The following is a 72,089-nucleotide window of genomic DNA, read 5'->3' on the forward strand; positions in this document are numbered from 1 at the left end:
TCAGGAAAGTTTGTAATTTTTATTTTAATAAATAGTAAAAAATAAGTAGTCAACTGCAATTTATTAAATATTCCCTTTAAATATACATGTATTTTATAACACTTTTTTACTTTAGATGATCTGGCTACCGTATTGAAGACAACTTTTGTGTTTTGTCGTTTATGAAACTTTATTGCTTTTAATTTTCGGTGCACTTGTGATATAGCGTGTTTTCGTTCCGCGACCCGCCGTTTTATTTCTTAAATCTCGCCCCGTGCCCCCGCGGAACGAAGTTTTATTTATTAAACTTCGTCCCCGCCCCCGCTAATTATCGTGTTCTCGCTCTGCTCCCTCCCGCCATTTAACTTGTTAATTGTTGTCTTTTCGCTTGGCGGGGACGCCGGGCGAAAACACGAATGGCACAAATAAGCCACCATATTATTGAGATTTATAATGTTATATTTTAGCAGTTGTAAGCTAGTTCATGTCTTTCAATTTGATATGCTATGAAATATATTGGTTAATTTACTTACGGTCGTGCTTGTTTCAGTCATAAATTTGCAAACAATTCTACATTACTATGGCATAAGTTATTCAGAAACCTGCGTTACTGGATATAGGCGGAGCTACTTTGTTATAAATACAAATTCACTATCATGCCACGTGATTTATTCTGTGTTTCATATTGGAAATAGATATGAAATTTGAATCGGGAATTGTGTTACTTGTTTTCATTTCGAGACTACATTATGTATTTGGTAAGTATTTGTGCATTTATTTCAAAAATCAAATTTGCTGTTTCAGATACCCAGACCGTTGTATAGTATAACTTATTATAACATCATTCAACAGTACATAACACAACAGTACATGACATAAAAAATAAAATAACATAATAATATATTTAAATTACGTAGCGTTGCGTATCACAGCGTATCATGGCCAAGCATAGCATGGCATAACATAATGTAATGTAACGTATGGCAACGTATGTTTCTTATGAATTGAAAACATTAGATTTATCAAACAATAATATATTTCATTTTTTTGTAAGTAGCTGTCTTCTCTTGTTGAAATAAACGTCCGCTTTATGTAATATATATTTTTTTGTTTGCGTAAGAATTGAAAAAATTATATTTTTTTCATTACGATTGCTTTCTTCTATGAAGCAATCCATTGCGGGATCCATACCTACGGTGGTGACATGGCAGTCAATGATGTTCATCACTAGGCATAAGTTAAAATGGGGTGATATGTAGTTATTCTATAATTATCTATAAGACATTTTTGTTTAAGGGTCAGAATGCAGTGGTTTGACATGTGAAAATGATGGCGTCATCACGAAATCTGAAGATGGAGACTGCACATGTAGTTGCCCACCCGGAACTACTGGAATCCTATGTGAATACGGTAAGTTGTTTTGCAGTTTTGTACTTTTGAAAACTCTATAACTAACATGTAATTGTAAAGAAGGAAATGTAAGAAAAAGACTGGCAGATATGTTTTTAGAACTTGTCTATTATTAGTTATAAAACATGTAACAAAACAACATTCACTATCAATTAATGTATATATCGTATACATATAGTGTCTGAATTATACACAAAATGTTTAAAATTTATACAAATGCATCAGTTATATAAAATGTATATATTCAATTTTATTTACAAATTTATTCTTCTAAGTATATTACCTAGATTAAAGTGCACAAACATTTTGTATTAATTTAAATTTTGTCAAATTCAGACAAGATTGTCTTTTTATTCAGAAATTAGAGAAAGCAAATTCCCAAACGGACCCTTTGCTCTACCAATGTCAAAATATGGTTGTCCAGAAGGTCCAGAACAAGGATGGGGTATTGGATACATCAATATTACTACCCAGCATTCTCTTCGTGATCCAAACTCGTATCCAAAATCGTGCCAAAGCTTTGTTAAAAATGTCCAGAATTCATTTTATTGGCTCAATCCACTGATGAGAACATATATTTTAGGGCCGTTTGGCCAATATACAATACAACTAAACTTTTGTTATAAGTTTCATGTAGCGAATGGCAACGTCCCTACAAGAGGTTGGTTTGATGGAAAATATGGAGTGTTTGGCTCCATTGACGGATGCCCTTTAGGTAATTTTCGCATCAGTTTTATGAAATTTGCATAAATACCAAAAAAATCTATACCCGTTACGTTACGTCACTTTGCTTGCCAGTATTTAAGGACTTCTGCTACAAATTTATATAGATACATAGACAAACTCTTTCATAGAATTTATTTAACTTTGCATATGATATTTAGAAGAAATGCGAAAAACATTGATGTTGACGTTCTCTCTTCTGATTTATTAACCCTTGAATCTCACATTTAGTGCAAAAAGCGACAAAGATTGCGGAATATACTTGTATTTGTTATCTATTTTGTTTTCAAAGATTGTTGTGGATCTCGAAAACTTAAGTTTAAATAAGGTTTCAAATTTCAATAAGATATTTGCAACTCAAAAGTTGTACGTTTTTAATCCGAATAGTTTCCGATAATTTCAGGGTTTAAAAGGTCTGATTTGGTTCTTTGTCTACCGTCTTTCTTACATGTTAACATTGATGGCCATGTTCCACACTTCGACATACATTCAAATACAGGAGGAACAGGTAAATACATACCACCTACTAATGAGTATAGCAGTAAAATTAAATAAAAAATAAAAATAAAAATATATATGTTTTTAAAGTGAAAAACCATAACCTACGAGTACATCACACGTTAACCCAGTATCTTCGCTGAAAATGAGGTTAGCGATTTAGTATTTCACACCTTAAACAAACATGGATTTTCTATTTCTTTGAAATCTATTAAACAATACTATCAACGTTTTGAAACAATAAAAAACTCGCTTTAAGTGAATAAAACATCGATAAAACAAAAAACATAAATTCAATCAATGATGATTTTAATCATTGAAAATGTTTTGTTTTTTCTTGAAATATTACGTTTTATGACAGTTTCAAACTAAACAGTCTTATTCTTTAAAAAGATAATATAACTGTTATTTTAATTAATCAGTTTTGTATTCATTTTTTTTCACAAAACCTTTTTCATCAAACAGTACGTTTTTGAATACAGGTGTTTCTAAGAATTTTATTCTGCGAATAGTTTTGAATATAACATGATACATTCTTTCAGAGCTGCATTTCACCTACTGCAGACACGAGATTGGTGATAATTTAGATACAGTTAACAGTATCTATCCGTACATGGTTATTAAGGTATTCTTATTGATTGAATGTGCATTCCCTTTCAACTAAATTATTTATTTTTGTAATGCAATTTCTTTTCCTTCGGGAACATCAATTTCTTTATTGAGTGTTTGAGTGTTAAAACTCAAATATATAATATTTTCAAAAAAAATCCACAGAGATGCCCTAGAGCCTTAAAACATAAAAATTATATAACTTATAAAGATCAACAAGGACAGTTGAAACAAAGGGACAATTAAGAAACATTCTATACAGAAAATTGTTCTGGAGATTCATAGCCCTTTTTGAGTTAAATGTGTTTCAAATCATTTCAGTTTTTGGTCATTCTTTCGCAATCAAAATAATTATTCTTAATAAAGTGTGTAACTCTAGCGTCAATTATAAATTTCCAGAATTATTTCCTCCTTTAATTTAGAATTTTCTTTTTTTTTCTTAAACTTATTTATTTATTCAGGGCCTTTTCAATTCATTTTCCTAGAAGATGTTCCTTATAAACTAAAGCTTTATAGGTCTATCACCTGGTTGTTTTTTTTTTCAATAATAATTTCCATTTTGAACTTTGAATTCATTTGAAAATTATTTTATTTCATTTTCACTTTTCATCTTTATTTCTATTTATTTATTCAAATAGTATCTTTTTAAAATTAAGATGATTGTTCTTTGTCATCACTCACATTAGGTATGACAAGGTTCCTTACTCTGGCATCTTTATTTGAGAGTCATCATTACTTTCAACAAGAAATTTTGCTTTAAAAAATCTTTTATTCATTTTGCTCTTTTATCATCTTAAGTTTATCACTCAAGGGATTGACTTCAGATTTCAAAGCATTTTCTTTTCTATGAGAGTATAGGAAATTGGTTTTCATCGTCACTGACGTGGCCTTAAGCATTTCTTTCGGTGCAAATATATTACATTTTAATGCTTGCTTGATGCTGAAACAGAAACTTGTTAATATAATATTTGTTTTTAATTTTCTTTTAATATTCGTTCGTCCAGTATTTAATTAGTTGTACCCGCTGTCTGCTTTTACAGCTCTTGTTTACATAAACAAAAAAGAACAAAAAGAAAAAATAATTTTCAAAGGTTCAGAAAACGTTCTTCTCTCAAATGAACTAGTCTATCTTTTGGACTAGGACAAATTAATTAACCACAGACATGTTGGCTGATCATTGTCTGCACTGGTTCAGTAGCAGTTCGCAAGATAATGGTTATAACCGCCATATGAACACATCTGCGGATGTTTCAAAATTCAAAATTGTACCATTTCATGTTAAATGTTGAATTCTGCTTAAGCCGGTGCTAGGGGGCGTGGACGGTAGTTTGCATTTGACAGAATCGTCCATGAACAGGTTCAATCAAACCGAGCCTGCAACATTTTCAATTTTGCCGTGTTGGGCTTTCTTTAGGGATTCATGTTTTCTCTATTTTAATTACATGTACATGTAAGATTTCAAATTTAAATTGACATTTCTATTGAGCATTCTTCTAGATTAACAGCAAATATTTTTCTGGTAAGGCTTCTTTAATATCGACTGTTATTATTTCAAGCCAATTTAACATCAATTGACAACGCTGTTGCTTAAACAAACATCCCGAAACTTAACAAATAAATAATTAAAGGTTAGAAATTGCTTAATCTTCTATATATTTTCTGGTGTATATAGTTTATATTATTAACACTACAAACACAATCACTTCAATTTGTTTTTGACGATTTTTTTTTATATGGCTTCAAGCATTTCATAAGTTTAATAAGACAAAGTTACGCAAAGAGCTCATAGAACTTTCATAAGATTTCCATAAATTTCAATGATATCAAAGTCTCACAATTATGACAAATTGTTTTTTTTAAATTGATTACCTGCTCTTTTGTCATTCAAATAGCAGCACAAAACCCGTCAATTATCTTTTATTTTAACCATGGTCATATGAGATATCTGTTGACTTGAATATTGTCATCACATTTTTTTTTTGCTTATATCGATGATTAATGAATCTTTTACTGAGAAATGCATTATAAATTTCGCCATTAGCTAAATTTTTACGTAAGAAATATAAAGACGTATTCAATTTCTTATGATATGTTGTCTTCATAGATGATTGATGGTAAACGTGTTGGTTTCATATCAGAAACTTTGAGTTAACTTCAAATGAGTTTATGCAATATTGTTGGAATTATTGAAATAATAATAATGCATCTTTTAAATAAATATATATGTATTTGAAATTAACGACTGAAAAGCCCGTTGAATTCTTGAAAATGAAAAGTATGTAAAGCTGATAAAGAGGAAATCGATTTTTGCATTTACAGTTATCAATAAAAGACGAGGTTCCAAATTTATATATGGAAATGACAAACATATTTTTAACTAGGTGATGATAAATGAAATGTTGGTATCGCCATAGTTAATAGGTACGCTATGGTCAATAGTAATTCAGACACGTTTAAGGTGTGGATATAGATATGGGCTACGTCCTTCCTTCTGTCCGTCATACTTTCGTGTCGTGTCCATAACTAAGCCTTTCATCAAAAGAATTTGAAATAGCTTGGCACAAAAGTTAATTATTATAATAAAAAGACGATGTGACATGCATGACATCAATACCTTTTCCTCCGAGGTCAAGGTCACACTTGGTGATTAAAGGTCAAAATGCAGGTAGGAGGGTGTTTGTGGTGACAAAATAATAACACAAAGTGTTGTGCGCCTACTTCCAAGTTCAAAGTAACACTTAGCCGTAAAAGCTGAACATGGTATTTTATAGGGCACATTTTGTGTAGACAATAACTTGTTTTATAGATCATTGGATTTTGAAACTACTTGGCACAAATGTACCTTCAAGATCAATATCATACTTAGATGTAAAAGCTTCACAAAGTAGAATTTGGAAATTACAAGGCACAAATGTTCACAATAATAAGACGATGTGTAATAGGCAACACCCAATACCCATATGGTCAAGGCAAGATCAAACTCAAAGATTAAAGCTTCATATGGTCTGTCCGGTCCATGATATTTTTATCGTTCAAGGGATTTTGAAATTACTTGTTCATGGGTATGTTGCATGGTCTGTTATAGGGTATATTTTATGTACGGTCCATAACTTTTTCGTCAAATAAGGGATTTGAAACAGCTTGGCACAAATGTTCATGGTATAAGACGTCGTGCACTGCGCAACACCCGGACCCCTACCTTAAAGGCTAAGATCACACTTGGAGGTAAAAGCCTCTGTTTATTAAATGGTTTGTATCGATGTTGTATTTGTCACATTCTGTGGTTTTCAAATAGAGATAACAACTATACAAATATATTTCTCTTGAGCTATTCCATTTCTTGGATGAATTTTTTGTTGCATCTGCAGATCTAGCATTGATCAACATTTTGACAATTGAATGTCCAGATCCATATCTCAGTCATTTGAAATATTACAATTTTTGTTATTCGTGTATAAATTCCCATTAACGGGACACGCTGTTTATTCTGTTTTTATTTCATTCAAGTTATTTTCATTTTCTATATATACATGTACTTTTATAGGATTTGGAGGTTTCATAGAAAATAGAGAATATGCTTAAAAATCACTGCCAATGCCTAGCATCTATTTTTCTTTGTAAAATACTTATAAAACATTATGGCCAAAGATGGCAACGCAATTTTGAAAGCAAAAATAATTTTAAAGTAATAATTATATGAATAATTCGAGTGATGTCCAGTGATGACTTTAACAAAATAGTACAAAAAAATAGATATATTTTGTCAGGCTACATGCGGGATCTATTCTCATCCTATGTGTTCTTTTTTTGTTTCTTTTTTGTTTTTAATTTGCAAAATTTTCTTGGTTATGCAGTTCCTGTAAATCATTATAGGATCCACATGATACTGAGACCAGATGTTTACAAGTGGACGGTTACAGTGTCAATATGGAGTCCTTTCCGATACCAGTTCCAGCCATAATCCAGTCACGTTCTAATAACACTTTGCCGGAGGATATATTTCAATTACAGTACTGTCATGTGATCCCGGACGTTGACCAACCAACAAACACAAACGAAGGTTTCTATTTCACATATTTCCATATAGTTTTTACGTACATTCTAATATTAATGGTTAAATACTATCGATTTGAATTTAACACCATATGAGCCGCGTCACAACAAAACCAACATAGTGCGTTTGCGACCAGCATGGATCCAGACCAGCCTGCGCATCCGCGCAGTCTAATCAGGATCCATGCTGTTTGCTTACAGACCCTATAACAAGTAAAGAAACTGATAGCGAACAGCATGGATGCTGATTAGACTGCGCGGATGCGCAGGCTGGTCTGGATCCATGCTGGTCGCAAACCCATTATGTTGGTTTTGTCGTGACACGGCTCATATGTAAAGAGGCTAACCTCCATGAACAATATTTGTACATGATTTCAATTGTATTTTTTTTTTTTTTTAATCTGAATTTATAATGCGGAGATTAAGTTATAAACGTGTTTTAAGTCAAGCATATGCAATGAATTACGAGCGGTAGTGTGTATTTTGCCATGAATATGTAATCTGTGATGGATTAATATACAATCAGTCACGAGTGTGTTATTGGTAATGTGTGTAAAACTAGTCATTAATATACAATCAGTCATGAGTATGTAATCTGTGATGAAGGTAAAATTAGGCATGAATACACAGTCAGTAATAAGTGTGTAATCTGTGATTGGTGTAAAATTAGTCATAGATATACAGTCAAGAGTGTTATATCTGTGATTGATGGAAATTGTCATTAGTATACAATCGGTCTTGAGTGTGTAATTTGTGATAGGTGTAAAATTAGTTATGAGTATACAAACAGACATGAGTTTGTAATCAGCCATGGGTGTGTTATCAGACATTAGTGTGTAATATGTCATGAGTGTGTAATCAGTTACGAATATGTAAGCACTAATCAGTTAGAAAAAGGTTATAAGTATATTATCAGCCATATGTGTATCATCAGATGAGTGTATTTGTTCAAGTTTGTAGTTATATCACTTAAAACAATAAGGTCTTTATAATACCTATTTAGAGATTTTATTTGTCAACTGTTCTATTTTCTATTTCAGCTTTTCCGTTTAAATATTCTATATTGTTTGGTAGGTACTCGTTATTTTGTTTAACCACGTCATTAAGAGTTTAATTCAGTAATATATTTACATTTTAACTGGAAGAGAAAAAACAGCAATGTTATTATTCTAGAATGCCCGTGACATATTAGTTCCAATGGTTTAATCATTGATGACTTATATTCTAATGTTGTGCTACAACAACATTTTCTCTTCCTGCTTTACAATTCAATGTTTAACATGCATTTTTATCGTACAAAATGTTTAATTAAAAAAGGTCACTCGTTTTTAAGTACTAACTATCAATTAAAGTTAAAGAAAATCATTTTTCTTATTTTTCACATGTTTAATTACTTACTTGTGTTTTGATTTTTTAGTTATTTTCTTTGTACTAAATATAGGAATTTCATAATTGATAGTTTTTGTCCTTTAAATTTTATTTATTTCTTTTGAAATCGCCTTCAAAATTTACAGTAAATCACAAGCTATCAAAGAATTCCTCGTTGAATATGGAAATTCAAACAAGTGTTTATTTGCATTAATGTTATGAAAGGTATAAAATGTGATTAAAGTTATAAGTTTCATATTCATAAGTTCTCAACATAATTCTGATATTTCATTGAATTGATTTATCTGGTTCATAGGTTCTCAAATAAGTTCTGACATTTAATTGAATTGATTTATTTGATTCATAAGTTCTTAAGTAATTTTTGATATTACATTGAATTGATTTATCTGGTTCATAGGTTCTCAAGTTAGTTCTGATATTTAATTAAATTGATTTATCTGGTTCATAAGTTCTCAAGTAATTTTTGATATTTAATTGAATTGATTTATCTGGTTCATAAGTTCTCAAGTTAGTTCTGATATTTAATTGAATTGATTTATTTGATTCATAAGTTCTCAAATTAGTTCTAATATTTAATTGAATTGATTTATTTGTTTAATAAGTTCTCAAGTTAGTTCTGATATTTATTTAAATTGATTTATATGATTCATAAGTTCTCAAGTTAATTATGATATTTCATTGAATTGATTTATTTGATTCATAAGTTCTTAAAGTAATCCTGATATTTCATTGAATTGATATATCTGATCTATAAGTTTTCAAGTTAATAATGATATTTCATTGAATTATATATATTGTTCCAATTTCCAAAACCGGGTAAATTCACTCGACGAATTGAGCACATTAAAAGGTTAACACGTTATGTAAATGAGAAGCAATAAGAAAACTCCATAAGTATATGAATACAAATTTTGAAATTGAAGCATTTATTTCTTTCGACAATTGAATTGTTTCTCTTGTAATTTAAATACAGCCATGAACGACGGTTTCCCCGGAACAGGCTCTACCTTTATTGACATAACAACAGAAAGCTACCATTGTGAGAATCGAACTTATTGCGGCTTAACAAAGGTTACAGAATGTGAGTAGTAATATAATAGAATATAAATAGAAGTTTATATTTGAAAATTTGAATGTTCAAACACTTACTATGTACTGTATCGAAGCATCACGATTTTCAATAATGGTTTTTTTTAATAAATAACGTGAACAACGCAATATTAAGGAGACACCATTTTATGGAATCTAAAATATTTTTTGCAGTATTGTTAAATCGTTATATATGTTGCTGACAGGATATGTCGGGGGATATAAGACTTCTTTTTGATGCCAGCACTATTAAGTATTGAGAATTGAGTACCGCTCCAGCCGGTGCTTTGGGGGCGTGAGGGATGTTGCCATTTTCATTATCCCTCATGTACAGACTCAATCAAACCGAGTCTGCAATTCTCTTGTAATTTTGTTGTGATAAATGTTTCCGAGGGATCACTTTGTTTCCAGATTTTTCTAAGTTCAACACTATTCCCCAGCTCGCGACTCGATTTTTTAAGGCGCTATACGTATCTTTTTTTCAATTTGCCCCATGTTTCGTTTTGCTCCAGTCTCCCCTTTAAATGTAAATAACAAATACATGTTTGACAGTTTTAAAGATTTTACACGTTCTATATGACTTTAAATAAACAGTAACGACTCGGGTTATATTGCATATGATCGTTTACATATAGTGGTATAACCTATCAAGCTTTACATCGAATTAATAATACTGTAACTTTTCTGTTCACTTGAAAAAAAAAAGAAATTACTTTATGAATCGACTGCAGTCGTGTAACTATATAAACTCTATAATACATGTACTGCAGTTTGTAACGTCGCTTTTCATTGAATGATCGTGATCTTTTATATAGTTTAGAATTATATACACGGCTGCTGTTTATTTGTAAAGAAATCTTATTTTTCCTCTAAAAATAATACTTGATGTATTATAAATTTGTTATAAATATTTTTGACAGGATAGCGGCCCGAGTTATATTTTCAAGCAAACATTTATATAGGGGCATATAACCTGTCAAAAAGCTTTATAACTAAAAATGTAAACATCAAGATTATCCAATGAAAAACGAAGTTACGTTGCAGGATTACATCTTCAATTAATATTAAGTAGGCAAGCTATGTGACTATATGTAATACTATTAGCGACAATATTTACCAACTATTATTTTATTTAAATATTTTGTTAATTTTTAATATCTTGATTCAATTGAGCCTGTTCAATACAATTGAGCATGCAACATCTCACATGCTTCTATCGTCGGCTTTTAAAAACAGTGTTTATTCATCTTTACTAAATTTGGTATTATTGCAAAATAAAAAACACTTAAAAATTGGTTCTGTTTAATGAGTATTTTCTACCATTTTGAAAGGTATACTACCACATGGGTGTGGAATAGTTCAATCATGGATACTGATTGACGTTAAAGAAGAAGTTTTAGTATCAGCTATAATGATGATTGCTGGTAAATCAGACTTTCGTCTATTTAAAGGTACTATTTTTTACCTTGACTTAAACATTTTACATAGATGTGAAATAGTTTATAATGCGCTAGTGTGCTTGCTGTTCCGGGAAGTTTCATCACACGGGCAGGTTGTGTAAAGTTTTATTTTCACAAGCCCATAGGCTAAGTCTTTATCTAAATCGCGTTAAGAAGAATCTTGAAAAAAAAAATAATTTCTTTGAATTACCGTAAAAATATAAAGTCAATACACATTCGTGACGTCACGTTCATTCACAGTTCAAGGTGTGAGAAATGTACTTATTACTTCAGTTGATAAAAATAGCCATATTTACACCCCCTCCCCCAAAAATGAATAAATAAATAAATTAATTAATAATAATAATTATTAGCACGAAAAGTCTATCATTACAAAAATATATAAAAATAGATCTGAAGAATACTTTCGGTACTAAACCCTGTCCAGGGTTTTGCACCTATAGATATTGAAAATTTATTCGGCAACACTTTATTGTCGTTTAGTACTGAACAAAGTTAATGCAATTTTGCTGTATTGAACATCTTTGTAACATGTTTTTTTTATCAATTTATACATTTTCCCGATCTTTTTTCCAATCTCTTATTCTGTTATTTCAGTGGATTTGACCCATATTTTGGTATCAAATAAAAAAGTGGGGGTTTTGAATGATGGAGCAAACCTCTGTATAGAACTCGATGGAGGAGAACGTTTTGACGTTTTTCACGTGTGGCTGTGTAAAAAGTATGAATCTACTGCAAACAATAAGTTATAAATTAAAATGTTTTGAGTTTGACAAGATTTATTTGAGAGGTTATACATGTATAGTGTTTGAGATAAACACGACTCGATACTTTATCTGTTGCGTATATAAAGCTAAACAGCCTATGCTAAACATACCTTCCTAATAGAAACGTGTTTAGGGGAGCGATGGCTTAGTGGGTAAGGTGTCGGCCTCTCTACCCAAAGATCATGGGTTTGAGTCCTAATTTGGTCACGACCATGTTTATAACACCAGTACTGGTTAGATCCAGGAAGCGGACTCGAAAGTAATTAATACAATTAGTTTCAGTTATGGCATTTCCAAGGTATTGCGGTTGTTGACAATTATGATAATCTTAAATATTAAAGAATAAGCCCTTAAAACTGTGCGGCAATATACATGTACGTTGATATGCCACACAAATATTTTTAAAAACAAAATGTACTGTAGTTGTCGTATTTTGCCGAATTTTCACGAACTTTGCCGAATTTACACGAAGTATTGAATGACTGAATGTCTTTAACAGATCTCAGCGAGGAAGATATGTTACGCTGATCACGAAGCCACATGAAACGTCAATAAGTGAGAACCAAGACGTCCTACAGAATAGTAAAACCGAAGATGCGTGGAAGTATGCGCGAACAATCATCAACATCCTAACGTATGAGCTAAATGATGGTAAATATATATATAAATATCTTTTTGACATATTCAGTTTTGAAAACAATTGCTATCAAATATTTTTTAGAACAGATGGTTCTTCTTGCTTCAATCTATTGTTCAATTTCTGTAATATTTAAACATTTTTTTTGCTTAGTATTTTGAAAAAAAGTCGTAATTAACAGATCGTTAACATTTGCTTTTACCTGCCCTTAAAATGAGCATATTTTTTGCGCAATCCATCTTTGTTTAAAGCATCGATCATCATACATTTTGGCTACTATATACAGACATAATAATTTCATGTTTTTTACTAGATTCAGTATATTAATATATATATTTATATACATTATATTTGTAACTATATATTATTTAATATGAACGGAATAAAGTATATATTAAAACATATGACAGTAATAACATGATAATATTAAACAACTTATGTTTAATGAATTTCAGTTTTGATCATGCAGAACAAGTTCAAAGATGTACCTTTCTTAAATGAAACCAGTGCAAAGCTTGCATCATCTATCGGTTACCTAGGTAACTATGCATTACATGTTTATGAAGCTCTTATATTTCAGACGTAAAACATTATTTTCTTCATAAGATATTATATCTTTGACATTTGCTAAACTACTTGTGTCGTATAATTCTAGAAGGAATCCGATTAAATAAGTTTTAGCTACACTGTATGAGATAACTAGTGTTGCTTTGGTGCACCATCCACGACTTTTGGCGCTATCTCCGTCACATTTGATCTGCTCAATTTCAAGTGTTATGTGACACGGGTAGGTTGCCAAAATGTCTCAGGTACACCACATAACAAACACCATATTGTAGTACAAACGTCATTGTATTAAAAAAATACCGACAAAACACAAAAGCTGCTTTCAATACGCAAGCCAAGTCACCATTCTCAAAAATAATGATGAGAAAATGTTGATTAAGAAAAGATAACGACGGACAACGAATGAAGATCGATGGTGGATTTAAGCACAAACACTCACTTCCATCAATGAGTTAACAAAAGAATTGTTTGAAAATCTGTTACTAAAAATCTTAAAATGGGAAAAATGGTGCAATAGGAAAAACTCTGGATTGATTTTAGAGTATGATTGTACAAATAGATCAAAAATCATCTTGGTCAAATAGTTTATTAAGTATTTCATGACCATGTTTTTTTCGAAAATAGATATTCGAAGTCAAAGTTGCAGGCAAGAACTTGGTGTTCAGGATTATGGTATCTGGGATTCTCAATTTACAGCGTCATCATGGCAACCATCACATCTACCAAGTCATGTGCGTCCTCAGTCTTCTGGTTGGTGCGCGCATATCTCGGACAAGGCGCCATATTTACAGGTTTACTTTTTACTATAATTTTACTGCTATTTATAATTTAAAATTGAAAAGTGGCAGAAGGACCAGAAGTTCTATAGCTTTACTTGTAATAAATTACCAGATATTATTACAATAAAGGTCATACAACAAAAACAGTGGCATTTGCAAAAGCAACAGCGGACCATTGTATTATATCTACACTATCGACCATGCAAATATTTCAGTTTTATGTTTCCAGGTAGATCTAATCTACATTACAGTAATAGATGGTTTCATTATTAAAAATTGGCATGACGTCTTCAGCCATAAAGTAAATAATGTGTATTTGCAAGAAGTTAAACGTCTGGGAACTTCATCATTTCATGTATATCATGGTACTAGTTTGCAGACGTTAAGACGATTGCCAAGGGTAAGTAGTCTTTAAAGCTGAAGATTATTTCTACAAAAAGGTAAACATTATTCGTACAAAAATAATCACTATATCTGTTAATGATAATAAAATAATTCATCACATAAACAGCGGCGCAGGAGTGATATAAAGCCATTTAATACAAACGATATTACACTAGTGTAATAACACTTTGACGTGACGTGACGTATATAAACATAGCGTTAAAGCGCACTAATGTTAGCATTACACTATTGGCGCGTCAATGAAAATGACTCTTTTTAACAGTTTACCGTTCTTATTTTATATATGTGATAAATAGAACATTATATTCGTGTAGATTAAATACTTAATTTATTGAAATCGTTGAAAAAACAACAACAAAATTTTGCTCGCAAGAGGCTCGCAAAATATGATTTTATTTAACTCGTTCAATAAATAAAGTATTAAACCCTCTATGTAGTAACAAATCGAACTTTAATGCGTTAAAAGTGTATCGTTTGTATAGTCAATGAATAAGTAATAACAACGTAAAATTAAGGGAGATTTAGTCATATATACATATCACGCCTGTATGGATCACATTACACTTAATATCGTACAAAGCTTACTAAATTGGTCGGCGTTGAGTTGGGGTTGTTTCATACATGTATGTATTCACATATCCTTACATATATGTGTATGTTCAAAATAGTCAAAATTATAAGCTGAATTAATCATTATTTCATGAACAGAATTTCAATTGTGATTTATCTCGGAAGCCTGGTGACGAAGAAGCGTTCATATTGAATGAACATTTTCTTGCAAGGTATCTTCGAGTGTATCCTAAAAGTTTCCCGGACACTTTCTTTCCATGTCTGAAGATGGAGATATTAGGCTGCAGGACCTCTGGTAAATTGTTCTGTATTTTAAACTCTATAAACAATAACGTTGATTATAGTAGTTAATCAGAAAATCGCTTTAATAATAATTTGTTTTTAACTAGAAAGATAGATGTAATTAAGAGTAATCATACTTAATGGAAATTTATCTTCATACCGCTAATTATCTTAAATAGACTTTGTTCATCTTTCAATCTTGACATTTAGAGAAATGTCATTATAATAAGTACGGACCGAAAAGCGAACAATGTAGATCATAAGAAAACTACGAAAGACCGTTTGGGACATTTTAACTTCCAGAATTTACTATTTCAGCTTCGTGAATTCTAGATTTAAACTTCGTGAATTCATGATTTCATCTTCACGAATTTCGTATGTAGAAAAACTTGAATTCCTTAGGTTATAATGTGAAAATGAAGATGAAACCGTAAAGTCATGAAGTTGAAATGTCCGCACAGGTCTTTCGTGGAAGATGGCACAAAATACGCCGGCTCATCTGAGTCTGTACTGGTCGAATAGAACTGTTTACCGACGTCTGACTGTTATGTTGCGTTTAATATGTTTTAAAACGAATTGAGATAAATTTCGTTTAAATGAAACCATATTTTCTTTAGCGAAGTCTTAAATTATCAAAACAAAATAGTGGTTTTTTGTTGTTTATTTATTTATTTATTTTTTTTTGGTTTTGATAAACAGAAATAATAATTTGTTATAACGAACTAAATTGCAAATATTTCGAAGCCATCTTACTAAGTATACTTAGTACTACATTTATAGTTTAATCGCACGCATTTCACTGTTGTGTTGTAGGTAATGCTCTACTTATACAGATCATCTATAAATAATTAAAATAAATTATATACACTTTTTTTTATTCTCACACGTAGACTACTTATCGCTTCAATGCTCGTTAAACGCCACAAAGAAGATATCAAGGGTTGACAAAATCTACGTTCCCGTTAATAAGCCAGGTCATGTTTACGCAAACATTTCGGTGCAAGAGTGTGAAAGTAAATGTTTGTATAAAGAACCCGGGTGTATTTCAGTCCAAAACATAGAAAACAGCTCATCTTGTACACTTTATTTTGAGGACTACACTCATAACTATGTTACAATGGAAACTGACAGTCCTGCAGATGTTTTTTCCATGGTCACGTGCCTTCATGGTATGTAACTTTATGTAACTTTGTCAAAGGTCAAAGAACGTCAATCTGGCTAAGTTCAGATCTTATGTTTACATGTAGTTCTGACATTGACCAAAAAAAGGTCACCTTTTCGTGACATTTCAGTCATCCGCATTCGTGTTCATGAATAAGAATCAGTTTCTATTTTGAACCGTGAGAAACCAGAATCATGTATCAAAATCTACAATGATGCTCAGGTCTTTTAGAAAAATAACATAGAATTAATGTTTTGATACCAAAAAAGATGAGATCTAATGTTCTAAAGAAACAAAATTCCAAATATCTTCTTGAAGTTTTTTCAATGCAAAAGTCATGAACGTGGGCGTTAGTTACGTCAATTTTCTCAAAACTATAAGGACTTTTCTCTTCAAACCTTGAATATTTATGTTTGATATTAAAATGTTGTGCAATATTAAAAGAGTACTTAATCCTTAACATTGTTGCAAAGCTATGCCCCCGTTTAAATATAAACATCAAAAAGTAAATAAATCTTTAATTAATTTTTCCAGTTTCCAGTCCAATCATGTCGAAAGACTTTTGTGGAGTCCTTTAAAGTTGTTCAGAGTTGGGGGTTTTTTTTTGCTTAATTATCTCCCTTTTTGAAGCAGACGTTTTGTTTTTACTCAGGATAAAAGGCTTGTGAAGTGCTAAGTCCATGTGTCATGTGTATTTGTTAGATGCTCTACTAGTTTTAATGACGATTGTCCGGTGCTGCTAGATGTTGTTGGGAGCAATGTCAGTTAATGTTGCCCTTCCTGGTCTTAGTTTTGTATTGCTTTAGAGCCAAAAGCTCACCGCAACTTTACAATTGTTTTTTTTTTGTGTGAAAGCTATTTAATCGGCAGATTTTCTCCTTGTTTGTCAATAATTGCAATATTGTTAGTTTTATTTTAGAAGCTAATTTGTTTAGTTTGGCATGTATGGAGTGAAATATGTCAAGTGAACATGTCAACAAGATCTAGCTGCTTTGTTTCAATGCTTAGTGTTTGACATTTTTAACTTATCGTTTCATATCATTCAAATAAGACCAAGAATCAACTATGAAAGGGAGCATTTGGATTATTGAGGAGTTCGATTTTACTGGACCAGGATTTCTTACAAGCATAGGATATCCATTTACATATACATATGGCTTAGCATATAGATGGAAGCTAGACTTTATCAATAAGACTTTGATGGTACGATTTTTGGACATTTCGCTGAAATCCTTTGAGGTAAATATAAAATGAGATGAGCTGTGCCATTCAGTCGTTTTTATTTTCCTTTTATATATTTCTTTTTACATGTAAAATGTTTCCAAAGAATTTAAAGAAGAACCATAATACATGTATATACAACAACAAAACATAAGAAAAGAAACTTGATTCTTGTGCCGCAAGAAACGCTTGCCTGATGACTGCGAATGTTGGTAGAATTGAACTTGAATAATAATCTATTCTAGAATAGTGAGTACTGACGATGTATCATCTCTTATATCATTAAATACCTATTAAATAAATTGATAGTAGTATGCTCTCTTTTAAAAAATCATGATCAAATAATTGTTTTGTAAACCTTTGAATAACCTGATAATTCCTTATTACATGATACATGTCTCTAAAAAAGGCCTTAGGTATGTCCTATTAGGATTGAATTATCTTACCATAGTAAAGCCAACCTGAATGGGTGGTAGGGCGTATGTTAAGTTATTATTGGTACACATTATCTTCTTTTTAAATGATTGACTATTGAAGCTGATAAGAAGGTTATAATATCTCCTGATATGTAGGAGATAAAAAAAAAATATGGCACTCGGAGATAACTCATTTGTACTAATTCATATCATTATTGTTTTCTCTTTTCGCCTCAAACAAGCATGATTTTAGCATTGATATGACATTAAATTTGCGTTATTACGCTTTTTTCTTGCGTGTAGTATTTTTGCCTTATAACGCCCTTTATCAATAACACCTTTTGTTGTGCGTTATAACACTTCTGGTTCTTGTAAACACGTCTTTTGTTTTGCGATAAAGCGCCTTTTGCCTTGCGTGATTACGCTTATATTCGTTTTATTACATTACGCCAATCATTTTGCCATACGCATTTTTTTCGCGTAATTTTGCACTTTATCCGCGTTTTTATCCCCTTTTTATGTCATAACGTCTTAAATATATTTAATTTAACTTTATTTAATTCTATGCTATTTTATTCGATACTAGGCTTTCGCACTTTTATTTCTTTAAAATTGCAAATCCTGTCTGATTCTTTTTCTTTTAAACGTTGTGGCTTCATTACATGATATATGTTGTCGTTTCTCCGTATCACGTTTTTTTTATAAATAGGTGTTAAACATTTTACATGTAGTTTTACATCAGTTGTAACGAAATATAATCCATGCTGTTTCTTAATAATCATTCGGTAACACATGAAACAGTTTTTTTTGTGCCCGAACTTTGGAGAAGGAGCATTGAGTTCCGTCCGTGTTCATGCTTGTCACATGTTGCCTGTGCTTGAGCTAGAATCAACAAAAAGTTACAGAAATGTTGATCAGCATGTGAGGTTTGGAACCTTGGGTTTCGCTTGGTATTCATGAAACCTTACAGGAATGTTGGTTAGCATTTATAGTGTACCAGGATTTATTCAGTACTTGTAGAGTTATCACCCTTGACTAAGTGAAAAAAAAATTTTTTGAGTTGCATGACCTCAAAAAGAATTTAACATGGGGTCATAACACTTAACAGAAATGTTGATCAGCATATGAATTTGTGCATCTTGGGATTTGCATGTGGATTGATGCTGTATTTGTAGAACTATTGCCCTTGACTTAGTAAAAATTGCAATGTTCAATTTGTGTCGCACATAGCCTAAAAGGTATTTGACCTTGAGTAATAAAACTTTCCAGAAGATTTGATCAGCATGTGAACTTCTGTACTTGAAGGTTTTCTTGTCTTGTAAAATTATTGCCATCTGATAAATAAAAATATACAATTTTCAACTTTTGTCGCGCGTAACCCAAAATGAATTTAACCTACAGTCATAAAACTTTCAAGAAGTGTTGGTCGGCATGTGTAGTTGTTCACCTGGGAGTTTGCTGGCTGATTAATTCAGTTTTTATAGAGTTATTGTTTTTGACTTAGTAAACATATTTAGTTTTCAAATTGTGTCGTGCAGTTTATTTCTGCAACTGGAGCATTTAAAATGAAGCGAAATCCTCACAGTATGTCTACACTGTGTAATATACACATGACTTAGTTTGCATGATTAAAATTCAATGTCTTAAAATCTTTAGGAACAGATGCAAGTGAGATGTAGAAGGAAACTTGCACGAATAACTGCCGTATACAGGCTCAGTCAAACCGAATGTACTACATTTTAAAATTTGCTTTCCTTGTCGGTTGATCTTCAGATAATCCTCTTTTGATCATTTATATTATTTCTATTTTAAAAACAGGAATCGGAGAAGACATTTGTTAACAACATCTACTGTAGGGACTCAATCATTTTAAAAGCATATTCAAGGGACGCACACAATAACAGCGATCCATTTTCTGACTTTAACACTATCGGCGACTTTGACTTATATGGAGCGGTTACAAGCGATCAAAATGGACAAATGCCAGTATTTCCAATGGGTCATTATCCTCATCATCAACAGATGTTCCTAGACACCTTCAATGTCTCTTCGACAACGAGTGATGAATTATCTACCGGCGTTTCGCTGTATATCATCTTCTACTCATGCTCGTCTGGCACAGCTTTGAATTTAGGTCGAGGATTTCGTTTGCATGTTTCTACAGAAGGTAAACCAGAGAATACAGCATTTTCCGTAACCTTTACTTACTAGTATAGAAATACAAATTTAAAGAAATGGCATAAAATCATCTAATCCTCAAAAGTCTTCTTTTAGCAACTTAGTTTTGTCAAATCAGTTAAGCTATCTTATTTTCGAGTCGTAGCCTTCTGAGTGCACTGTCCGCGTGACTGGGTTGTGTTTGGTGTTGCATTCTGTGGTTGTTGCCTTGCTTTCTTGTTGTTTGTTTTCATATTTTATACGATTTTTTTAGAACCGGTTATATGCGCGGAATATCAAATACGGACTACGTGTGCTTTACCAGAGATGGATATTATATCAAATCGGTTTCTTGGTCAGGTGAAACAAAGAGATCAAACTTGGGATATAGATATAGGAAATGAAATTGCTGACTATATTTTAATGACAATGGAGTTCGTCGACTTTGATATCAGTTGTCATAGAGGTAAGCAAATATAAAAGCTTTTTGACAAATAAAATGCTAAAACTTTCATTAAAAAACACACATACACACAAAACTTCTGAATTGGTACTCATTTCTCAGATAAATTATATATAAGTATTGTTTCCCTAATGGCAGTTAGTAAGCTAACAACCATGAACTACTTTGTATCAAAATACAAAAATACGAATCCCTAAAAAAGGTCCGAAGCGGCAAAATTGAAAATATTGCAGGTTCGGTTTAATTGAGCCTATGTATGGACGGTATTGACAATTGCAAGCTACCACCCACGCCCGAAAGCTAAAACGTTTTGCTACCTTTATGACATATCATCTCCATTCAAACCTGCATTGTATACATGAAAAGCAGGTAATATACTCTAAACTGATACAATTTCTTTTAAAAAAGCAACGCTCATAAAAGGTACGTTTGCCTTTTCTTTTGAAGTAAAGTCGTCTTCACATCGATGTTATTAAATGAGTTTCAATGAGATATAGATCTACATAGTTTTAATAATATTGAAATTTCCATATTGATATACGAGTAAACGATTGACTCCTAAAGAATTTGTTCATTTTTTTCATTTTATGCGTGTCTTTTCTAATTCTGACATGTGTGTGCTCCTTTGGAATTAAGCGGAAATCATATTACATATTAAATCATCAAATAAAGACGATAGTTTAAATGTATGAAATGTAAGAATAAACCTAAGCCAAAGGAATTTCATCATGGATTTATGTTTAATATTATAAATATTTGGTTTTAATTGGATACGTGTTATATACATGTTATAAATAACAAAAACAGCATGCATTCAAAATCAAAGAGATGTCAATCAACATGTTATGGTATACATTACAAAAAGAGTTAAATTAAACTACAATTTCCGTTTCGGCTCTTTGCGGGATTCGAATCTCTTATTTCGTAGGGAAATTACAACCTTAATACCAGTTAAAGAACTTAAAGTTCCTACTTTCGACTCACTATCTGATATATGGTAAAGCATATGGACAATACACTTGATAAATACTTACCTCTTTATCAGAGGATATGAATTAGGTCGCCCAAAATTGACGAGATATAATGATTTTACTTTCGCCGTCCGTCTGTCCATCCGCTCTTTTTTGTCCGACTGAAACTTGTCAAGCTTTCAAAGGTTAAACCACTGTTTGGATTTCAAGGAAATAGGTTAATCTTATAAAATGATCATAGCCTATTTGTATTTCAAGGAACCGCTGACTATTATGTTACTATGTGCAAGTAACGGAGTGCGTTTGTGTCTTCTAAATTGCAGAGTCGTCTTTAAAACTTAGCAATGAATTCGGCGAGGCATATGCGTATTGCAATGGTAACAGACCTTTTGGTAAGATAAGGTATCTAGCTGGAAAATACACAGTTACTTTTGTATCCAACCAGCTGCTGTCTGCACTGGATGATTTGTTTCGTGAAGGTTTTCACTTGTCGTACAGATTTGTCCCACAGTACGAGACTTTGCCAAACAGTTTACACGTATCGTCAGGTAAACTACTATTCTGTTTCCTTTTTTGGTTGATTTTTTTTTTGAACATCGAAAAGGTCAAATTGCAAACTGTTTATTTAACATAGATCTCAATTTCCTCCATCTGTAAAATTCTTAAAATTATTTTTTTTAGTGGGAACTTTCGACAAGACAGACGGATGACTGAAACTGAATAGTGAAAAGTATCCATGTTTGTCTACTACTAAATAAATGAAGTCATGTGTATTTATGAAACAAAAGATCTGAAATTTGAAAATATTTATTATCAAATAAAAGCTTAACAACTTTTTATTTTGTTGTTTGCAGAATATTTTAGTGGTACAACGGTTAAAGTTCGAGGTAATACAAGTTTATCTAATCTTATTACACTATTGTAACCTCATTTACATGATCCAAAAATAAACTCAAATCATGTCATGTTTATACGAATTAATAAAATTTCAGTTTTAAAATTTGGAATGATTATTACTTATGACTTGTACATTACACATATGATCGTTTTAGTTGACTGTACAGAAGATTTGCCAGACTGCCAAGTAAACAAAACATAGTTTCATACTGCCATTATTTACATGCAACTATTGTATGTTTGTATGGTCGCAAATGCCACTTAGGTCATGTTCCATTAGACATTCGATTGTGGCTGTATTGTTTGCTAGCCCAAATGGTATACAATTATAGTGATACAAACCTCTGTGCGTCACAATATTATCCACGTTTGAACGAATTGCTTTCTTATCAGTTATTCAACTTTTATGGAATAAACATTATGCATTATTTATTGTTTTCTTGTTTCATTCATGCATTAATTTCACAATCCGATTTTTATAAAAAAAATTATAGTACAGTTAAAACAGTGAAGGTGTAAACATAACCCCCAAAACAGAAATCATAGTATAAAAAGCAGTTCGGACACAAAGCTGTTTAAAAAACGAACCTACATAAAAATGTATCATAGTAAACAAAAGTCAAGCAATTATAATATTCCGTGTGCCGGTGTTGTACTTTGGTTAAATATTCGCATGGTATGTCAAATATCTTATCATACTAAATTTATGAGCTTTAAAATTCTGACTAGAAATATAAAATTTTTGCAATGTTTGCTCAGTGCCCGACATTTTTTTTAATTCATTGAAAATTCTGTTTACATTACACATTGTTTTGGGGGAACATGATTGGCGGTAATTATTGCCATAGACCAATTAGGACTATAATCGAATCATACCCTGTGTGATTTCTGATTAAATTTGTGCATCAAAGAGCAGTCTTAGTCTTCAAAACAACTGAAGGTTAAGTTTCAAAATCTCTAAACATGACTTTGGAAGCTTAATTTCAAGTTACTATCCAGGACTCATATTCACACGTGCGTCGTGAATTTTGAATGAAATCATAATTTCTGTGAATGAACTACTAAAATCACCCAAAAAGGTCAGATACGCTGTCCAACTGTCAGCTCTTTAATTATCTATTTTGCAGTTTGTGTAGGTGGACTTCATAAATGCTTTTTGATACAAGTGGTGAGGGGATACTCCTGGGAATCGGTATACCTGATGTGCAAAGAAGAAGGAATGACAATGGTCAATATGAAAACCATGGATGAAATGGTCATATTAAAGTCGGTTCTTTTAATGATTAATCGACAAAGAAATACCTATAATATACCAAAGGAAATTTTCATAGGTACTTTTGAAAGACACATATCCCTACATATCCCTACTGCTTTAAAAGAACTCCGCTGAGATTGAAAGTCCCAATGACAGAAAATCTAAGTTTCTTAACATAGATCTAAGGTGGCTGATTTGTGCCATTCGTATTTTCGCCCCACAACCTCGTCAAGCGAAAAGGTCGATAATTAACAAGTTAAACTTGCAGGGACGCGGAGCGGAACCACGCTTATTAACGCTTCGGCGGGTCAAAGTTTAATATATAAAACTTCGTCCCGCCAGGGTACAGAGCGAAATTTCAGAAATAAAACGGCGGGGGCGCGGAGCGAAAACACGCTAATTAGCGGGTGCCCGGGCGAACTTTATTAAATAAAACTTTGTCCCGCCTATCCGCTAATTAGGTTGCTGCGATCCCATTAAGCGAAGAGTCGAGAATAAGCTCGTTATAATAGCGAGGTCGCAGAGCGAAAATCCGCTTATTAGCGGGGCGAAGTTTGATAAATAATACGTGGCCCGCATTTTATTTCTGAAATCTCACTCTGTGCCGTTTTATTAATTAACTTCGCCCCGCGCTGTCGCCAATTGACGTGTTTCGCTCTGTGTCTCCGCCATTTTATCTTGTTAATTCTTGACCTTTCGCTTGGCGGGATCGCGGAGCAAAAAACACGAATGAATCAGCCGATATATAGATCAAAAGTGGCACTGCAAACATGAAACAGATATATTCGGAAATAAATTGAAAATCGCATTTTTTGTGATATTCTTAGCCCGATTTGAGTTAAAAGCGTTGCAATCCTTTTTAATGTTTTGTCATTTTTCATTATTATGGAGGAACAGAGTTTTCGAATGATCTGAAATTTTGCACAAACGTTTTTGGTCTAGCCCTTCATCTTACTGATTATGAATCTCAAAAAAATATTTTCAGTCCTGACATGTTAAAATACGTCCCTTCAAGATCAAAATAAGTATTCAATGTGTGCAAGATCTTCACAATTGAGAAAATAAGAAATCAACTTACTCATCTTTGGGTAAAATACTTTTAAATAAGAAATAATTGTTTTCAATAATTTAATACTCATTTGGCCTGTTTTGTTTACAGCAAACAATGCTAACATTGATTATAACTAAAGTTACACTCGTAATTAAATGGATAAAACTTTCATTTGATTCACCGAACACCAAATAACACTTTATAATGTTTGGTTACATTTGTAACTGTCTTATAATTACACTTCCTTTCGCACGCGAAACTGCTCGGCATATTTTATTATATACATTGTGTACAAACAATGATATTTATCCAGTCATAAAGGTTAGTAATTAACACAGCGTTCGTAAAAAAGCCTTTCAAAAAGTCCATATTTAAATGATTGTTAAATTGTTGAAAACAATTGATTAAGACCAGTGATCAATTTAAAAACGACATACATTAAACTCTTTTGTAGTAACTGTTATCAATTCATAGAAAGAAAAACAATGTCGTTATTCAATATGTAATTGTTGTTAAATCCAAAAAATAGGAATGGTTCGTATGTCCTTGTACGTCCATGTATTCGTGTTATTATATGTAATGAAACCTTCTACTGTTTAGGGTTATTACGCTATGTGGATTCGTCAGGTGCTATGCATGAACATTGGAGCGATGGATCACCCTTGTCGTACACCGCTTGGTAAAGCAATCTTACTTTATTGTTATTCTTTTATTTTTTTAATCCTTAGATGGATCAAAGAAAACTATATTTTTAGCAGTTTCCTACAACATAAATTCTTGTGATTCTGAAACACGCACTTCTGAATTATATAATAAGTAATAAAGATTTTAGGTTTGTAATATGGTCCTATTTAAACGGATGTTTGCATATGTAATCCGAGTCGCCAGGTCATACAGCCAGCCGAAATTTTTATTACGAATTTATAATATGCATGTAGCTAATTTAGATAGGAGAAAGATATGAAATTAATAAAAAAAAAGTCAACAGCACCGTGTATTTAGCTTTTATAAACGTCACTTTTTCTAATAAATAGCGACGTTACAAACATTATAAAATGTAATAAATGTTACTTTCTGCATAGAACTCATTTGGTGTTACATGTTACCCAAATTGTCATGAAAAATCATATTATTACAAATCTCATTTTATGTGCGAGACTAAGGGGTCATTAAATAGAGTTGTGTGATCAAACTTAATAGTTAGATAGCTATTTTTTTCTCAGAACACTTTAAAATGTTACTTTCTGCTTATTTTTGCATCGTTGACAGATCGAAATAAAACATATTGAATACGTACGTTGTTGTAAAATCTTGATTGAAGAAGTCCGTACAATTCGTTTGCAATTTTAAAAATGACATATTCTTTAAAGAATTTATTGAAGGACATTGTTCATTGTCTCATAACTACGATTCTGACTAAATTATGGTCATAAACGGACTAAATTCACACAGGTCCTAGTTTTTGCAGAAGCGATGGGTCCATCAGCAAACGGCCATTTTATCCCAACGCTTCTGCGACGAATACTCCTTCACGACTCCGAAGGACCCCTCTTCTGTGAAAGCTATGGCAAGTGTAAAAAATATTTCTAGTTTAATTTTGGCTAAATACAATCATTTGACAAAAACGCTTGGTTAGAGTTTGACATTCAAAATTATCATTAAATTGACCAAAAATGTTCAAGTTAAAAATCTTATATGTCCTCATGATCACTATAGATCAGTAGATTTCTATCTTATGTTCACATCATTTATGTGGAATATGTCAGAATTGTGTTATTTTGTTTAAGTTGCATGCTTCATGAACCTCCAGTTTTAAACTACTAAAGGTATCAATTTGAAATAATGCAACATGTTTTTGGGATCAGAATGAAAGGTTATTTCTATGATTACATTTCCCTAAACAGGAATTTATAATTTTGGCAAAAATAAAAGAAATCACAGATTGGTCAAGTAACAAATCATCCAGCATTTTTGTTTTAGTAACACCAATATCTCTACAGTTCGAAATAAAAGCCGTTTTTTTCAGATTACTTTATTTGTGTAATCACAAATGACAATATGTTCAATTTGTTCTGTGAACCGATGATGATGATGATTTTTATTATGAGTAATATGTTGTCTAATGAAGGTTTTAATGTAGAGTTATGTTTGTAGGGATGAAGGCGAACCAACAGATATGACTTTAAAACAGTGTACAAAAATGGATTTTCAAAGACCATCCGTTAATAACACTTGGAAAACACTCTCGTGTTATTTGAAGCAGCTGGAAGTATTAGCCGTATGTGAACAAGTAGACACTGGTTATGGTGTTTCAAAGCATAAGAAAAGTACGAAGAAAGTATATGAAATATTCTGAATCTTTGAACTTTATATTTACACCCAAAAATACAGCATAGTAATGATTATATATTATAAACATTGCTGTAGCAACCAACACCACAACAGCGGCAGCAATTAAACTTAAAATATAATTCAAAACCTAAAGTATGTTTAAAGCAATAAAATAAATGGTAATTTTTAAAGGCTAAACATTTTGTACTTTACTTTTCATAATAATGCATACTAATTAATGTGGGTGTTTTTTCTCAGTTGTTTTCTGCCTTAACATTTGATTTAAATCGTTCGTTTACATGTAAGTAACTTTCGTTAAATTTTAAAGTTAAAAATGCAGCACAATAATTTATTAAAGAAAATTCGTTCAATTGAAATGGGATATAGCACTGTAAATTATTTTTCAATGCATTATTTTTCCTAAAATGTAGAAAGTGTTGCAGTAACATTTATTTATTGACATTCGTTTAACTATAATATGAAAAAAATGCTGCTGCACCAATTTCAAAATTTATCAAAGTACATTCATTTATCTTAAATTTTGAAAATGCTGCATTTTCTTTCATTTCCGGTGGTCTTAAATTACTTATATGTGAAAATTACTGTTAAAGGGCGTTTGTTTAATTTAACGTTGAGTATGCTACATAATCATTTGCTTCTTTGCATTTATTTTTCTTACATACAAAAGATGTCTTATTTTCAAACATTTCTGGACTTTCGTTTTACCAAAATGTAGAATATCATTCAATGTCTTTAATTTCAGGGCAATTGTAAAAGTAAAAGGAGGTAAATGCTGCATTATCATTATTTCAGGGCACTCGATAAACTTAAATGTAGAAAACGCTGTATTTGATCAAAGATATCTTTCCACTATCTTCAAATGTTTAAGTGGAGAGTGGATATCTAGTTTGGCAAGGTGTAATAACATAGCAGAATGTCTGGACTCTTCCGACGAGTTAAACTGTGGAAATACAGGTAAAGAATTGGTTCGTTCAGTACATTCTCTGACTAGGTAACAGTAAAATGCTATCATTATAATATAATCAGTAGCTTGGTTTCTATAAAAGACTAATTGATAAAAATGATAATTATGTAAGAAACAATGGTGGTGATGATGATATTGCTGTTGATAATAATCCAATAAATAAAAATTATCTTTGATTGTTCACGAAAAACAATTGTTTTTAAAGTTTTGAAAATGATGATCCACGAACATGATTTTTTATTGATAATTTTTGCGATATAAACAGATATTTATTGGAACAAAATGACGATCATGATCACAATATTTGATTTCTATCACAATTATTACAATAACGTTTGAATAATAAGATGGATTTACATTTTAAACTGCTTGTGAAACGGATGAACTGGTTTTTAGATAGCCTTATAGGCTTATTAACACATACCAATGCTATAATTGTTTTTTGTAGAAATGCTTTGTATTTAGGGCGTTCTGTTTTTGTTTTAGAACGGAACATTTTGCTATATAGATTTTTTGGTCTTTGGCCACTTGTAAAGTTACAGTTTTACAGTGTATTGTAATATCTCTTTAATAAAAATTGATTGCAACTATATTTTCAACATAAGCAACTCAAATTCCCGTAATCAACATTAAAACATTACGAAAGAAAGGTAGGGCTTTTTTGTCTTAAGAAGAAAAATTCGCACTCTTACTAGGATTAATATGCTAAAAAGCAAGAAAACTTAGTCTGTTTGAAATTCAAGTGATATTTTTAAAGAAGAAACATAATGATGCAATCGTAAGAAAATTATTCACTGAAACACAAGCACATTTCAGTTATACTCGTTAAAACCTGAAATTTGATGTTAATGATCGTGTAATACAGGTGTATTTAAGAATAAGAAAATTAAATGCAGAGGGTTGGTTACCAAATGGTTAAGATGATTTACCTTTTAACTAGGGATCATGGGTCTGAGACCTACTGGAATCACAAACATTTTTTCCATACAGTACTGACCGCATGTTCACTAAGATTTAAGAAGTAGGAACAAGATCCGGATCATAATTAAAATCCACAAACACCCCATAATTAATCCTCAAAGATTTGATATTCAATATTAACTTGATAAAAGTGTATATGTAATAGCGTGATTAGGAAATTTTAGAATAAAGTTATATTCCAATATAATATATATTAAGCATTTTCCAATTAATCTAAATATTGATTCTAAAATTGATCCTTATTTTTATCAGACTTTTTTTTTTGTATTTGTATTGTCTTTCATTTTATTCCAAAATAGAGTAGAGCATTTTGCAAATAAGTTATTGTTTACATCTTGCTTATGTACCATTTAATTTTAGTCTAAACAATCAATTTTAGTTTCATAAATCAATGAAAATAATTTCAAGATCATTTGATCGTGACCATGAGTGTTTTCTTTGGAAACACGAGGTCTGGTTAGTCCGGAAAGCAAGACATCGGCCAATGTTGGTTCATATAATGTTCAAGTTTTCATCAAAATTGTACTCATATTAATATTTTTTAACAAAAATAAGTAACGAAATTCTCAAAATGCAAATAGACATTCTTTATTCATTGACTCATTCAAAAACATGAAATGTTAATGTCCCATTTGGTCGTGGGTGTAAATGACTCTGATTTTATTGAGAATATATCCTTTTTTATTCTTAATCTTTTTCATTTTATAGAAGATATGTCTTGTACGGATGACGAATTCAAGTGCTCTGATGGGCGATGTATACATATAAGTCTAGTTTGTGATTTTAAAGCGGATTGCGTAGATGCTGCCGACGAATTTTGTGGTATTTGTTTATTGTTTATAACATCGGGATTTATTAGCTGAAATTTGTCACGAGTAATTTGAAGTTAATTTTTATATTTGGAATATAAAAATGTAAATGCCTATCATTTAAATCGTTGAATACTAGAATAATCTTCAGAAACTTGTCACACATTAAGTTCAATTGTGCCCCTCATTGTTTCTGTTGTCAACGATAAGTAGCTCCTTTCTCTAGACTTCTTTCTTATATTTTGCATTTTCTATTCCTCTGCCCTCTGGTCCTTCCTTCTATCCACTTATCTGTTTGTGTCTCCTTTTATAAAATGTATTCTTTAATGATTTCTGCGTTTTCTATAATTTCTTTTATTCAAATAATTATAATGGCATGCGGCCCGACCGTTGCCCCTGTCCCTTCTACCGTTTGTTTGGTGCACTTCTGGGTTACCTGTCGGTGGCCCTGTACTGCTTGTTTATTTGGGGGCATGCCTTCATTGAATGCCCTTCCCTCTTCATCATTGCTTTTATATTCTAAAACAACACTAAAATAAATCATTACTTGATAATTTGTACATGGGTATTAAGCTGTACAAGTCAGACCTCTTTTCAATGCAACAGAAAGTGTCCTTGCAAATTTTGATTAATAGATATATAAATTATGTAAATAAAAATGCAAAGATATTATGATTCATTTATGTAGATATTTTACCGATATAAGCTGTGTAAAAAGTGTAACTATAGTATAATTATAGGTTGTTTCGAATAAAATAAGGTAATCGAATACAACGAACTGTTATCAACTTAAGAATCAACTATTGATTTTAGATTGTTAACATTTTATGTTTGCGGGGTTGAATCGTGTATAAATTTATACTGTTTTCAGAACATCCAGCCTGTGCCGAAGACTCTTGTGACAATGGACAGTGCATTCAAAACCATGAAAGATGTAATGCAATTCAAGATTGCCTTGATGGAAGTGACGAAGCAAATTGCGGTTAGTGTGGCGTATTATACATTACAGTAAAATGAAAACATTCATTTGCGTTTTATACTGTTATTTATATTCAATATATTTTCCTTCTTATTCATTTTTCTTATTTTCATACAGAATTTTCTAATGCATATAAAATTTGTATCCAAATATTCAATATTGTGTTATCGATTTGAAACATTTTTTTCAGTGTTTTTATATTTTCGTGTTGTTTTTGTTTTTAAGGTTACAATTTGATATCTTTTTCAAACAGTGTAGTTTTTGTTCTTAAATGATTTTGCTTATATTCTGTATAATTATATCTAAAAATAATAAACATGTATTTAACTAAATTTGGTTGATAAAATACAGACAAAACATAATTCCTTAAAAACGCCCAAAAAGGCAAAATTGAAATTTTGCAGACTCGGTTAAATAACACATACTAAAGATTAAACGAGAAAAAAATGCTAAATTTGTCACACGCCTGGCCTGTTGGCAATTTGCTGCATAAAATCAATTTGTATATGTTGCAGAGGCATGCAGTGCTGTAGGAACATTCCAATGTCTGGACAGATCTTGTATACCTTCTTATCTAGTGTGCGACATGGTTCATGACTGCGATGATGGTGCTGATGAAATATCATGTGATCATAATTACACAACTTGCGAAAGTTTGCTCAAGAATGGGATAAGACAAAGTGGATATTTTCAGATAAGTATGAAAAAAAATGCTTAAATAACACCATGTTATTTAGAAAATATTGATACTGTTTATAACACATGGTAGGCTTAAGTAATTATTCTGTAAGAAAGGCGGATCCTAATGCATGCATTTTGAAAAAAATATGGATTTATTTTATATTTATTTTCTAAAGAAATAATTTGTGTAGGTCTCTCCCACTTTTTGTTGACATCGCTGTATGCATATTAAAGTTTATTTTTTCAATTGAAACCACAGAAAAACTTTATTTATATTAAATGATCTTGCGAAGGACTAGAAATAGTTTAAGAATACGAATACATCTGTGACAACACACCGAAGTATTGTAGCTTAAATCTTCATTTCCAAAACCTCAAACTTTCAATTTCTGGTTACCTACATATTGAGACCATTTTAAGAAACAACTAGTTCAATAATCACATATATAATGCAAATAACATAACAGGTTATATTGCTATACAGATAAACTATACGTTTATCAAGATTCACACTATGAATAACCCGTCTCAAAATATATAAATTAAAATCTTAGTAAAATAATTTAATTCCTTTTTCTTTTCAAACATAATATACCAAAATCTTTTATTTCAACTATCATATTAACATAACAAACTAAATGTTGGACAACTGTAAAATTACTTTATTTCTTAAAACTGTAAAAACCTACTATCAAATCAAAATCAATAATTTCCGCGAGAGATTAACTTCTGCTAATTTGCATACTGTAGATTTTCACGATAATAAATGTTTGTATCTCACTATCGCATTAAGTTATAATATTTTACTGAATGTAAAATTAGCCCGATATTGTTATTTCACATATCTTTATCTGTTTACAAATATATCATATTTAGTTAACATAATCGACAAAAATATTTCATTGGAACGGTCAGATTTCATCTAAATTATATTTTTGAGTTTGTTAAGTCATGGGCGAATTACATTTTTTTGTCGCACCCGTACTGTAAGGATCATACGGCGACCTTTAGCTTTACTGGTGGGGGAAAACATCAGGTGATTCTCCGTGCATTATTTCAGGCACAAACTGGTATCCGAGTTGAACCATCGACAATCAGTAAAGGCCTTTTCAAAGCAATACAACATTTGTATTTAGACCGTAAATCTATATCGTATGAATCATCAATTTTCCCTCCAAAACAATTCCTTCAAAACAGATCCTTTACAGAATGTATTCCCTTAATTGTGTCAATGTTTTATTATTGTTGGTATTGACCAATTATGAAAGTTGATTTAGAGGTAGGCCGCGGATAGCATGGCGGGAGCATTTAGGCATGGAATGAATAACATTACTGAGCACCTTATAGCCGATTCTGTTTTTTGATCTCACGGTGAAAGTTTACTTTTTCTGCTTGGGTAATGATGGAAACTCCTTCATCTAAAATAATAGTCTATAATCATTTTCTGAGTAATTTGGGATTCAAACATGCTACAACTTGGGGGCTATCCAATGATTTTTCAAACATCATTTTTACTCCATCTTTGTTTACTACTTTGTTTACATTTTAGCCCTTATTGTTCTGGATTTTCAGTTATTAAACGCATTATTAGGGGATAGTCGGGAAACATATCACCTGTCATCGTTGGAGGTCTGTACAGATAGAACATGTCCTATCCTGTAAATCTAGTATTAAGTTGTATGAATTCAAGAAATATATCCTTCACACAGTAAGAGTTGCTTGTACAAATTAGTTTTGATTGGTGTTGTACTGCAAAATCCTACCATATGTTGAGGCCTTAAGCTGGCTTGTAAGCTTTACAACATGAAATAATTTTAAGTACATGGCGGTGTTAAACCCCAAAACGGCGAGGGTTAATTACATTAATGACTCGGCCACGGACGCCCCGCGCATTGTATCATTAATTTCATTAAAAGGTAAATACAACATATTTTAGTTTTATCGATATAAATCTTTATGAAATTTATTTTTGTTTTGATCTAGATAAAGAATATTTTATCCATTGCGATTTTGATAATATCACCAAAGGTGGCAATTGGGTACAGATGTCACTTCCAACTATAGACTGGAAACAGTTAACTAGTGACAGTCTGAGCGTTTCTACTGCGGGCTTAACCATTCCTGTTGAAAATGAGTTCCATTGCAGTCAAAAGGTATATCAGTAACTTAGCTATATCAATAACATATTGTTTTTCCTCTAAATATATATTAGATTTTATAGCTAGATGTTCGTAAAACGAGCTTTTATTTTGTAAGCTATATCATGATAACTTTGTCAATAATTTCAAAATAGGTACACATAGAAGGCAATGCTAAATAGAATTACAATTATCCGCTTTATAAACATTAATTTATTTACAATCTCGAGCTAAAGTAACTGGGAAATCAGTTTTTTTATTTTCTATTTATTTTCTATCATATCTCCTCTTGACTAGTAAAATAAAAAGCACATATTGACACAGTAAGATACTAGCAAAAAAAATGTTGACAGTAGTTTGTCTAAGAATGTTATATGAAATATTAAATATTAATGTACTGTAGCACCGCACTGTTCACCGCACGCTGTGAAATTTAACGCACATTGGGGTTAAATGCATTTTGGGGTCAAATTTGAAATTGAACCCAAAAAGCGTTAATATGCTGCATACCTTCTAAATATATATATTACATATATCTATATATTTTGGCCTGAAAGTGTAGTCGTTTTGATTTTAAAAATATATAAACAAAATGTGCGTATTGCAAATTGGTATTTGCACTACAGTAAGTGTTAGTTCTTTTATTTTAAGTTCCAGAAATTCTTTCTTTCTATTTTATTCTTATCATTAAGTATTTAATTTGCTTTTTATTATCCCCCGCCGGAAGGCGTCGGTGGATATAGAAAAAATCTTCGTCCGTCCGTCCTTCCGTCCGACATTTTGTCCGACATTTTTGTTCGGAGCATATCTAAAAAAGTATTTGAGGTATCAACTTGAAACTTCACAGGTGGATAGATCTCTCTGAGGAGGATTGCAGTGCACAAGAATGATATCTCTACCCTGCATAATTTTTGAGTTATTTCCCTTTGTTATTTTTTCAAACTTGATTTTTGTCCAAAGCATAACTCAAAAAGCATTTGAGGTATCAACTTGAAACTTCATAGGTGGACAGATCTTACTCAGGAGGTTTTTATTCCACAAGAACGATAAATATACCTTTCATAATTTTTTAGTTATTGCCCTTTGTTAAATATCATACTTTCACCTGAGTGGATCAAAACTCAAAAAGTCTTTGAGATGTCAACATGAAACGTCAAAGGTGGATAGATCTTATTGAGGAGAAATGCTGTGCGCAAGAATGATAACTCTTCCCTATATAATTTTTGAGTTATTGCCCTTTGTTCTTTTCATACTATTTTTGCCGAAGCTTATCTCAAAAGTGTTAGAGGTATCAACTTGAAACTTCATAGGTGGATATATCTCATTGAAAAGTGCAGCGCGAAAGAATAATATATCTAACCTGCATTATTTTTCAGTTATTGCCTTTTGTTATTTTTCATGCTTAATTTTTGTCCAGAGCATAACTAAAAAAGCCTTTGAGATATCAACATGAAATTTCATTGGTGATAGATCTCACTCAGGAGGTTTGCACTGCACAAGAATAATAACTCTAACCTTCACATTTTTTTAATTATTGCCCTTAGTTTTATTTCATACTTATTATTTTCCTGAGTGGAGCATTATTCAAAAATTCTTTGGAATGTCAACATGAAACTTCATAGGTGGATAGATCTTATTTAGGACGAATGCTATATACAAGAATGATACATCTACCATTTATATTTTTTGAGTTATTGTCCTTTTTTTTTTCATACTTTTTGTCCAGAGCTTATTTCAAAAAGTATTACAGGTATCAACTTGAAACTTCATAAGTGGATTGATCTCATTGAAGAGGAGTGTAGCGCACAAGAATGATAACGCTATCGTGTGTTATTTTCAGTTATCGCCCTTTGTTATTTTTCATGCTTATTTTTTGTCCAGACAGTAACTCATCAAGTATTTCTATATAAGTTATGCACTTGAAACTAAAAAAAAATATAACTTAGTCTCTGTCTGTCCGTCCGTCTGTCCTTTTGTCCATCAGTCTGTCCGTCCTTCCGTCTGACAATTTTGTCCGGAGCATATCTCAGAAGTATTTGAGGTATCATCTTGAAACTTCATAGGTGGATAGATCATATTAAGAGGGGATGCTGTGCACAAGAATGATATATCTACCCTGCATAGTGTTTCAGTTATGACCCTTTATTACTTTTCAAACTTAATTTTTGTCCAGATGATAACTCAAAAAGCCTTTGAGATATCAATATGAAACTTCATAGGTGGTGGATATATCTTACTCAGGAGGTGTGCATTGCACAAAAGTGAAAATTCTACCCTTTATAATTTTGAGTTATTGCCCTTTGTTATTTTTCATACTTATTTTTTCACCTGAGTGGAGCATAACTCAAAGAGTCTTTGAGATGTCAATACGAAACTTCATACGTAGATTTATCTTATTAAGAAGGAGTGCTTTGCGCAAAAATGATAACTCTTTATTATTTTTAAGTTATTGCCCTTTGTTTTTTTATACTTTTTGTCCGGAGCTTATCTCAAAGGTGTTAGAGGTATCAACTTGAAACTTCAAAGGTGGATAGATCTCATTGAGGAGTGCAGCACACAAGAATGATAACCTACCCTGCATTTTTTTTTCAGTTATTGCCCTTTGTTATTTTCAGCCATCAGTATTCACATAGGTTTCAAATCTGTAATCACTTCAGCCATCAGTTTTCATTACCAAAAAACCTCTTAAAATTGAATTATTCTGCTCTACTACAAATACATTCTTCCAATGAGCAAACACATCCGGCCGGGGATGGCCATGTTGACATGGCTCTTGTTACTTTTAGATTGGAATATACCCTCAAAGAGAAGAGGAGCAAGGCATGCGGCTTGATGGAAAAGATGTCCCTATGGACAATATTACACATACTTTTCTCCCCCTTGCGAAATCAATACGGTAAATTTATACCCACTTCATGAAAGTTTTGGAAATAAGTTTATTTGCAGAATGAATCTTTAGCCAACCTGAGCTAGTTGAGGGTGAGCTTTTAGGATCGTTGAATGTTCGTCGTCCGTCCAAATTTGTTCGTTAACACTCTAGCGGCCACATTTTTGCCTCAATCATCATCAAACTTTGTCAGGATGCTTGTCTAGGTAATTGCTCGGGGGAATGCGAACATGGGTCATCTCGGATGAAAAACTAGGTCACAGGAGCTAAAATTAGAAACATCTTGTTAACATTCTAGTGGCTACTGTTTTGATCCAAATATCCTGGAAATTGGTCAAAAAGTGTGTTAAGAGGATTTCTAGATCAAGTTCGAAAATGGGTCACTTGGGGTCAAAAACTAGGTCACACCGCCCAAATATGGAACAACCTTGTTAACACTCTAGTGGTCACATTTTTGACTCAGTTGTAATCAAACTTTGTCAGGATGTTTGTCTAGGTAATTGCTCGGCTAACTTTGAACATGCTTCATATCTCGGATGAAAAACTAGGTCACAGGAGCTAAAAAAAAAATATTGTTAACACTCTAGTGACTACTGTTTTGATCCAAATATCTTGGAAATTGGTCTAAAAGTTTGTTTTAATGATTTCTAGGTCAAGTTTCTATATGGGTCACACTGCTCAAATATGGAAAATCCTTGTTAAAATTCTAGAGGTCACATTTTTGACTCACATGTCATGAAACTTGTTCAGGATGCTAGTCTGGGTAATTGTTCGGATGAGTTCGATGGGTCAGGTGAGCGATCTAGGGCCATCTTGGCCTTCTTGTTAAAGTGAGTCGTATCAATGCATGTGAATATTGAAACTAAGTTGTTAAGCTGAATTAACCCTTGTCTCTCATTGCTGATCATTCGGGATTAGAAGTCCGTTGAAAATAAAGTGGTACTTCATGGTTAGTTATCCAAAAAAAGTCGGTGCGTTGGAGCGAACACTGAGATATGACCAAAATTGTCTTAAAATCACTGTAATTTGTACTAACTAAATGGAGAACAGTACAGACGTAATCAAACGTTACCAATGTACAGGCTAATACGCACATTGTGTTTGTACTGGCCGCATTGGTTCGGTCTCCGTCAGCAGGTAATGAATTAAACAATTTATATATAATGTATGTGGGTTACATTTTTTTTAAATTTCATATTCTGTATTTTCAGAAGTTATTATTATTTCGAAAGAAGTGTGTCAGTGAACTACACAACAGTTGATATAAGGAATAGTAAAAACATGAAAGCATCTAATGCTTGAGTAAAAGTTTGGAATGCTGAATGCAAGAAATGCAAGTTCCACTATCTTAAATATCTTAATATCTATGTTTGCAATGTTTTACATATAAAAAGTGCAACGTTTGGTTTAAACAATATTTATTTTCCAAATAGATTTACACACATGTTGTACAATATTACACAATCTAGTAATAACAAATAGAAATATAATTAAAACAATCATTGTGTTAGTATAGCATACAGAATAGAGGATAAAGCTTTGTAGCTTATACTAAGCCTCGCTTCTGTCTGTCATAAGAATCTGCACTGACGATATTACTTCATTTGAAACATTTTTGAACCGGAACAAAATAAATAAACTAAAGGGTAGACCTGGTTTTAAATAAAGAGAAAAACAGATAAAACAGACAAAAAAATCAAAAAGAAAAATGTTTTGATTTTTAAAACATTTTAAGTTTAGTAATTATCAAAGAGAGAAAATAAAGGTAAGGAAAGTCCATGAAGTAAAGTTAGGAGGGGAAGAAAGATTTGAGATGTGTGGGTCTTTTTCAGGGACGAAGCGATAGTGGGTTTTAATTAGCGCTTAAATCTTTGTGTATGTGTTATAAAGCCTTGCACATGTTTAAAAATAGTTTCGACGTTTCATAAAGTGCAACGTTTCATAAAGATTTAAAAAAAGACAAATCCAAATTTTACATTGAAGACGTAAAAAGGTAAGCTAAGCACATTTGGTAGTGATTGCTTTTTCTACTTAAAAGGCAATACAATAACATTTGTTTTAAAGTATAGAAATAAAAAAAATTAACAAGCCATCTAAGCCAAAACAAACCATAACAAAAATAAAATTATATCATATGTATAAACATATCATTGAAGCTCATTTAAAAGGCCCATCCTATGTAGGTAATGGCTGGTGGGTGGTATCCCTTAAATTTTCAAACTGAATTCAGTTCCAGGGAGAGATTTTCAAAAATATTTGATATAAAATAATGTTTTGTACAATGAAAAAAAATCCTGAGTGAAGCTGAATGATTAATCTATCAGTATAGATAAGAAATTGCAAAAAGTATGAACAAATGATAACAGAAAATAAAATTTGAACAAAGGGGAGGAGTTTATTATGTAAATATCTTTGTGACCACATTGTTAGTAAACATAGCAATGTGATCACATGGAAATCCATGCACATGCAATAAGTACATTAATGCATTACTTACTTGATATAATTTTGTAAGTTTTGTCAGAATAATCCAATTAGCCTTGAATGAATTACAGTTTATATTAATAAAAAATGCATAAATCCAGTACATTTCACAATGAAAATGAACACAATGAGAAAACTCTTTGTCTGTATTTCCCACTATTAAAAGTTTATCAATTTTACAGACACATAATATTCAAGTTAAAAATAATTGTATAATTCTCAATGTCATCAACTCCGGTCAGAAATAGTGTCAAGTATAGGATTGCACTAATAGATTAACATACATGTGAGTTTTCTTACTTTATTCAAAATACAATTTTGTGTAGTTGAACAAGAAAAGTTCTCTTATCATTTCCTCACCGAAGAAATAAATTATTATTTCTTAGTTACTTCCTTACACCAAGCATTGGGTCTTTACAGAATTGAACAAAATTTTTGCATTTGATTTTTTTTTAAATGAAGGTTTTTTGGCCTTGACCTTTTTCTATTCAGGACTTTTCTTTCACATTTACACATGAGGAACAAAACATTATTCATATGAATCCGTCAAATCAGAATCAAAAACATTAATTTTATCTGCTATTTGTCTTGTAATAGTACTACAATTAGCCGTCCCTGATGGTGTCAGCTATTTTTCCAGTTTTATATGGCATGTGCACATTTTCCACGACTCATTTCATTTCTCTAATATTGGTGACACACTTTTACCAAATTCTAATTATTACGGATAAACATAGCTTCAATGGTAAGTTTCTGCTCTCACTGACCAGTAACAAAGACAAAACAAACTTATCCATTTATACTAAAAAATACAAATCAATGAAAGCACCAAACAAAATAACTATTTTCCTAGCACAAAAAATCCCTTATATACTGATTTCAGACAAAGGTCATCTAAATATAGAAGATGCAAAATATGTAAGGTATGGAAGGTATAAATGTGTAGTCACATTTTTTGTTAAACATCATCATGTTAGAATCTAAATTGTATCAATTTTGAAATAAGAAAACAATTTCCCACATTGTTTGTCTAAGAAACTTTTCACTAATTAGATAATATATTAAAATCAAGAACTACTAAGCCCTGTCACCCTTTCTGTATTGTAGTGTTGTATGCCAATTAAACACAGAAACATGATTTTTTGTTTTATCTCTGCTGATAGAAGCGTAGAAATACACTTTCTTATCAAAAAATGCCTGAGGTATAAAATTATTTACCGTTTTACATGTACTGAATAATGTGTGATAGGTTCAAAACAATAAATATTGCAAGAATAGATATATCTGACAGATAAACTTCAAGTCCTAAAACGGGAAACCACCGGTGGTCAGAAAGAAGTAGACTTACTTTTGTTGTCTTTCTGAAAAAAGTCAGTAATATTCTGCTTTGCAGAAATGCATCATAAAGGTAGGTTTTGTTTGTGTGTAAAAATCCATTGTCTGCTTCAGTTATTTTTAGAAACATTACACTTGGTCGGCTTTTGCTGGACGTCTATCACTAATAAAACAATGTAGGAAGTGGGTTAATTTGCATCCGATTATGTGATCGGATGCGATGTTAAACCAGATCATCTAAAATGCATTTATTTGTATTCATGATTTGTTGAACCATCTTTTGATTGTTTTATGGCAATCTAAAAGGTCAGACTGATTCAGTACTTTGTAATAATACGTATTAAAAGTTACAATTAGAATCTTTAACCCTTTCACTGCCATTCTAAGGGACGGCTTAAGCCGTCCCTGTTATTTTCGGCGTGTTTGCCATATGGACGGCTTTAGCCGTTTCTATAATAATAATAGTAATAATAATAAATTAATAATAATAATAAAAATAATAATAAATATAAAGAAAATTATACCATCGACAATAATTATTAGTATACTAACAGATTTGGAAACATATATAATTATTATAATACATATAACAAATAATAATAATTATATTAATTAATAATATAGTAATTTCTTAGAAAATCCTCTGGCAAATAGGTGAACAATAAAACAATAACCCTCTGGCAGCGAAAGGGTTAATGGTTTTATATAGATAATGCCGCTCTTCAGGCTTTATACTGTTGGTGGCGCTATTTTTGCACTTAATATTGAAATCCTTTAAACATCTTTAAACAGACTGTTCGTATTAGTATATATAGTTAGATGTGATCCGATAATATTTTTTATTGGAACATCTACCGGTTCAAAAGCTGAAAATTCATTGATTGTGTTTTATTAGGTGTGAAATGAATATTATTACTTACACCAAATACTGTATAGTTACAGACTTGATAAAATGACATTTAGATTGTTTCTTGGTTAAAAATGGTCGGTAAAATTCTGTTGACCTAATTTGCTATCTTTTTTTGATGGTGTTCTTTATTTTCTCTTCTTTATTCTGAATTATACAAACTATCGTTTTTGTTTTTTTTGTGACCAACTTGATCTTTGTGCATAAAAGTATGTTTTCTTCAAATTTGAATGCAAATGATAAACACTAGGATTGAGATTTTATCATTTATTCTTAATGAAAATCTGTTGAAAAATGCGATAATAATGAAAGGGTTCAACTGTTTCTGGTAATATAATATTACTTACAGCTGTGCCAGATTATGAACAAAACGTACATTGTCGACTTGGGGCTAGGCCTGTCAACCAGTCATATAGATGCTTATATGACAAAGGGTGGAAAGATATAATCAGAGGTTGCAGGTCTTTATCGCATATTCAAAGCTGTGGTAAGTACATATTGTCGTGGTTTTGTTATTAAAGGTCATACACTAATATCATAAATAAATAAATAGCGGGCAACCATCCAGCTTTTACTGGCTTAAAGTGCCAGACCTTGTTTGAATAACTAACTTACCATAATAAAGATGCAAAGCTGAAAGACCGAAAAGCATTAACAAGCGGATTGAACCAACATTGTTCGGGGAGGATAGGAGTGTAGATATGAATCTGATGATTTTCGCACTTAAGGAAATTAATTGAATATATAACACAACAAGTACCATTAAAATCTTTAAGATTATTATATTTCTGTGTTTGTTGCCTTCTTTTCAAAAAGGTTCCTTATAGTTTACTGTTTTCTTGTTATATAAACATTATATGTTGGTAGTTTTTTTCTTACAGCATTTGAAACAGAATAAATCTAAATAACAGAAAGTCTTAAGTTCAGCAATCAATTAATGTTATGTTTCTTATTAATAAATGTTAATAAGGGAAAAGAATTACATCGTTTGCTGTTGTATATTCTCTATTTAACATTTCCGTGTAATAATTATTTAACTTGTTATAAGAATTCATCAATTGTAAACAATACTTTGAAAAATCTAGATTCGATTCGGTTAATTTAACCTTAATATTACAGTAATATTCATATTTTTTTCTTTCTTTTGCAGCAAATTTTACTTGTCCACATAACTATATCAAGTGCCCATCAAGTTACTGTATACCTTTCCATTATGTGTGTAATGGTAACGCAGATTGTCCTGATGGTTATGATGAAAAACTTTGTGGTAAGTTTACTGAATATGGTGAATAGAGTTTACTTATGATGAAACAGAAATGTAATGCAAATTAACTCATAATGTACAATAATTTATGGTAAGTACCTTTGGTAACAACAATGAATAGCTTTACCTTAAACTTATGAGCAAAATGAAAAGTAAGTTTTAATGTTAATTTTAAGTAATCTTTAGATGTAAATTAAAATATTTCATTATTTTGAGTAGTTAGTTATAAAAATTATATTAAAATTACTGTTTGGCAAAATTGATCTGAGACTGATTAATTTTCGGGAACAGTTAAGTTTATTTCCGTACATTCAACTACGAAGTTGTTTTATTAGAAGTAAAGTTCTGATATTTTAATCTTAATACTTACGGTCCGGTAACGATAGTTTCTACCGGGAAAAAATGTATCCGAAATGTTGCAGGTCCTAACTTTCGACAAACAATGTTTTTTAAGATATTTCTAAAATTATTATTGTATCATTTTAAGCATCACCTGATAAATCGATTGCTTAACTGATGGGTCAAGTTTTTTTATTATTTTTCAATTGTAACTACATATTTAAGGTTGTGTTGCGAGTTTTGCAATATTAAAGAAAGAAATATTAACAAAAAAGGGATTCATATTTGAGCTTAAATCGAACCTTAAAACTTCAAGTTGTAATTCAAGTACCTCGTCATCTAGGTTAGTCAGCATTGTGATATGTATAAAACTCAAAATGATACATATATCATTTTTAGAAAATGCGTCTTGCGTCGTCAACATGATCTACTTCGGAATCCGATATTAGAGCTAAAAGTCACTGAATATTCGAATGTTTTTGTTCCATATTGCCCAATTTTACGCTAGTTTCAATAAATAACTTAAGATACAAACGAGAGTAGACTTATATTTTTTCTCTGAATAAAAGTCGGCTGGTAAACCAATGCCAGCATTATACACGGCTTTTGTTTTGTTTGGTTTAAAGCGCACCAACAAAATTGATGTCATATCGCGCCGAAATAGGAAATATGATTTTGGCTAACCTCGGGCGTTAAAATATTCGAACAAGACTAGGGTTCAAAATCACCTCATCTGCTGGAGCTAAGAAGTGCATAGACTCAAGTAATTCGAACCCATATATAGTCACGCTGGGATGTCTGATGTTTCATACCTTAAAGACAACCACTCATCCACATGGGTGTCGGCCTCTGTATTATTATTATGTTATATCCGTAAAAATAATCCTTCGACACCGAAGCCTAGGACATCAAAGCTTTAAAACATTTTCTAATGCTACAATGTTTGTGATATTAGTATGATCAGACATTGTTGTTTTTTAAAACGAAACATTTTTTGGAAGAAAAGAACAAAAAAAACACACATAAAAATCATGTTAGATATAATCGATGGCTTGATACCAACACTATAAAGTGTTGAGAATTGAGTACCGCTCAAGCCGGTGCTAGGGGGCGTGAGGGATGTTGCACTTATTCATTATCCCTCATGTACAGACTCAATCAAACCGAGTCTGCAATTCTAATATTATTTTGTTGTGATTGATGCTTCCGAGGGATCACTTTGTTTCCAGAATTTCATAATTGATTTTGCTTCCTAAGAAAATAAATAAATAAATAGAAAATATTTACCTTGTAAATATGATACGTTTAAACAATATGAAGAACAACAGACCTTAACGTTTCTTAAGTTTTTTATCAATGAAGTGTTTTGGTAGTCAGGGATATGATATCAGGGTATCGCAATATAGAACATTAGAACGTAAGTCTCTTTCCTTTGACAGAATGTAACAGCGAGAACAGATCAGTTGTAATAATATTTCCTGATGTCACGAGAGAAAACAGAGATGAATCCCATCTTCGATATTTAGTAAACAAACTTGGTGGATCACTATTTACAAAGGGAAGTAAAATAATAATTTTCGAAACAGATTATCACTATGTACAAAAGACCTATCCAATTCCAAGTAAAAAGATGGATGCATATGTGGAGTTCCAAAGGTCTGATGTCATGATGAACTCTCAGTATACAATGAAACCATTAAAACGATTTGGTGTGAAAGGTAGTGACATTCGGATCTTTTTAAATGACCTACTTAAAGAAGGAGGTGTTAGAAAAACCACTGCAGTAATATGGCTCATAGATGAACCAAACATAGAAAATGAAACTCTTAATATAATTAACACATTTCGTAATATGTCTTCCACTGAACATTTCAACTACTTATTAGTAAAGTACATAAATTTGCGGACAGATGTAGCAACTGATGACAGAGAACTTGTTAAAACAATAAAGCTTCGACAGCTGGACATGCTAAACAACATTGGAAATAAGCTCTTTCCAGAGATATGTAACGGTAACCTGTTCTAGAGCATTTGATTATTTTGCTTTGTTTTCTTTAGTCATTTTAATTATTAAGTCTTCATCTTCATTTCATGTTAATTGCAATCGTGACAGAAAAAGGAAGACCAGTACACTCAACATGTAATGGGTTGAAAAAGTCATTTTTTCCGGCATTCTATATTCTGTGTGTATTTTACGGGTTCACATACTCAACGAGATAGTTTGAATTGCCTTATTTTACTTACGGCACAATTCATTAATGAAATGTCTAAGTTTGCGGGTTTCATATGTCGACATTATGTACTGTTAAACGGTGCTTTTCGTGTTAGCATCTTCACTATTTCTATTTAAAGAATTGGCCCTTTTTGCTGTCATAAAAGTATCTTCATACGCGGTATATGTCTCTGAAAGATGTTTTGTTTGCTTTGTAGGAAAAGTTACACAATGTAAAGGAATGTTCCGATGTGTTTTCAGTAAGGTATGCATACCCATAGGTCAAGTTTGTGATGGAACAAAACAATGTCCATCTGGAGACGATGAAATGAACTGTGACTTTGAATGTCCCCCATTGTGTTTGTGTCGTTCATTAATCGTTAATTGTTCTCATGCAAATACGAGCGACAGCATAGATTTTAAGAAGTACTCCCCGGCAAGAATATTAGATGCAACAAATTCACCAAGAGTGTGCAAAGATATTTTGGAAAATAGTGAAACAAGATCCTCGTTCAAATTACTTGTTTCATTAAAGATGTCCGTATGTAAAATCAAATACATTTCTAACACATCGTTTGAATTCTCACCGAATCTAAAGGTCCTCGATCTTTCTTTCAACGAAATTGGATTAATTCCTTCGTATGCTTTTTCTGTTTTGAAAGTGTTAGAGATTTTATTACTTGAGGGTAATAGCAAATTAATGTCCATTGAACCGCATGCTTTCTACGGAATTTTGATTCGAACCTTGAAAATACAGGGTACGAAGATAAAAACTCTTCATGCAAATACGTTTAACGGTCTTACATTAAATAATCTAGATTTAAGGCACAACAAAATCGTCACAGTCAAAGATGGCACTTTTGATTCTTTAGAGACTGTTAACATAGACATAAGATTTAACCCTATCAAGGACTTCAGTAAACAAATGTTTACGGGATTGAGTGGTGTTAAACAACTGAAAACATCGGCTTTTAAATTTTGCTGCATCCGACCATCTGATCTAAACGAAAATGATTGTTATCCACATAAGGATGAATTTTCATCGTGCGAGGATTTGATGCGAAATAGCACACTACAAGCGCTAATGTGGACAATCGGTATTTTAGCTTTTGTTGGAAATGTCATGTCGCTAATCTATAGACTAATTTACGACAAGAAGAGGCTTAAACTAGGTTATGGAATATTTGTTACAAACTTAGCCCTCGCTGACCTGTTGATGGGAATCTACATGCTGATTATCGCCATTGCTGACAGGATCTTTAGAAACAGGTAACATATCACGTTGTACTATATTGATGTATCTGTGTGTGCGAATCTTTAATACATAATATTATTTATCACTTTTTTACTTGAAAGAAAACTTCTCAATGCTATATTTCAATGTAGATATGATAGTCTGACATATGATAGATGGACACATGGCGTATTGGATAGTCTTTCGTTATTATCGATAGGGTCAATGAACATGCTATTGTTCGACATATGATAGACAGAAACACAGGGCATATGCTAGTCTGACATAAAATAGAGAGAAACGATAAACATTTGATAGTCTGGTATATATAGATAACATAGAAAAAAAAAACAAAGAACATATGATGGTCTGACATGTGGTAGATAAACAAATGAATATATGACAATATGAAAGATGGATAATAGCGTAAAACACGTTCTGTAAGCACGATATAAATTCTGTATAGATAATCCGACGCATTATTTTCTTTTGGTTTGGTCGAACATCCATTCCCTTGTTTTTTCATGCCCGCTCTTTTTTATCATCAAAAGTCAGAAATTATAAGATGGCGTACAGAATAAAAGCTATGATATTTAAGTATGAATATCATATGAAAAAAAAACTATTTTTTGTGCTTGTTTTAGAATAGAAAACCTGTATACTAGAAAAAGTTATAAAACTTCAAAATTTGGGACATGGGTTCAAACGCATATTGAGGAAGAGTGCTTACATATTTTGATGATTTTTTTCTAGACAGTCTGTTAAATTAATTAGAATAGGTGGTATCTTTATTTTGAAATATATCAACTTTTTGAAGGCATAAAATCATTTGTAGTTTTAAAGTTTTAAAACCTTTCATTTTAACTTCTTTTCAAATCGATAACTCAGATAAAACTTTGACATATTCAATTACAGGTATATAGAAGTTGACGAATATTGGAGAAACAGTTTCTGGTGTACGATGGCAGGGGTTATATCAACAGTGTCATCAGAGGCAAGTGTGCTTTTCATGTGTCTGATCACTGTCGACAGAATTCTTATTATCAAATATCCGTTTGGACAGATACGATTTAAAGAGAGGTCGGCAACGGTTGCTGTAGGCTCGGTTTGGATTTTCGTTGTATTCATTTCTATACTTCCTATCCTATACACGGACTACTTTAAAGGACAATTTTACAGTAAATCTGGTGTATGTTTGGCTCTACCGTTGACACGTGACCGTCAACCAGGATGGCTGTACTCTATTTTGTTGTTCATTGGCTTCAACATGGTCACATTCGTAATGATTGCTGTTGGCCAATTACTGATATACACGGAGATTAAAAAGGCTTCGTCCGTACAAAAGGCTTTGACTACTACTCGTACAAATGATTTAAAAGTGGCAAGGAACCTTCTGCTGGTCGTCACCACTGATTTTCTGTGTTGGTTTCCAATTGGAATGATGGGTAATATAATGTATTTTAATAATTACAAATTTAAAGTAAATTCAATTTTGTATGACGGGTAAATAATCGAGTCTTGATTATTACAAAAGTGAATTCCAATTTAGAATGACGGGAAACTTGACGAGTTTTAACTTACAAAATTGAATACAATTTGGTATGACGGCCAATTGAACGAGTTTTGATTATTACAAAAATAAATCCCCACTGGAATGATTGGTATTTTAACAGTTTTTAATTATTAATAATAGAAAAATAGATTTCAATTGAACTGACGGGTAATTTGAAAAGTTTTCATTATTACAATAGTTGATTTCGATTAAGTTTCATAATTGAGCCGCGCCATGACAAAACCAACATAATGGGTTTGCGACCAGCATGGATCCAGACCAGCCTGTGCATCCGCACAGTCTAATCAGGATCCATGCTGTTCGCTTACAAACCCTATAACAAGTACAAAAACTGATAGCGAACAGCATTGATCCTGATCAGACTGCACGGATGCGAAGGCTGGTCTGGATCCATGCTGGTCGCAAACCCATTATGTTGGTTTTGTCATGGCGCGGCTCAATGAATTCCGATGAGTTTAATAAGTCTCAAAGTCTGTGTAAAAAGTGATGTATTTGACACTGCACTGACTGGGTTATTTGACGAATTTTAAACTATGTATTTGGTATAAGAGAAATTGTTAAACTTATTGAAACCATATCTTGTTTTTGTATTTTCGTTGTTCTTCTTTTAAAATATTATTCGACTGCAAAACAGTCTAGTGTAAAATGTTTTTTAACAAAACGCATGATTTACTGCGGAATGACACAATTTATTTTGCGAGTCTTCAGTAAATATACAAGCACATGAAATATTTACATCCACATCCCTGCGTTACACTTCAGGACCAATTAAAATTTCTTGCTTTGTTGTAAAACATTTTCAATTACATTTCTTCAATTGGAATGACAAAGACGTTTTGAAATCTCCGTATACAAACAAGGGACTGTGCAACTGTCTGTAGTTTATTGAACAAGGCTTAAATTAAATTATGCTTAAACCCGTTGCCTCCCTGGGAACTGTTTTGCATTGAGACAAAACGCATCAGCGTAGGAGCTGTTTAATTGAATTGTTATAAAACATTTGAAACCTTCAATCTATCCATTTGTTTACTTTTAGGAACAAGGAAACAAGTTCGTTTAAAGAAATTTAAATGTTTACTTTTTTAAGGTTTGTATTCTACCTTTTGAGATGATTTGAAAGGTGCTGTTCGGACATAGTTATTAATAGCCGCCTTTTATATAGTAAACGGAGGTCACACATTAAGGTTTGATTTGGAACGGGTCTGATGCCTTTTATGTCTGATATGCCACTCTCAAATTTGATGTTTTATCGTTGGCCATAATCGGGATGAAATTAATTCATGTCCAAGGCATTCGGTTAAACAATTACGAGCGTGTCACCACTGTCTATATATATAAATGATACACAAGGTGGCATATTCCTGGCACAATACGCGTACCATCCCGTCACAGTACGGACGTTATGTAATTTTTGTGTCACAATGCTTCCCCTCAAAGTTCAAAAACTGCACAGATCTAAACAGGCAAGCGTCTAGGTAGCATGTTCTTATTTATTTATGTGTGTTTAGATAGTAAATATAGATATTATATACTGTACAGGATGTTTAGCTCTAACAGGACATATCATACCAGGAGAGGTATATGCTTGGACGGCAGTGTTTGTTTTACCAATCAATTCTGCTCTCAACCCATTTATGTACACCTTAACCGCTATCTACAGCAGCAAGGTTAGTAGAATGATGTTAGATTATTATATTAATCATCTTGATAAAGAGTCATTTGTTTACAAACGACAGTTTTTTTATTCGTTATTTTTAAATGAAAAATGAACTCCAACAAGAGCTATTCGTCGTTGCACACTATCGATCAGAAACAAAATAGTGGACACCCTTCGATTCTAATACTATTGTATCTTATACGATGTATTTATATATCATTATGATTTTATCAATAAAACTATTAACTTTGATTTGTGTGGGTTTTAACATGACTCACACTAATCAAAGCTAATAATGTCGTAACCGTGTATTCTGAGAATTTTGTTGTTGTTTACAAGAACACTTATTCGTCTTTGACAGCATGGTGGTTTTGTTTCTGTGTTGACAGCCCATGTCTGTATTTATGATTTAGTTTATTTAAGTTTTTTTTATTGTGTAGGAAGGAACTTAAACAGTACTGACCAATGAGTGTAACATTTCGTGCTCAATAAAACAACGGCTTGCTCTTGACAGGGTTTAAACTCACAGAACTAGCGATCTTTAGATCACTAGTCAGACGCGTTAACCGCTCAGCCATGTCTTGACACACTCAAAGAGAGTTTTAAAACATTTTAAGGTTACTGCTCAATCGGTTCCATTTAATTTTAAGATATTTATTATGTTTATGACAAGATTACAAATAAAATATTATCTAAACTAAATGTACAACGGGATATCAAGGGTGGTTCTAACTGCAGAAGAAAAACATCTTTTTTACCTGATTGATAACAATGCTGCATATTAATAAATCAGTCAATTATAATCAGTCAGTATGTTTAATTCCAGGATGACATTATACACCATAAAAAAAACATTTGTCACCTTACTGTAGTAAAGGTTTTACTCCCATTTTACTTTTATGCATGTAGGTATTAAAATGTTACTGCTGCAAGGTGAAAGATTAACCACATACCTGTATATAGAACTACATGGTTGACCTTGCATCAATATTTCTATATTTACTTTAAATTTATTTTAATGACAAATTTACTTTTTGATAAAGGAATTAGAATTATCGTAATATCATTTTTTTCATTTTTATTGTCAAGATGTACTTTAGCAGATACTGGAAAAATTAAAACGCATAATGTATGCTCATACACTTCTCACAATAGCATAGTGAAATGAATACATTTGTATGGGTCTTCAATTTAGCGGTTAAACTTATACAAATGGTACCTTAGTGAATTCATGCATTATCTAGCATTGTCGTATATATATTTATATATATATATATATATATATATATATATATATATATATATATATATATATATATATATATATATATATATATATATATATATATATATATATATATTCCATATACAAAATAAATTTAATGAACGCCCAGGATGGCGCATGTTTAGGTTCATTGAGCCTTTTCACAGTAAATGTAGGACATTGTCCTGCCCCGCAAGCACCGGTGTTATAGGTATAAAAACTATTGTGAATTCAATAATTAAACATTTTGGTATCGCATTCTTGAATATCGTGCTAACCAAGCTCACAGAAGAAGAAATTTCAAACATCTTTGATTGAAAGTATTTTACATTTTAATATGAAACCTTAAATAGTTTTGCAATAATCAAAATGTTAATATTTTCCAGAAATTCAGCCCAAGCGTTGACGAACAGGCAAGATTGGACCCCTCTAAAGGTAATTCGTCTGTACTAAATAACAGCTTTTACTTTTTTAACACTCTTTCGTATGCCCTATATACAAAACGCAGTGGCATTTTATTTTTGCATGTCCTGTTTGAAAAATCCTAAGTTCAGCTTTCATTCCTCAGTTATCATACCTCCTAGAGCAAATTTTTTTAAATATTGAAATCTGACCTTTAGAGCACGTTATGTCTCAGAAACGATTAAACGTTTATTTACTTCTTTCAAAAAGGGCTTGCATGAATTTTATAACATTTAAATCATGGTTTAAGAGCTTATCAAATGCTTGTATCGGGGAAAAGTAGCGTCAAAGGTGAAACAATTTGTCATTAAAGTAGCTGACTGCCATACAAAAATGTCAACCCATAATGTCCCAGAATTGCTATCAATTTCATTTTTCAAAACATTTTATGTTTTGTACCTTGTTTCATTTTTTAAAAATACACTTCTTTGTATATATAAACTATCTTTTGCATCTTTAGTTCTGTTGGTAATTGGTATAGTTATATTGAATTAGTTTGTACGTAAGTCAAAATACTACTTTGTTTACATTTTGCTACCTTTACAACATATAACTGGACTTCCCGTGCTACCTTTTTTAGTACTGAAGCCTGTAACGTGATCTTTATTCATTATTGTAACATTATTAAACACATCCTTGACATTTTTTCAAGAATAAAAGAATAAGGATTGTTGAGGAATGATGTGCCTTAAACACTAACAACATGGAACTATGTGTTACCTTGAAATAACTGATGATAAGTTTTATTGATCTTTACTAGTTTTCGAGAAATATTGTTATTTGTGTCCTATCTAAACCGTGCTTTGCTGTAAAATTAAAAAAAAATTATGATTTATCATATGAATTAAATTCATAATTGAGTATAATAACCTATTAACTTTATTAATGTTGATATTGGCGTTTATTTTAGAGACTTAAATTTTTTGACACAGTCGTTTTAACTAACGTAAGTTAATTATTTATTATACAGAAATGGGAAAGGCGATACTTGAGATATACCCTTACCTACCATCATGCAACCTGCCTGCCAGATATGATGTTGTCTCCCTCAGTGAGTGGTGTAATGAACGCGAGTTGTCAGTGGCAGACGTTGTATATTTATTTTACCGTATCCTGAAATTTCTGAGCATCTCACATGGGTACCAGCTTGTGCTGAAAAACTTCACAGGCGACAATGTTCACGTTGTGGTTCTGAAGAAAAGACGCGTGAGTACACAAATAAATTTCGCACATCGTTTATTCAGGCTCTTTCAAAACATTAAAATTGAAGTTTTCTTAATTCACTGAAATATCAAATATACAAATGTGACCAAATAATGTTTAGAATGACACACGATGTGTTTTTAAACAATCAGAACTAAGATACGGAGTAAGTATCGAATGTCTTATTATGTAAGATCAGGATTTTTAATTTCATGTTAATACAGTTATTTACATACTCGACAATAAATGATATAAGCTGTCTTAAGTTAATGTCTACTTATTTCTTACATGTAGATCTGATAACGACCGTATATGTTTCGCCTTCATTATGATTCGGATTTTCCAAGAAAGCTATTTTAGCCGTGCAATCTAGCCGGTTCTTACAGATAGGCATAAGACGAAATATCAAAATTTCGTTGTCCGTTGGAAGTAAAAGAATTTGTTGATTTTTGTTTAACAAAAGTAAACTGGAAATAATAGACATCGTGAAAATTACCTAATCAATATCATTATTTATGGTATTACAGACCTTCAATTGTTGACTAATTCACTTTAATTCACATTATGGCAACATCATTATTTGACCGTTTTATAAATCTTGCAATAATATTTCGTTATATACAGTATAGCTTAATAATCTTTAAGGAAGACATTGTAAAAAAAGACAATACTATTATCAAATAAGTTTTAAAAAGTTTTTTTCTCACCTCCTTTTTAATATCTTTACAGATTCTCCAGAGAGCTTACATTGATGTCTCACTCTATCAATGCCTTACTTCAAACAAGAAGGAAATGGCCGAAGATATGTGTCAATTTGGCTATATCGCCGAGAAAATCTTGAATCTGGGTATGGCGAGGAGAGAATGAAGCATGCCAGTTTTAAATCATGCCTTCGTGTTGATGTTTTGTATCCGTGCTGTTTTTTTAAATAAAAAACTTATTTAAAAAGTAAATTTTCGTATAGTGTCCAAATTAAGTACATGTTAGGATGTCTGTGTATCTTCTTTGGAGAACAGCGTCCCTGCCCGTTTCTTCTTACCACCAACTACCTTCTTGAAAGTAATTAAGCTTGTCAAAAAGTCTTTAGTTAATCAAAAGAGACGTCATTTCGTTGACCAAAGATGTTTGAGGCTACTGTTAGTTCTTCATCTTCGATTTACTGTCAGTGTTTACATAGGTTAAGTACAAATATTGTTAATTTGGTCATATTGTTAATTTTTGTGCACGTTACATTTCGAAACATTTACTTGAAGTTGACGAACAAGGACGCTATTTAAGTATAAACTTATATGCTTTACACAGACAATCATGTTAACATTCTTTTACATATTTTTACAATTATAGTACTTACTGACTAACATTTGCGTGATTCAGGCAATTTGTACTAACTGAAAACGAGGCTTTCATTTATCGAAATGAATATATTTGCCCAAAATAAAAAAGAAAAAAAAAGAAAAAAGTTTTAGAGCATTCTTTGCTACAGTTACTTCTCAAATAAGAAAAAAGTCGAGCACGGCTCCCGCTTGACTGTGACTCTTGTTATAATTTTGAAGAAAAAAATGGAAGTAAGTTAATTTAAGTTAAATTTTTTATTGATTTTTTTATTTCTTATATATATTTGTTAGCAAACGTTTTATTTATGTATAATTATAATGCTTTTTAACTTATAAAACATATATATGTTCGTTATTTTTAACTTCGTTTCCATTTTGATTAACACGTACATATTCTATGTATTAAACACTAGTTTGCACACTTTTTATGCATTTGTTATTTTGTTATTTTTATCTTTTTAAACAATTGTTTGCACACTTTTGTATGCATTTGTTATATTTATGTTCCTTAACATTTATAACTTTCAACTCTTATACATTTGTTTACACACATTGTATCGATTTTATTACTTTTAAATCGTACGTGTAAGCATTCGTTTGCCGCATTTTATGCAGTTGCTAATTTCAACTTTTTAAACATTTTATGCATTTGTTATTTCAACTATTTAAATATTTGCGTGCACGCATTTGATGCATTTGTTATTTTCAGCTTCTTAAACATTTGTTTACACACATTGTAAGCATTTGTTATTTTAACTTTTTTAAACATTTGTTTGCACATATTGTAAGCATTTGATATCTTAAACTTCTTAATTATTTGTTAGTCCATATTTTATGCATTTGTTTATTTTAGATTCTTAAACATTATATGTATTTAAATTTGTTATTTTTAACTGTTTAAAAATTTTGTTTGCACACGTTTTATGTATTCAATGTCTTTTAAATTATATTATTATAAATGTAATATAATATATATAATAATATTATGAATGTAAATTAAAGAGAGAAAGTTATTTACAGGCAATTTATGACTATAATTTAGAAAAAAACGAAAGCACTAGAAATATCCTGCATGAAAAGAAACGTGATTACAAAAACACTTGTAAAAAGCATAAAAGAAGCTTTAATAAAAATGTTGGTAAAAAAATGAATGATATGAGAAGAAAAAATCCACGAGAGTTTTGGAAAACATTTAAAAAGAAATCTTCAAATCCAAATGGTGAAAATATAACTGTTGAAGAATTTTATGATCATTTCAAAAACTTGTCTTCTAATACAATGCTTAGTGAAAATATGGAATGTAATGACTTTTTGTCGCAATTTGATACAGCCCCAGACTCCTATGGAAGTTCCTTCGCTGAACTGGATCAACCAATCAAAAAAGAGGAAATAATATCCGCCACCAAGAAACTCGGTTGTAATAAGGCGTGTTCATTAGACAATATCCTATATGTATATTTCAAAGAAAGTGTATTTGTAACGGCACGTTCAATTGAATTATTGTTTAACCACATATTAAATACAAAAGTGTTTCCTCGTAGCTGGTCAACAGGAGTAATAATACCAATATATAAAAAAGGTGATTCGTCTGACCCGAATAATTATAGAGGAATAACATTGATCAGCTGTTTTGCTAAATTGTTTACAGTTATCATAAATGAACGATTGAAACGTTGGGCTGAAAACACAGAAACTTTGACGCACAATTCGGTTTTAAACCGAATTACGGTACTATTGATCCTATTTTTATATTTAATGCTTTAATAGAAAGACAATTTAGAACGAAAAATAAGCTCTTTTGTTGTTTTGTGGATTATAAAAAGGCGTATGACTTAATTGACAGACATTACCTTTGGTATAAGCTCATAAAGACCGGGGTGGACGGAAAACTGTTCTCTATTATACGGTCAATGTACGAAGATGTTAAACTTTGTGTAAGACATTTAAATAGTTTGTCAGATTTTTTCAGCTGTGATGTAGGTCTCTTTCAAGGGGAGATCACCTCGCCGATCATGTTCTCTATATTTTTGAATGATATTGAAATGTTTTTACAAGAAGACCCAAATGCTTGCATTACACTAGACCATATATCTATGTATTCGTTGTTGTTTGCGGATGATGCCGTTCTTTTTTCTGAATCCAAAGAAGGTCTACAAAACAATATAAATAATTTACAATTGTATTGCAAAAAATGGAATTTAACTGTAAATGTTGATAACACTAAAATTGTTGTTTTTAGAAAAGGCGGTCAATTAAGTAGAGAGTTCAAATGGTCATATGACGGAATTGATATAGAAATTGTTCAAAACTTCAATTATTTAGGAATTGTATTTTCTAGTGGCGGTTCATTTGTACCAGCAACAAATACCCTTAGTGGAAAAGGCTTAAGGGCAATGAACTCTTTACTTAACATTACAAAAGAGTTAGATATATCTATAGAAATAATGTTCAATTTGTTCGATGCGTATGTTTTATCTATTTTGAATTATAATTGTGAAGTATGGGGCTTTAATAAAGCAGAAAATATTGAACGTGTGCAAAGAAAATTTTGTAAATGGTTATTAAATGTTAAAATGTCAACAAATACTCTATCATTGTATTCTGAACTAGGTAGATTTCCTCTGTATATTGAAAGATATGTTAGGATAGCAAAATATTGGTTAAAGTTACACGGCGATAAGAGTCAAAACTATATTTTAACAACTACTCTAAGTTCTCAAAGAAATGATATATCAAATAACTCAAATGTTGTCAACTGGTCATCAAAAGTTCGAGACATGTTACAAAACGCTGGATTTGCCGAAGTATGGTTATATCCAGAATCGGTTAATATTAATATTTTTATACCAGTATTCAGATCACGTCTCAGGGATATATATGTAACCCAATGGCGAGCAGACATGGCGTTATGCTCTTCCTTGCAATTGTATTCAAATGTTAAAGTTAAATATGAAAGGTCTATTTATCTTAAATTATTAGAAAATGCAAAATACAGATCAGTTCTTGCAAAAATTAGATTAAGTTCCCATAAACTACATATTGAATCTGGAAGACACAGGGGTATTGAAAGAAGTCAGAGAAAATGCACATTATGTACGTCCGGGGATATAGAGGATGAATTTCATTTTATATTAATATGTCCAATTTATAGTGATTTTAGAAGTATGTACATTTCAAGATACTTTACTGTTAATACTAGTGTTTATAAATTCATACAATTGTTAAACGCAGATAGAAAATTGGTTATTAGAAAATTAGCATTATTTTGTATTAAAGCATTTGAAAGACGAGACAATTTGGTAGATTAGCATATCAATATGATATTATTAATGTAGAAATTTATTTTTGGCATTCTCAATCAATATGTTAGCTATGTCATAATATTTGAATATAACTGATTGAATTTGTTATGATATGATTCTTGACGCATGCATTGTAATAATTATACATGTATATGTATGTTATGATGATGGGTGTTGAGCCCAAGTCAGAAATAAAGTATATGTTCTGTTCTATGTTATTATACCATGTTTGCACAAGTTTTTTTAACAATTTTCAACATTGATGCATACTTTTTATGCATTTGTTATAGTTATGATCTTTAAACTTCTTAAACATTAGTTTGCACACTTTATGACCTTGTCTTTTTAACCTATTAAAAATGTTCTGTATACATTTTATGCATTTGTTATTTTCAACTCATTAAACATTGTTTGCACGCATTCTATGCATTTGTGATGTCAAGTTCTTACACATGTTTTGCACACATTTTATTAATTCTCTATCTAATTATATTCTTAGACATTTCTTTGCACATTTATTTGAACAACATTGAATATTTATTCAACTTTTAATAACATACTTGGTACAAGAAATACGTGCTGTTTTAACATTTGCTTACATACATTTTGGTTGTTCGTTTTTTTTTAACTTATTTTATTCCTTATATTTTTACACACATTTTAACTCATGTTTTCAGATATGTTATGCATTCGTTATCTTTATTTTTATGTTCACACAAACTGAATACGGTTTTAACATACTTTATGTAATCGCCATTCTAAAATTATCGTTTCTGTACTTTTATTTTAATTGTATCTTTTCAAAGTTTTAAGAAGATTAGAGTGTAAAGTTACAACATTGTTTAGGATCGGAGACACAATATACACCATAGACACCGAGTGAAACAATATAAAAATGGTATAAACACCGAGTGAAACAATAAAGAATTGTATAAACACTGAGGGAAACAATATAAGGATTGTATAAAAACCGAGTGAAACAATAGAAAAATTGTATAACACCGAGTGAAACAAAATAAAAATTGTATAAACACCGAGTGAGACAATATAAAAATTGTATAAATACCGAGTGAAATAATAGAAAAACTGTATAAACACCTAGTGAGACAATAGAAAAATTGTAAAACACCGAGTGAAACAATAGAATAAGTGTCTATTTATGAAATTTGATGAACCCTATACACAACCCAGGGGGAAACAATTTTAAAAGAAACACCATAGATTATATGAAAATGCATGGAAATAAATATATTTCAATTTTAGTTTATGTCTATTTTATACTTATTTAGGATCTCTTTATGATATTATTAAAACAAGTACAAACAACCATAATCACAATTTTTTTGACCACATTTATTACTGCGTGGACGAGTGGTTAACGCGTCGGACTAGTAATCTAAGGATTGCTGACCGCGTTGGTTCAAACCCCATCAGGGGCAAGCCGTTGTGTCCTTGGGCAAGAAACTTAACATTCATTGTTAAGTAATTGTTGGTTCCAGAAAGGGAAACGAGAGTGTTTCAATTGCTTATAGCTTCCAACTTAAACGAACTAAAATAAATTTGTATAATCTAAAAACATTACGATTTTGACATAGAGAGATTACAATAATACGATTATCTTATTATATTTTCTTTGAAAATGTTTATGTAAGAAATTTTGAATAGAAGATTCATATTTACATCTTTATTTGTGTACTTTTTTACTATTTAAAGAGAAGGCGTTATATAATAATGATATTACAATTATTTGCTTATGTATATTTTTTTAACATGGTTTATTTCAAATGTTCAAATAAAAATCACCTTTAGAGATATGTATCGCTATTGACTGAAAAAACAGTCATTATAATATATAGAGAACTGCTTCTTAGAAATTTGGAATACAAAGTGACATGTGCATTGATTACTATGCAAAATGAGCAAACATGGAGGAGAGGATTTGTAGAAAAACATTTTTAGTGAATAGTGGACAAAATATGTAAACAAAGTATAGTCTTATATATTTTAATATTCTAAAAGTGGCGAAAATAGATATCAACAATGAACGTTTGTCTATAGTAAATATAATAATTATTTGTATGTTGAAGGTCACTTTACAACAGAAAAACCCTCGCGTGTTTAACATTTGCAGTAAAGAATAATTTATGTACATAAAAAACAGAAATACAAACGTTTTTTTTTGTAAACAAAACATAGCGATGTTGTATTCAGAGCTCGGACAAAAGTGTTACATCGTATTCTTTTGACTGGATTTTGTTGTGACCTTACAAATATCTTACGTGTGTCTGCTATTAATTAGGTAAAAAAGAATCATAATATAATCCCTCTCAGACATTTTAACTTTATCATGATTTGATCACAGCACGTGTGTCACGTGCGCATAATTTTGTACAATGACGAAAAACATAAATCACCTGCTTGCTAATCCATAATTTGAGAATGCAAATAAAGTAATGTACTTCATTGTTTAACTTACATCAAGAGATCATTTTAATAAAAAAAAACTCACTATTGAGCTTCTGTGGTCATTGAAAGAATATAACGTTCCTTTTTATGTTTTGTTGTTGTTTTTTTTTACAAACTATTCGATAGTACAGTAATTTAGATAGCAATTTCATTATCAGAGATAACTTTCATTTGAACGGCTACAAACATGTCTATGTGTCATTTGACCAACAGATGATTAACTAATGTCTAACTTAAAATTAATAAAATATTTTTTTGCACTGAATATTCGGAAAACATTTCAGTTTTTAAATGTTTCACTGATTGAATGAATATACAGCAAAACACAAGTAAACTTAACCCTTTAATCATTGTATTAATTTTGCATGAACTAATACATCAAATCCATCATAAATCACTGGTCGGTATATTTTGCTATTTGCAGGCAGATCTTTAGTTTAATTTGAATCTTAAACGCCAGATTTAAAATAACACAAAGTATTGTTTCAGTTACAATTAAAAACAACATTTTCTTTAAATAGCTTCTTGTTATGTTGATGCCCTTGTTTATATCGATAAAATGATATAGAAACGATTGCGTGAAATTCATGATTACATTATTGTCCAACCCTTATTCAGAATTACTGCATAACAAATAAGCACAAAATTTACTACCAAATATGAAAGTCAAACAACCAAAGTCTCTCAGCACTTGCTAATTGCCTTATAATAATTTTAAATTTCAAAGATGAAACAAATTTGAAATGTCGTTTAGCTTCCGCTTCAGTCATAAACATTTCGACAAAAATACCGTGCAATGTAAACATAAAGTTTCTTTTGTTCTGTAAGCTAGACATTATTTTCAATTTAACCAGACAAATATTTTGTCAACATTTGAGTAAATCATTCTATAATTGGCTTCAAGCATGCAAGATCGAATTCAAAATTATGAAACATGGTTTAGCGTTTCTTATGGAACAAATCAACAATTAGTCGTTCTAACTTGTTTTAGGTAACAAAGTCACATCAGATCGTAAAGGTCATTTAGCAACGTTATATGCTTTTTTTACAAACAAAAGAATTATGTTTTGTTATAATGTTTCATCGGAGTTGAACAAATACCATTGTGTTAAATTCATGATCAACTTCATTTTGTCAATTGCGGCTGGAATCTCTGACAGAACTAGAATAAACACCGATGAAAGAAGGAGATAATTGAAATAAGAACCGACAAATCTATGGTAGAAATGATGCACCACATACGCACACACGTACGTACGCACACCCTATTTTTTATGCTAACATAACTTTTGTATGGCTGAAATGTGGTAAGTCTGCTTAAAATCGATTTTTACTTGTACTTTGTACCAAAAAGATTAGAAAAACGTAATCCCCCAAAAAACGTCCAAAACGACGAAGTTCTAAATGTTACAGTCTCGATTTTAGAAAGTGCATGTTACCGTCCAAGCCCCCTAGCACCGGGATTAAAAGAATTCAATGTTTAAATACATGTATGCTTTTTATAAGTCTCGTTTAATATATGATCAATAATTCGATTTCTTATTTGCTAAATGATAAAGAATATCTGATGAACCGAGGTAAAATCATAACCTTTTTAACACACTTAGATGAACCATTATCGAATAACTTATACTCGTTTAAAATGCAAAAAGCTGGGATTTCTAACAAAGGAACAACATGACATGCTATTCAAATCAACATAACAGTTTCATGCATTACTTAATAAATGTTTCCGTTTCATTAAGCTCGGTAAGGGCGCACAAAGAGTTATGAATAATTCAAGAAATATTAATCAAGCCAATCTAAAAATAATGCTACGAACAGTTCATAAAAATGTTTTAATGAAAAGCAAACTTGACCCACTAAAGATTCATATGAGATTAGTGTTGATTTGCATTAAGAAGTAGGTTAACAAGTTGATGTCCTTAATAATCTTGAGACAATTTTTCGTTTTTAGAGGTCTCATTTTCTGCACTATTTTTAATGTATTGATTAAAAAAATCTTACTTACATGGGAATAGTTTTGTAATACTGGCTTTTATTTATTCTAAGACACATCGGTGATTTATATCCCCGTGTTACACAGTCACTGTATTTTGTTCGCCCATTTAGAACGGCAGAAATGCATTAATCTAATAATCATATTGATGTCACGCCTCTGTTAGCAAGTCTATGACTGCATTTCATTATTTTTAACATAAAGCTTTTTAGCCAATTTCAATTTGATGTAACATTTATATGTATTTGTTAATTTTTAAGGAGTTGAAGTATTTAGACTCATAGGTCAAAAAGATAAAAGCTTGTCCTATCAGCGGTTCAAGTAGAACGAAACTGTAAAGCATGAACACATTGTTTATTTAGAAATTACCGCTGATCTGTTGTGTCCATGCGTCATTTATGTTTAAATGTTGAGTTCTGTTCTAAAGCTTGTGTTTTTTTAGACGTGATCGACTGTTTGCATCCATCATTACCATATATAAACAGGCTAAATGGTGTTATATTTGTGATCCGTGAAGATCGATCAGCACGACAGTATTGTTGTGTATACATTTTAGATGGTATTTTTAGTTTCTTTTATTTGGCCTTTTTCAATTTAGGTGGTTCCTGAATACTGTATAATATACCCTTAGGATATGTTGCCTGCTTTTTAAATTTGTCTTTTGACGTCTTGTCTGTAATATGCAGGCTTCATAACCTCAGTTCCCCTTTCAAAATTCCATTTTATTTAGTTCTGCCCATTGTTTTCTCGTTTATGGCACAAGCAGTCTTTTACTTAGGGACCATACGCCGCTATTCATGGAATGGTATGGAAGTGTCACATTTAAGGTTCCGTGATAACCGCCGTATGAACACATCTGCGGATGTTTCTAAATTCAAAATTTCAACATTACCATGATTAAATGTTTCGCCCATGACCAGGCTCAATCAAACCGAGCCTGCAACATTTTCAATTTTGTCGTTTTGGACTTTCTTAAAGGATTCTTATTTTCTCTATTTTATATTCTCATTCGCCAAGATGCGTGTTGCGGAAGTTGTTTATTTATTTTTACAGTTAAATATACTCCGAAAAAAACATTGACCCTTTTGCACGAACAAATACAGTTACAACAAATTCATTATTATTTCATTGTCGAAATATTGTGGGTTTTTTTGTTTTGTTTTTTCAAGACAGGTCTTTGAATCTTACATGCCAGATTTAGGATAACGCAAAACATCGTTTCAGATTATTATGTAAAAATCATTTCTTCAAGTGGCAAACATTTCTTGATAATGTTGTTGTCCATGCTTATATCGATACAATGGTATAGAAACGATTGAGTGAAATTCTTGATTACATTATTATTATGATTTTTTCTCAGAAACTTTTGTGTTACAAATAAGCACATAATTTATGTTTATTTAACTGTTGAGAATTATGGAAATCAAACACCCAAAGTCTCTCAGCATTTGCTAATTGTCTTATAATAATTTTGAATTTCGAAGACGAAACAAATTTGAAATGTCGTTTAGCTTCAGCTTCAGTCATAAACATTTCAACAAAAATACCGTGCAATGTAAACATAAAGTTTCTTTTGTTCTGTAAGCTAGACATTATTTTAAACTTAAGCAGACAAATATTTTGTCAACATTTGAGTAAATCATTCTATAATTGGCTTCAAACATGCAAGATCGAAATTAAAATTATGAAACATCGTTTAACGTTTCTCATGGAACAAATCAACAATAAGTCTTTCTTACTTGTTTTAGGCAACAAAGTCACATCAGGTCTTTAGCAACGTTTTGCTTTTTTACAATAAAGTGCTTTTTGTTTTGTTATAATGGTTTATCGGAGTTGAACTACTACTATTGTGTAACATGAATGAACAAATTTATTTCATCTATTGCGGCTAGAATCCATAATAGTACTAGAACAAACACCTATGAAATAAAAAATCATTTGAAATGAGAACCGAAATGAACACGCACATGTGCACGGCAAACGCACGCACGCATGCACGCACACCCAATTATTCATGCTATTATAACTGTTGTATGGCTGGAATGTGGCAAGAGTGATCAAAAATCTTATTTTACCTAGTACTTTGTACCAAAATGACAAAATTGAAATGTTACAGGCTCGGTTCTAAAGAGTGCATGTTACCGTCCAACCCCCCTATCAACGTCAAAGAAGAATTCAATGCTTAAATACATATATATACTTTTAATAAGTCACGTTTAATATATACTCTTATTCTTAAAATAATAAAAGAATATCTGATAAACCGAGGCAAAATCATATCATTTATCACGTGGAGGTTTTTACATACTTTGATGAATCATTATCGAATAACATATACTCTTAAAATGCAAGTTGGGATTTCTAACAAAAGAACAACATGACCTGCTATTCAAATCAACATAACAGCTTCACGCAGTACTTAATAAATATTTCCGTTTTATTTAGCTCAGTAAGGGCGCACAAAGAGTTATGAATAATTCTAGAAATATTAATCAAGCCAATCGCAAAATAATGCTTAAAACAGTTTATGAATAAAAGTTTTAATGAAAAGCAAACTTGACTCACTAAAGATTCAAATGAGATTACTGTTGTTTTGCATTAAGAAGCAGATTAACAAGTTGATGACATTAAATTTTGAGGCAATTTTTCGTTTTCAGAGGTCCTAATGTCTGCACTATTTCTTATGTATTTATTAAACAATCTTACTTACTTTGAAAACGTTTTGTTTTTATGTCGTTATAAAACTGGCTTTTATTCTTAGTCGAAACTGTTAAGCATGAACACACTGTTTTTTTTAGAAATTACAGCTTATCTGTTTTGTCCATGCGTCATTTATGTACAAATGTTCAGTTCTGGACGTAAGCTTGTGTTTTTAAACGTGGTCGACTGCTTGCATCTATCATTACCATAAATAAACAGGCTTGATTAAATTGGGTGTCGAACTGGTTTGGTTTCCTGCTGTTTGGTGAACCAACAGAATAAAAACATGATAAGCCTTTGCAACCAATAAATAGCAAGGCCAGCCTGCACATCTATGTAGACTGACCAGGTTCTGTACTGCTGACAGATCAATATTTGTACTTTTACTAGAACCCGATGATATTAATATTAACTGTTGTATTTTGATATTAAATTTCGATAATTTTTGAACTGACTCTTTCAAATTTAAAGCATAACATGTCCATAATATAAATGCGAAAGGTAAAATGATAAGGTTCAGTTTTATCTATTTTGCTTCACTTGAAATAACAAATCAAAGACAGCTTATTGCTAGAATATGTTATATTTCAAATTAAAAAAGGTTTGTTTGCCTTGTGCTTAAACGCCGATTCCAACACAGGTCTGTGGTCATATCTCGACAATAGATCAGAAAAACTGGATTCCTCCGCGAGTGACCAACTACTAATCCAAGATTTTAGAGACTAGTTTTAACATGAAATTTAATTTCAGTGACTATTTAAAAACTGAAACAAACATAAAACATGTAATGAATACAAAACGAACGTGTAACAAATACATATGCATGATTCATACAAAATTATTGCATTTAATAATACTCAAATGTTCTTACTCCCTGAATAGAAATAAATGTTATATTGTGCCAGGCAGTTTATTCCAGATCAACCCATAACATCGCTCGTTACTTCCTTTTAAGGCAGATTGCATCATTTCAATAGATCCCTGCAGTAAATAAATCAGCATAATACTCGCTGTTCTCGTAAATCATGATGAAATTGCTTTATTCCAATATCATAAAGTAAATGTAATATTCAAACATTTTAAAAACATCAATGTTAAATTGTATGAGTATTATTGTTATATTAATATGTTTATTGGTTATTGACTATACAAGTAAGTTGAATGTAATCATGTGTTCAATCCCATAGTAAGAATGATGTAATTACATTATTAACACACATGTCTCAAATTTCGAAATTATTAAAACAATATGGATTTCTGAGGCATAATTTGCATTTAAATGAAAGTCCGTATTTAAATGCTAAACTACTAAACTGACTACATTCTTTTATTTTGGCGGTGGTATGTATTGCGAACTTCATGACGGTCTACGCAACACGCCACTTAAAGCTGCATGCCTCCAGATGAGCCAAAATATTTCAAGAAAGTTAAACTTGAGAAAAATGTATTGAAGTGTTATGAAAAGTATAAAGACTAAAGATAAAAGTTATAATTTCCATATTTTTTGCGATTGATGGCCAATTTTTTTAGTAATTTTCACCATATTTCTACTACGTTACTAACGCAGTAAGGGTTAATTTTGCATACTTTGACCTCTTTTTGTAATTTACATTGGTTGTAAGTGCCGTTTGAAATGTGCATATTATTTTCTCTGTCAGCTTAACAATATTTTACTTTTGAAAACATTTTCAAAATTTTCATGAACATTAGCAGGAATCTGAGGGCGTGCTGCTTTAAGAATTCTGATTATTACAATAAATTTTACATGAATTTAGTATGACTTATCACTTTAAGCAAAGTCCAAATTAAACTAATTCTGATTCCCTGTTAGAAGAATTTTTACATACTGGCAGCATTGTGTGCTGTCTTAAATTAATGACGTTTGTAATTGTGGGAAAGTGACGTTTTCAAAATAACGTTTAAATTATAAAGAAACAATAACAACAAATACTTTAAATATTCACCGAATTTGTAAGTTCCTAAAGTACATATATTTTTCTTAAAATTCGTAAAATTCATTAAGTTATGTAAGAAAGTATGCAACAGGGATTAGGCTAAGGCTCAACCTATGGGGTCAAGGTTTAAATAACAGTGGTCATAACGATAAATGTAGAAATGTGACATTCGTTGAAGACTGCATATTTACACGCCAAGAGATGGATAATATTCTTTCAGCTAAATTAGAAAGGATTAAATGAGCAAATGACAGTGTATAGACAAGCCAGCTTAAAAGGATAAATACGAGATCAAAACAGAAAAATACGAGAGATAAAGAAAAAACATCGGTAAAGAGAAAACATCGAAACCTTGGTCTATTTGACCTTTTAATTTGATATCATCACTACAAACGAGACCATGATCCGGAAGCACTCGGAGAGTACTGTGAGACAGAATGACTCTTGTGACATCTTACTTTGCGATATCATCAACGTCTTAAAATGCGCAGACGTGTGTACTTAATGTCATCTGTAAACTGCACAAAATATTCAATGGTTAAAATGTTGTTTGATTTTTGCTGTAAATAGAGTGCATGTTCCAATCTATGTGTCTTGTAAAATGCTGTACTTTAAGTTCACTCGTTTAACAGCCAACGTATTACACAATTGCAGAAACAATGAGAGAAAGAAACAAAATAATTATGATGTTTTCAATGCAAAGATATTTTATATATTGCGTTTTATAAAACCACACATTACGTGTCAATCTTTTTTTTCTAATTCTTTTCGTGCCAAGTTCTCAATATACAAAATTATTTTTGAGATGCATACACCTTATACTCATAATTCTAATTTATGACTAAGATGAATTGGACTCTAGTGTACTTGTCTAGAATTAATTCAATGCAGAATGAAATAAAGTGCTATATTGTAGACATTTTAAATTATGTAGGATGACATATGCAATTCCCTGTGTCTATAACATATGCCATAAAAGATGTGTGCCTTTTTGTTATATTCAACTGTTTTTTTTCTCACAAGATATTGAAAGACATATTGTTTAAATAGAAACAATAAATATGCGACTCAATGATAAAATATTCACACATTAAATGTTATAAATGGGCAATTCTATAGCCAAAGCCTCATAAGTTACATGTATCCAAGAAAAAACAAATGATCATTGTTTATGAAAATTAACATTAAGCTGAATATATACGCATTTTATGGACTGTCATAATTTATCATCTGGAATGCATTTCAAAAGCATATGCAAAATATGCATTCACTAGGGATATGCTGTTTATAATCAATTTCAACATTTTCTCTTAGCGGTATCGTAATTTATAGAAATAGCGTTATGTTGAAAGATGATATGATATTATGCTGCTGGAATATTGTTAAGCATCAAAACCTAGGTCGCAAACTTGTTTCTGTATTTAACCTTGACAAAGCGTAATTTTTATATTCGCTCAGGCATTTAAAATTACGCTTACTGTTACGTTTTCTGAAATGTGTTTGAATTTGTCCTATTTTAAACATGGGTTGTTAGTATTTAGAAGTTTTATAATTGTATTGTATTGTATGGCATAATATTTTTGTCAGTAAGAGTTTTGACATATATGTGAAGTATTTTCAATCAGAAATAAGTTTATACGTAATACTATGCATAATATGGTTTGTATTTTATTTCCAAATCATGAAAACCTTTCCTACTCGTATTTATATTTTTGTGCGGACACAGAAATATCATTTAGTTTGCTTTTTTCATTGTTGTTCTACTGTTGTTGTGTTGATATTTGCTCAACACATTGACTAACAAAATTATTTCGTTATAAATTTATAATCACATCACATAAGCGTTTCTCAAACCTAAACGTCATTATAAAACAAGAAGAACAACAAAATCGTGTTGCCAATATTTTGTGATTACTTTTATTTATTTTACTAAAATCGGAGATGAATCTATTATGCAATGTAATTTGTCTTATAGACAAAGGATATGAAATTTTACATAACAGTGTTATTGGTAAAGCGTTATGATGTACGTTAATAGAACGAATATTGCATTTGGATAACAAAAATAATTTATGACTAACATTTAATATTCACATTATACCACAGACGCAAATACATTTCAAATTCTTTGGAAAGGACAAACATGTACAAATTATGGTTTTAGAAAATGTTTGATGATTGTTGTCTGAAAAAAGTAGCGATAAATGTGAAACAATTTGTCATTAAGTTACCAACATGTGAACAAAGTAGTACTTTGATTTCCATTCAAACTACTTATTCACTATAACTGTACTTATTGCAAAAATGCAACAGATGAAAACGATGGTTAAGATTATTTGCCAATGAGTAACATTTTGATGACTATAAAATACACCAAAATTAAAAAGCTTTTAAGAAATAAAAATTATAACGTGCCACTATAAAGTATGATTTTTTCCCATTCGGTCATCATTTTATATATACGTTAGCTTATGTTAAACTGTAGTTTTGAATACTTGTTCTTTAGTTGGTTGAACATTTGTATAACATATTCTATGACATATTGAATAACATATTCTAGAGTTAATAAAGTAAAAAAAATATTTCATGGAAATTTCTCCTGAGGTTGCCACAGAAAAACACCTATCTTAAAGTTTATAAGCGCAATAAACGAAATAATAATCAGTCACAAGTTTCACACACTCTTCTTTACTTGCTTCCGTACTATTTATTGTTCTAATTTAAATACTTGAGTGTGTATACATATTCTGTACATGTAACTATTTATTTAATTACAAAATGTGATATCGTTTCAAAGAAATTTTTATCATGTTTTAGAAGTTGTTCTTGGACATAAACAATAAGGGTTCATAATATATTTAGATATTGGTGCATTCATTGCTTTAAATAAATCAGCGAAGACCGCATCAAAATTCAAATGTTTCTTTAGGCCGCCTCACGAATCTTTGACATCTGAAACATAATTTCAAAGTAATGGATAACGTCCAAATTTTGAAGTCATATGTCAGCCTATTATACAAATCACTTCATAGAACATTTTTGTTATTATATACATTGTACCTCATAATATGGAATGAAAAATGAATTTGGTATCTTTACATTTTAATATTATTAATAATTACAACTATAGGATTGAAATATTATTAAATGCGGACAAGAAGTAAAATGTTTTCTCAGTTAAGTTGTCATTGCGAATCAGAACACAAAACACCTACTAGCAAAAATCTTACGAACCTTTTTGCGAATCGAAATCAAAGAAGTTCTCTTAGCTTAAACTCAGATCTCAGCTACCTGATTGATCAGAAACTGTCACAGAATGATCACTGACCAATGAAATCTTGAGATTTGAGACAGAACTAATAAAAGGATTTTGTAACCTTGAGGTCATTTGCATATAGTTCTAGACATTGTTATTCTCTCAATGGTTTTCAATGAATTAGTAGTGTAGTACAAATGCTGATAAATAAAAAAAGTTAAGTCAGTTGCATTCATTTTACTAAGTGCCTATCCACTTGTCCTAGTCTGAAAGAAATGATTTACAAATTGACTTTGACGTTTGTATCTGTCATTCCATTTAATACTGATTATTTTGAGACGTGACGTTCTGTCCAAAACATCCAATCATTTATACATTAAATCTGCTTGTTAGACCATTCAACGTCAATGACAATTGAAGTTCCCTTGTAAGCGTTACAATGTAGACGATGTTTTAATGGCTAAAAAATGGATACTTAAGTATAGAAGAAATATTCCATAATCTTAAAAGACTAGTACTAAATGTGTGAGCTTTTAGATAAGTCCTACCAAACAAATTAATACAAAATGTATTTTTTATAATTTTAATTTGGTTTTTAAATGTTGAATTATCCTGGTATTTAAGTTTTTTGTCAAACATGTTTTATAAATCGGCTGGGCCAAAATTCCTATATGCATTGGTAAAACCAGCATTCTTGTATGTTGCAAGTGTAATTATGAATAAATATAATGCACAGTGTTTAACAGTGCAGTTAAATTAGCTTCAATACAATAATCCATTAAAAAGTTGAAATGTATTTCGTTTGAACCTAAAATTCAGGAATTAAAACTTTCAGAAATCATGCACATTAACTACAAAAACAATACATGATTTTGTTTACAATTTTGTTTTTTCAGAACGAAATGCGTTTTAATTTTACATTTTTAGAGATTAGCTTGATGAAAAACAATTTTCATATTTTCTATTGTTTCTTTTTGTTGAACTATTTTAAAAAAACAACCTAGTTTTGTTTGCTATATTGCATACTTATTTAATTAGCATGTTATTATTAGTTTAAACTGTTGCAAAATATAAAATATACAGCAATCTAATTGTTATAATTACCTGATTACAAGTTTGAAAAGGAAAGAACGCACAAATTTGGAATGTTGTATGACATTAGTTTTACTATTATAGCATAGTTATAAATTATTCAATGAAAATTACATGCAATATAAGAATAAATTGTCAAATATTGCCGCAAGCTTGACGTTATTTTTAATTTAAACAGACAGTTATTTTGTCAACAATTCAATAAATCATAGTGTAATTGACATAAAACATGCCAAATTGAAAGTAAAATTTATCTTTTTAGAGAAGTTTAGTCGATTTGAAGTCCCATTTTTATCAGAGTTAACATCTATAATCATATATCATGTTGAGTGTTTCACCCGTTTATCAAGCAACTTATCCCCGCTTAAGATACAAACAAAATGGGCTTTCTTACTACAGGACAAAATAATATGCTATTCATATTTAAACAGCAGTTTCAAGCATCAGTTAATAATGCTTTCGTCTCATTAGATACAGCAAGAACGCAACAATTAATTGTGTTGGTGTTGATTTTATCTTGATTGCATCATATCAAATTATATTTGTATATTCAATAATTATAGTATATAAGATATTTAATACTGTTGAATTAGCATCTAATTAGAATATTTTATAATAAAAAGAAATATTATGGTTATCATAAAACATTCTACTGAAACAACATTAACTAGTCCTATGAGAAAAAAGAAGCATTTAATCTATGTGAATTTCAATGTAAAAATATTTAATATATCTTTCGTTTTAAAACTAGACAAAACTTGACAAGCTGTTTCCAAATTCTTTACTTACCAAGTTCTGAATAAACAGACATTAGATACAATATGCATACATCTTATATACTCATAATTCAAAGTCATAACAAAGATGCATAGGACTCTGGTGCATTTTATCTGGAATAAATTCAAGGCAAGAAAAATAAAGTGCTATAGTGTAGACATTTGAAATTCTGTAGAATGACATATTCAATTCCCTGCCGATTTATTATATTCCATAACAGACGTGTGTCATTTTGTTATATTCAGCTATATGTTTTATTGATAGATATTTATTTGAAAGATGCATTATTTAAATAAAGACATAAAAATGCAACGAAATAATAAAAAATTCACATAGTATGACTATTGAATGAGCTCTTATATTTAAACCCCCGTGTGTATTTGACTGAAACAAATAAATATTGTTGAAGAACTTTCATATGTAGAGGCACATATTTACATAATAAAAAGATATGGACTCATAACTTATCGTTTCGTATGCTTTTCCAGAACATCTACAAAATATGCTTACTCTAGAGACTTATAATTACTGCTACTGATGATAACATTATTGATTAACGCATGTTCTGATTATATTTAATGATTTTATGAAGTATGATGCTGCGATGGATAACATTAAACATCGTCGGTTTACTCTCAAGTATCTATTCAATCATTTGTCATTTTTTTCTGCC

At 31.1% G+C, this 72,089-nt stretch overlaps 3 protein-coding genes across 3 annotated transcripts; all 3 read left to right on the forward strand.

The window, feature by feature from the left end:
* Positions 1-14,185: 14,185 nt before the first annotated feature.
* LOC132751399 (uncharacterized) lies at positions 14,186-20,234 on the forward strand. The gene is made up of 5 exons (XM_060741566.1): positions 14,186-14,360; positions 15,074-15,230; positions 16,108-16,386; positions 17,431-17,618; positions 19,835-20,234. The coding sequence occupies exons 2-5, from the start codon at positions 15,203-15,205 to the stop codon at positions 20,225-20,227; spliced, it is 888 nt and encodes a 295-aa protein (XP_060597549.1). The 5' UTR covers positions 14,186-14,360; positions 15,074-15,202; the 3' UTR covers positions 20,228-20,234.
* Positions 20,235-20,500: 266 nt separating this feature from the next.
* LOC132751397 (uncharacterized) lies at positions 20,501-37,939 on the forward strand. Its single transcript, XM_060741564.1, has 13 exons — positions 20,501-20,639; positions 21,931-22,155; positions 22,462-22,494; positions 23,632-23,835; positions 25,411-25,489; positions 26,965-27,137; positions 27,955-28,116; positions 29,816-29,929; positions 30,788-30,898; positions 31,411-31,593; positions 33,560-33,729; positions 36,501-36,610; positions 37,813-37,939. Exons 1-13 carry the CDS (start codon positions 20,501-20,503, stop codon positions 37,901-37,903), a joined length of 1,794 nt encoding a protein of 597 aa, XP_060597547.1. The 3' UTR covers positions 37,904-37,939.
* A 3,598-nt stretch (positions 37,940-41,537) lies between these two features.
* LOC132751398 (G-protein coupled receptor GRL101-like) lies at positions 41,538-54,788 on the forward strand. The gene is made up of 9 exons (XM_060741565.1): positions 41,538-41,814; positions 42,478-42,594; positions 44,370-44,942; positions 45,361-46,411; positions 47,292-47,821; positions 49,489-49,616; positions 51,257-51,305; positions 52,303-52,538; positions 53,265-54,788. The coding sequence occupies exons 3-9, from the start codon at positions 44,561-44,563 to the stop codon at positions 53,400-53,402; spliced, it is 2,514 nt and encodes an 837-aa protein (XP_060597548.1). The 5' UTR covers positions 41,538-41,814; positions 42,478-42,594; positions 44,370-44,560; the 3' UTR covers positions 53,403-54,788.
* Positions 54,789-72,089: the final 17,301 nt, after the last annotated feature.

This window comes from Ruditapes philippinarum, unplaced genomic scaffold (assembly GCF_026571515.1).
Source record: "Ruditapes philippinarum isolate M1 unplaced genomic scaffold, ASM2657151v2 ctg3410_1_1_1_1, whole genome shotgun sequence".
NCBI classification, from domain to species: domain Eukaryota; kingdom Metazoa; phylum Mollusca; class Bivalvia; order Venerida; family Veneridae; genus Ruditapes; species Ruditapes philippinarum.

Bases quoted from the DNA above. Each gene is read 5' to 3' on its own strand.
- LOC132751399 (XM_060741566.1), top strand. From the start codon at position 15,203: ATGGAGATATTAGGCTGCAGGACCTCTG. The intron at 15,231-16,107 runs GTAAATTGTTCT...TCTCACACGTAG, and splicing joins ATTAGGCTGCAGGACCTCTG to ACTACTTATCGCTTCAATGC. The intron at 16,387-17,430 runs GTATGTAACTTT...CATTCAAATAAG, and splicing joins CATGGTCACGTGCCTTCATG to ACCAAGAATCAACTATGAAA.
- LOC132751397 (XM_060741564.1), top strand. From the start codon at position 20,501: ATGGATATTATATCAAATCGGTTTCTTGGTCAGGTGAAACAAAGAGAT. The intron at 28,117-29,815 runs GTAAAGAATTGG...TTCATTTTATAG, and splicing joins GTTAAACTGTGGAAATACAG to AAGATATGTCTTGTACGGAT. The intron at 29,930-30,787 runs GTATTTGTTTAT...TACTGTTTTCAG, and splicing joins TGCTGCCGACGAATTTTGTG to AACATCCAGCCTGTGCCGAA.
- LOC132751398 (XM_060741565.1), top strand. From the start codon at position 44,561: ATGGATGCATATGTGGAGTTCCAAAGGTCTGATGTCATGATGAACTCT. The intron at 46,412-47,291 runs GTAACATATCAC...ATTCAATTACAG, and splicing joins GACAGGATCTTTAGAAACAG to GTATATAGAAGTTGACGAAT. The intron at 52,539-53,264 runs GTGAGTACACAA...ATATCTTTACAG, and splicing joins TGGTTCTGAAGAAAAGACGC to ATTCTCCAGAGAGCTTACAT.